The sequence below is a fragment of the Eimeria necatrix genome, genomic scaffold (genome assembly GCF_000499385.1).
Source record: "Eimeria necatrix Houghton genomic scaffold, Enh_scaff43, whole genome shotgun sequence".
Taxonomy (NCBI): domain Eukaryota; phylum Apicomplexa; class Conoidasida; order Eucoccidiorida; family Eimeriidae; genus Eimeria; species Eimeria necatrix.
In genome coordinates, this window is record NW_013654802.1 from 10,714 (window position 1) to 63,661 (window position 52,948).

Sequence of the window (52,948 nt, forward strand, 5' to 3'; positions counted from 1 at the left end):
CCTTCCCCCAAAGCAAGGCAGAGTTGCAATAATTCGAGACACGCGCCGGCAAACGAAAATTCGAAGTGCCAGCTTCAAAGCCCAAAAAACGTTATTTGTAGCTCACAACAGACTCACTAGCAAATAGTGCCCGACTGCCTGTGTATTTTTGGCTTATGTGCATTCGCTTCAATAATGCGTTGACGTCCGCGGTCGCTCATTGTAGTTCCAGCGTCCTCACCCATAATATGCTGGCAGTGGCTCTCATATACTTGAGCGTAATTGCCCTAGAAATGGAAATGCGAATCCTCAAGACTTCACTGTTCCCACTATGTAGAGGCGACTCCGTATTCACACTCAGAGTGCCATAGTAAGTTGGGCTGCAAGGTTGACTTCTACATCTTTGATTCGTTGCATTAGAGGAATATGAGTCTCTTTCAGTGTTCAATTTTTCCGAAACGTTTCTTTGAATTCCTGGGCTTGGGCCTACGTGTGTTTAAGGGCCAGCAACCAAAGCTGGCAAGCTGCAGCTACAGTGGAGGGGCACAGACTGGTTTAGCAGCGACAAGGAACGTATTTGTTCCACTCTGCTTATCTTTTCCTGAGAAAGTGGGGCTGTAAAGAGGTAATTCGTGGAATCAGGCTGAGAAGTGTCGGGCGTGGCAAAGGTCATAAGCAAGCAATGGTCGCCAAGTCAGGCCTGAACGAACTGCAAATTCGATGTATATCCAGGATGTGCATGCATTTTCAAAAATGGCGTTTCCGCAGAAAGATTAAATATCTTTCAGTTGCAGGGAAACTTATTCGTAGGACAGTCCCAAAGCGGCCGTACAGACATGTGGCTCGACTTTCTGGCAGAAGAGTGACAGCAATGCAATGGTACTACAAAAAATACAGCTTAGAAGAGAAAGATGTGGGCGTAAACACTGGGCAAACATAAGTTTATTCTCTGTGTCTATCCGTTGTCTCCACAGGCAAGGGCCCACCCCTGGGTGTCTCTGACTTGTGGTCGCGCATAGCGTGTCTACAAAGTACTTTGGAACAACTTAGCATCGAATCCCGTGTAACAAAGTGTTGAGGTTTCCTTCAATTAATGACGTTGAGAACGAGAGAAAACTGCCACGAGCTCCCTCTGTTTCAGTAAGTGAGCTTCTGTGTCCGTACGTTTTCACCAGCTCTTCCAATGTTGCTATTTAAACTCCACACCCATTAAGGCAGATTAATATTCCAGGAGCCATGCCACAGCTCCGGAGATGGCAACTACATGAGCAAGCTTTTGAATATGTGATCCAAGGGAATTCAAGGAACAAGGCGAAGGTTTAAGCCTATTTGGACTAGCGCAACTGCCTAGAGCATTCAAGATTTCCTGACAAATAGTACTGCAGGGTGAGGCCCTGAGCGCTGACGACACCCACAGAAAGTTCAATGGTGCAAGAATATCACAAAAATGGCATTTCCGGGGGAAACACCATTGCGTAGTATTAGCTTTACTTTATACCCTCCTTGCTCACTTGAACCTTCTCTTTTCACCAGGCACGTATCGTCGCTTCTTGCAATATCCAATGTTTCAAATTAAGCTGCAGAGTACAATCACTGCAAACGCTTTTTATCAGTACCAATGCTACGGCTACGAGTTCAGCCTGCAGTGTTCATGACTAAGCTTAGCGGCTAGTTTGGGCTCTTGGACTTTTGCGGGGCTCATGCAAATGTGCCTTAACTTTCGTTTGCATGTGGTTAGTATGGATAAAAATCACGCACTAATTATGTGAACTGCTCTACGCTGAGCTAAATAGGAGAATTTGCAGGTTACATGGCTTTCTTGGACTTCGACGTCTCTGCAGTGGAATAGTCATAGGCGCAACAGTACTACAACAGGCTGGTTTGAAAGTGCTAAAGCTTGCATTGTAGATACGTGAATTTTTCGCTAGTTATTAACATAATAGTTGCCGTGGAAGTTTCTCTGGGTGCCAACGTCGATGTAGAGATCCAGACACAATGAGGCCTTGCTTCTTGTTTCAAAGGCTTCTTGACTTTTTGATTGGACTAGGACAATTTAACTGTCTACATCAAGTTAATTGCCTATATAAAGGAGCCTTCACATCGTAACGCTCATCCAAAAGTCAGATCAAACCTCGAAGACGGCGTTGCGGTCCGATAGAGAGACTCAATGACATCGAATAGACGAAACGTCGATTGTACTTATACTTGGTAAGCGCCAACATCGTAGCGGCGCCAATTTCAAAAATGCCCTTGAAAGAAAACAGCTGCTGCGGACTGGCTCGTTCTAATATTCCAGCAGCACCAACCAGAGAAGCTTCTCCAATTATTTATTCAAAATAACTTTAAAAAACTCAAAGGCAAATTAACCACGGGAGAAATGGGATATCTACGGCTTTATGTCTGCTGGTCATTAGAAGCACAGCACCCAATTCGACAAAGTACAAGTGAAGAACCAAAGATTACCAGGGTGAAAAGAAGCCGCAGGAGATATTCATATATGTTGAAGTACACTTTAAATAGCCCAACAGACAAGATAAGGACGAAATGTGTTGAGGTGCCATCTTACAGTCCCCTGCATCTAGAGTCCAGCCCCATGAGACAGTGCATGCATGCAGTGGCCAGCCCCGTTTTTACGCATGAAGGCAGAGTCTCTTTCACGGCGTTCCGAGCACACGTTGCTGACAAGGCTGCTCAACCTTTCAGCTGTAGCAACATCGTGGCGCTCAACGGAATGGCAGGCTTCCTGTCTGTTGTGCGCACGAATGACGAAGGAAGTCTGCTTGCCTATCAAGCACTTGCAGGACAAGTTCAGCCATGAAAGTTTCTTTCCAAGCAAAAGTAAACTAATTCGCAGCGCTGAAAAATGTTTCTGTCAAGGGCTTGCATACAGTTGTCCTGAAAAATTGAGTCACAGCAAGCTGTGCCTCTAAAAAGTAATTACCAAAAGGTAATCGCATTTGTTTTTTGAACGCTCTCCTGCTTTTTCAACTATGCTCGCATTCTATTGAAAAACAAAAAATCGCCAAGGATCGCATCATCCAAGAGCAATATACGCAAAGCGTCGGTTATAAAACACTTTCACAGCCTGGCACGGGCCCTTAGCTTGAGCACTAGACAAAGTGGCTGCAGCAGCCATTGCATCAACGTATATCAGATGCACTTCCTGTATCCAATTAGCTCAAATTTGGGCACAGAAGGGCCAGTGCACCTGCTTGGATGGATATGCACGGCATTTCCACTTGTCTTTGCCCCCGCGGGGCTCATGAAAATGCAAGCGACAATCAACGGACCTGTCATTCAGACCACCACAGAACTCATCCAGGTATAGTGTACCATGAGAGCTCAAATCGCACCTACACCGCGGCTGACTCTCCTCTTTCCTGCTGCGGTGCTGCCCACTTAAAATCTTCCGCTTCACGTAACGCCCGGACTTGCGGCAGTGCACCAGCCTCTGATGCAACACACGCTGACTGCTCTGCATCCAATCGCTCAACGCAAAATGTGGCTAGGCCAGCAGAACACTCTTCAGCACATGGTGCTGCTGAAGGTGCACCATGGAAATTCAAGCGGGAAGGGTTTATTCTCTCCTTTGCTGGCCCTCTCACTGATTCGTATGACGTGGAGCCAAGAAAGTTAGGACAAGGTACATACGGCAGTGTCTGTAGAGCTGTCAACAAGTCGACGAAGACAGTGAGAGCTGTGAAAACAATCAGCAAAAGCAAAGTTCGAAATGTCAAAAGGTTTAAACAAGAAATCTCAATCATGAAATCTCTCGATCATCCAAATATCATGTTAGTCTTTCATTGGTTTCAACGCAAGAATTCACGACTGCATAATAACATGCTGCTAGCCAACTTTTCGTAGACAAACGCTCACTTGCTTTATAGTCAGTTCATGTGAAAAACACTCGGAAGCTCACAAGGTAGCGATAAGTGCACGCCTGCCGAATCACAAGTTTCGTCACTTAATAAGCAAGTAGCCCCAAAGGAAATCATGAGCCAAGCATTCAAACTTTCGTCGAGAACAAGCTTTTGAAACAACTGTCTAAATGCTAGAGTGCAGCACGAAGGCACCGTTCGTGGTCCTTCATAATCATTTGATCTCTCCTTTAAGAGTTCTTTTGGGCAACGGAGCATTCGATAAACTGTACATGACAGCCTACGCAGAGCTTAATAGATTGTGTCCCTATCTGTTTTACACGTGACTCTACACATGCATTGGCATATACAAATTTCATCACTTAATAGATTGTTTCCCTATCTGTTTTTCAGGTGACTCTACACATGCATTGGCATATATAACTTTCATATCAGCCTGTGTATTTTTTAGGGGACTCGCATAAGCCTTTCTTCGATAATTTGTAAATCAGATCTTGCGCTCACTCTTGTGTTTTCAGAAAACTTTTTGAAACATTTGAAGACCACAAAAATGTGTACCTCGTAATGGAGCTTTGCAGAGGTGGAGAGCTTTTTGATCGCATTATAGAGCAAGGATACTTTTCAGAGGCATATGCTTGCTCGCTTATGCGCTCCATACTGGCAGCGCTTTTCTATTTGCACAAGCATGGGATTGTGCACAGGGACCTTAAACCGGAAAACTTCATGTTCCTTGACAAGGGCAAGGACGCACCTTTCAAAATAATCGGTACCAAACACCTTCATACAGGCAAAAGATCGTTTTCAAACAGTCCTTCCAAAAAAGGACTGCACACAGAATCAGACAGGCTACACACAAGAAAGCTGTAGCAGATAAGTTGGCACATATGCGCGACGGTATCCAAGTGAATCATCGATTTCGTGCCCTTCGGGTCAAGCTTCCTCCTTGAGCAATTTGTTTAACCTCAGTTCATGCTGCAAACTGTCGGATGTCCGCATGAGCAAGTCGCTGTGCACTATACCGTGCTGCAAAGAAGACTTTCGCGGAATCATGTTGTGACACAGCGTATGGCTGCTGGCTGTGTAGGGTGTCATAGTACCGCAGGCATTTTCTGCTGTGTTTGATGTACAGACTTTGGGCTGGCAACACGCTTCAGCAATAATGCATTCATGTCCACACGGGCGGGCACGCCATTTTACGTAGCACCTCAAGTGCTACAAGGAAAATACACATACAAGTGCGACATGTGGTCGGCTGGAGTCATTTTATACATTCTTCTCTGCGGCTACCCCCCATTTCATGGAGAAAATGATGCTGAAATCCTTGCACGGGTCAAGGTTGGGAGGTACACATTTAATGAGCATGACTGGAAGGGAGTCTCGAATGAGGCAAAAGACCTTGTTAGGAAATTAATGGCCTTCGATCCTCACCGTAAGCACCATTGTAGAATACGTAACATTATGCCTCGAAAACTGTAGTGCTTTGTGCTGATTTGTGAGGCCGCGATTGTGGATGCTGCTCAAGGATGAGAACACGCACCCACACCGAGTTTACTAGCACTACAACATTGGCCTAGTGAGAGATAGCCTGAATGAATGACAGAGTACGGAGTCATGCTGCCACCAGTTCAGTTTAGACGATAGAGGGAAGTCTGATCGCTGTTGACTATTCCCACGCTGGGTTGCAGCATTGCGCCGCAGAACGACTATCGGCCGAGCAGGCGCTCAACCATCCTTGGATTAAACACTATTCCACAGGCGCCAATCCAGCAGCAGATGCGCCCTTCAGCCGCACAATGCTCGATCACTTCAGAGTACGCATGCGGAGTGATGTAGTGGAGAACTAGATCAGTATCTTCTTTGGGTCACGCGTTCCATGAAAAGGAAACTGGATACAAAGGGACACGTTCTTTCGTATAGAATGCATAGAGGCGAGACATTAGAGCTGGGTTCATTTACTTTCGTTTGCACTGTAGTAGTCGTTCCGGCTAGGAGGCACGTCAACTTAATATCATCTTACAATCGTGTTGCCCTGAAACTTGTGCAGCTTATGTGCAGGCATTCCAAGCTCTCTGCAAACTGAAAAAGGCAGCACTGACCATTATAGCGCAGCAGATGAGCGAGTCGCAAATCGAGCTACTCACACACACTTTCCTTGGTACATTGTATTGCTGCCCCTCTCTTCAGCATCAAAAGACTGAGGAACAGACTGGCTGCAACGCAGAAATACGAGAGCAAATGAAGCGTTGCTCTGTGGCGATAGTAACCGCGAAACACTTTGCCTGCATACCGCGTTGCAGTAAAGTGTAACACATCTCAGGGCGAGTCCTGACTACGAAGCTAACAATGAAACATGCATGTTTGATCTGACGTGCTCAGCATTAGATGAGGATGGAGACGGAAGCATTAACCTCCACGAGTTGCGAAGTGAGTAGATGTTTCTCTTCCAAGTCTCAATTTCCATGTCTATTGCCGACACGTTTAGTCTGTCTTTGCATTTAAAACGTTCACCAGAAATACATCCTAGCACTAATTTCTGGGTTAGTTTTAATCATGAAGTACGAAATAAGCAAAAATTCATTCGAGGGCAATCACGCCGGTAAACTTTGCCCAGCTGGAGGTCATTAAGTACTGTGTTGCTGACGAAGCACGGTGGCCGCTTGTACTCACTGTATTTTGTTGCTGTTGATTTGTTCATAAACATGGGGGCGCAGCGGGCCTCAAGAAAGCAGGCATGAAAGAACTACCTAGCGACCTAGAGCAACTGATGAATGACGTGGACTCGGACGGCTCAGGAGTAATTGACTACACAGAGTTTGTTGCGGCCACACTTGACAAGAGGCAGTATATACAAGTGAGTAGATTAATGCTTTTTTTGTGTTCTGATGCAAAAGACACTACATTAGCTCCTACAGCAGGCACTGTGCTTGGCTGTTCCGCACTAGGACGTGTAAAGATTACTGCTGCATTAGTATTGCTCGTGGGTATTTCAAGATGCGTTCCCTTGTCCACACGCTTCTGGAGGTGTGCTTAAAATTTTGTGCTTCTTTACAGGAAGACGTGTGCTGGGCGGCGTTCCGTGTCTTTGATTTGGACGGAAACGGGCGAATATCTGCTCAGGATCTAGCGCATGTTCTCTTGAACACGGACGTGCAGAGCGTTTTTCCGTCGCCTGCATCGCTCGGCAATGGCAGCGCTTCGTTGCATGCCCAATCTGCTGCGGCACAGGATGTTCAAGAAGACGCCAACAAAGGACCAGGAAGCAGTCAATCCCCGCAACAGAAGCAACAGCAAATGCAGCAAATCAAAAGTATCATCCGTGAGGTGGACCGGAATGGAGATGGAGAGGTTCGTTATGGTGGTTTCTGGGTAGAGGCGGCCTGCAGGTCCTAGTTCTGAAATGCTCGTAATTAAGCGTTTAGCTTGTCATTGTTGTAAATACCCAAGCTTGATGGCGCAGTCAGAACTACGCATCCACTTAGCTCGCCTCACTGGATGACATTAGCGGGACACAGAAGCGAAGTTGTGGTGCCCTAGACTCTTTCAAATTAGCTCGAGGTCAGATGCAACCTAATAACGCTTCATCATCCAAAAAACTGCTGGAACTAGTGTACTTGATATACCTAACAGCTGTCTCGATGAAACTGCTGGAACTAGTGTACTTGATATACCTAATAGCTGTCTCGAAGAAATGATGTGATCATATGCCTGCACTTCAGATTGACTTCGATGAATTCATGGACATGATGCGGCGGAGTACCACGTACGCTTCTTCGCCATGAGTTTCACTGCTTGGCGGTTTGCTAGAAGACCTTGTGATGCTTTAAACATATCATGTGTCCGACGATACTGATTATACCGTTACTGCAATGTCAGGCGTATGATTCTGGCTTTGAATGCAGGTGACCAACTCTAAGAACGCGATGCAACGCGAATTAACATGCATTCGAATATGCCACTGAACAGATTGCTGTTTCTTTCAGTAACTTGACAATCATTTTGCACTTTCTGTGCAGTACGTGGCCCTTAGCTGCAATTTGGCATTGGCTCGCACGAGCATTGCGTAGACTATGGGAATGTTACTTAGTGTTCTTTTGTGCCCAAAGGTAGTAGCTGTGCCCGGCTATTTACTTTGCTAAAACGCAACCCTTGTGACTGATATCTTTTCCGCTGCTGCAAATAACCCCAGCATTTTATATACGGCAGCTGCTGGTGGGAAAGGCAGCTGGTAGCCCTGAACGCCCTCTGAATTCCCAGGGCTTTGAAGCAAGAATCCTGCTAAGCAGGGCGTCGCCTAAACGATATGCTCAGCGGTGTCGGGCTGCAAAGGCTAAGCATTGGCGTTCGGCTTGCTGAAGAGGCACCACCGTCTCGTTTAGATAGACCACAACAGGAAGAATTCATTGTTTGGTCACGACTGCTGCCTAATGCCACGGATGATTGATCGAGGATTGCCCCCATAACATTATATGTTCTTTTCTTTATTTTAATATGTTAGATCAACGCAAACCTTTTGACAGTATTGTACCGGCAGATTACATTACAGGTGAATGCACGCATGCACCATACGAAATCACAAATTCTTTAGAGTGCATCTTGCCATGCGTGTATATTGCCAAGGCCCCAGTTGTGATAGGACTCCAAAGGCCTCAAAAGCTTTATGCTTGCAGATTTCTCGTCTTTTTTAGTTGCTTGTGCGTGGTGCTAGCTGCAGTGAAAGCCTTCACGCCCGAAGCCTTTGGGTGCCAACGTTGAACGTTGGACTACTGAGGACCGGTTTCCAGAAAAGATTAGCAAACTTTAGTTAATTGGATGGTTTGTTTCTGCTACAGTTCAAGTCGTTTGTTTGGAGCTAATACATTTTAAAATTGTCCTCTTCCCACCGATAGTCGATGTTGTAAGAGTCGGGGTTCATGGGTGGAATTAAGTTCGTTTTACTGAGTGTGCAAAACCCGATGTAAGCTCCTCACTTTGGAAAAAAGGTTCGGTAGATGTTGGCAAATGATGCCCCATAGTTCTTCTATTGTAGAGGCATCATAGACTCATGAAAGCTTCGCGCATAACCAAGCTGCTGTATATCGACAGAGAGCAAAAGCATACAGAATTGCTTAAACATGAGAACTAATTGTAATAATGAGTTTCGCACGGTGCGTTAGTGCATGTGGAGCATGTATTAAGTTTGACAGGAGCACGCAAACCATCTCTGCGCCTGTTAGCACAGTCTATTTTTCATCAATTTCATGGAGACGAACAATTCTTAATGCATTCCCTGGTGTGTTTGCTTTGTTGTTCTTCCCAAAAAATATTTTGCTTTCGAGTTAGTAGAAGGTGAGCATCTGATGCCAAGTTTAGCATTCAACGTTCTCGGCTCGCCTGAGGGGTGTCTGTACCTAAATTTCCCAGTATTCAATATGCGAAAGCATGCGACGTTTGTGACTATAAATTATGCATTTCAATTTGTCGGTACCCAGCAAAGTAGCTGCCTCGGTAGATTTAGTGAACAGCGCTCTCTGCTGCTACTACGCTGCGTCCTGGCGCATGAATAGGACGCCCCTCCGACAAATCCTCTGCACTCGACACATACCTCATAAAACAAAACCAAATAATCAGTAGCCAATCATCCGTCGTATCTGTCCATCGAACCTCCTTAAAAGCCGAAAAATCGTAGTCTTGACTCTCCTTACCCGGTTGCGGCGATGCCCCACACCAGTGCTGTCATTGTCAGCCGCAACCCCCGGGGATTCAAATAATCCCGGAGCAGCCCCCAAGTTCTAGTGAGCGCGGCCTCACCTCATCCCTGCATGGGTTTCCTTTCTCGCTACATCGGTGCACACAAATCCAATAAGGACAAACGTTCTCAGATAAACCCTTTAAAGCATGATAATTCACGTCTGTCTGTTTTTCAGCCTGCCCAAGGTTTTCGGCGTCTTTTGGTACGCGTCTCCGCATGCTGCAACGGCGACACTGCCAGCTCCAATCCCTGGTCTTACAGAGAAACACCGGAGACAGCTTCCGCAGCAAGAGCCCAAATCCTGTAGCAAAAACCCCTCCAACTATGTTTCATACGTAGAATAGTAAATGCTACAGCCTTGGGAAGCTGTACTGGCGCCGGTATTTTCATGCCAAAGCCACTTGAGTCACAGCAAGCACAAGCTCGGCTAACGGGATATCCTCTTGCAATAAATGAACTGGGCCTTCATTGAGTCCGATGGTTCCTAGTAAGGAAAATGCATGGAAGAATTTTCGGCCTGTGTTGACAACAACTGGAAAGGAGACAAGGGGACTTCACCGCTCCTCCCAGCATCACACACAATCAGTGGGAAACTTACGGAGAAAAATCAAGTGCTTGAAGTCAGGTATTTGAGCCATGTGTCAGCTCTGTGGGTTCTCGAATCATTGCACTGGCGTAGGATCCCAGTGCGAGCAGCGGAAACATTTGCCAGACCCTCATCCGATAATATTCTCGCTCGTGAGCACTGTCCCATGCATCATTTTTTAGTAGATTTTTTCCATTCTGGTTTAAGCCACACAGCAGACCAGCTTTGACCAGTCGAATGGTCCTTTCATAACTTGAAGTTTTGATATATTCAGGCTATCGTTTTCCCGCTTCGTATAAGGAATGTTGACACCTTTTGTTTGGTCCGACAGGCAACCTCCTACCCTCTCGTACTCACATAGCCGCTCCTCAGATGATGAAAAATTGGGTTGCATCCGTCTGGTGGCTATGCTCATCAGCTACTCCTCCGTAGAACCAGTAGGAGTGAATCTTAACGCCTCCTACTTGGAACTACAGGCAGTCTCCTAGCCTCTCGTACTCAAGTAGCTGCTCTTCAGATACTGAAAAATTGAATTGTATTAGTCTAGTGGCCGTGCCGGGAGTTGACAAACTGTGGGATGTTACCGAATGATGTGAATTAGGAAATTTTGAAGTTGGAACTTTCACGTAGCAAAGAATCAAAAATGAGGTTTTTCAGCTCGGTGTACAAGCCTTCATACGCTCCTACATTTGCCAACCCCCCAGTACGATGACCTACTAGAGCCAATTACCAACATCGCATCGACTCCCATGCAAAACCCCCACTATAGACTCAACACACACTCTGGAACACTTTAAAAACAGTGCAGCCATTTCGGAGGTAAAAGCTTAAAAAAAAGAAGCCAACTACAGCGCGGCAGCCAACGTAGCACCAACATCTCCACAGATTAACGCGCCGCATTGCCAATGCGCCAAACACTCTTAGTACAGCAGCGTTAAGATTTTAATAGAGTCTCTGATTTGGTTTAATGAGGTGCTTGCAGGGAGGGTGTTTTTCAGGCGGAGGTATGTTCTACTTTGACAGACACAACGGTTTCAGTCCCAACTTCCGGTTGGAGGCTTGCGGCGGATTACAGCTGCGCCATCTTAACAGTTACGGATGCAGTTCCCTTACAGTTTTGTCTCAAATATGATTAAGTACACCTTTCAAAATCCGTCTGGGTTTGTTTTTATGTAAATCTCTTGCGCGGAGCGTGTGGCAAACCAGCGACCTCTTTCGGGAGTGGTTGAGTTCGGTAATAGCAGAGCTGTTTTCACAAACAGTGTTGAATTTTTCGGAAACATGTCGAAAAATTTGAGCGGTAAGCCAAGCTGTGGCAACACACTTCCACGCAAAGCGCCGGCAGACAATGCTTTAGCCGGTCCAACGTGTGTAAATGGAGTGTGTACGATGTGGAGCGTCCACATGTATGGAGTTTAAGCACCCCATAGTCCCTTTTACGTATTGGCCACTCGAAAAGGGATGGGTGGTTTTACACTATTGTGCTAACGGCATTTCTAAGCGCAGTCTATGGAGAGCCTAAATGCATCGGGCTTACAGGTTACATACGCGAGTTACGTATTGCAGACTTACTGCCTTCAACTCAGCATGAAGGGGAAGAAGCACTACCAGAGTTGACGTGGTTCTGTCTCTGCGCGGTTCCGGCGTGCCTTGTAGGTAACTCGTTTCTGCAACCAAGGACAGCGGAGGAAGGAGTTGCTATGTCGGCCAGTATGAGTTCGTCACCTGGAGAAAGGAGGCTCAGGCTGATGCAGCCAGCTGCCATCAGTGTGCCATGTCAGAGTGTAGAAGACTTTGAAGCACAGAGTCTGGACCTTGTCCTTAGGACTCTTAGGTCGCTGCTGGACGAGAACCCCTTTAAGCAACTCGTCGTAGGGCTCTCAGGTACGAAAGTGTCATATGGAACAAATTGCCATTATGCATAGGTGTGCGGGTACTTTTCGTCGTCTCAGCCTTGTGAATCTGTTCGTTGGCTACTTCATCAGTCGACGCACTACCATACACTTGGTCCGATTTCCTCTTGCAAAAGTGAGCCCTTTCCCATTGATGTCTTGTGGGATTACTTTGGATGGCAGGCGGTAGTACTCCAGGGCCTTTGTACGCGGCACTACGGCAGACAGCAATTTCGCACATTCAAAAAGGGAAGAAGGATCAATGGCAGTCCAGCGAACAACCAGACTCCGAAAGTTTCTCGCAATCACCCATAGATTTTTCGCGTGTAAGCTTCTTCCTTGTCGATGAGCGCTACGTTCCGCCGACTGATCCTAAGTCGAATGTCCGTCTCGTCATGGAGGAGCTGTTTGGGCAAGAAGTCTGGAGTGACCCCGCTGCTGGCGGCACCATGAAGTTCAGGCCAACGGCCAATGCCTGGCCTTACACCATCGACTTCTCTTATCCCGACACTTCGCTGCCCGTGGACAGATGCATTGCAGAGTATAGAGAAGTGGGTTCCGACAACCAGCCGAGTGGATTAATACCTCGCATCTTTTTAAATTCCACTGCCTTACGCAGTGGAATTTAAAAAGATGCGCTCATGTCGAGTGGTCATGCAGCTGTTGTAAAAGTCATGGAGGGTTCTGCTTCGAATTTGTGCAGCGTCTAGTTTCAGCGTGTGACTTTGGATGTCTATTTGTTGTTGAGTTTCCGACTTATTTGGCTACCTTCTTTGCACAGCCAAAGTTGCATTGAGTGGTGTGTAAACTGTGCGGCCAGAGTCTGAGCAACTTACTGCGGCGGCACGGAGGTTTGGATCTAGTCCTTTTGGGAATGGGAGATGATGGTCACATAGCATCAATATTTCCACCCCTGAGCGTGACTCAGCACGAAACAGCGAGATGCCCACGTTCCATGGTGGTTCATTCGACCACCGACCGGTGAGGGTTCCAACCTAACTGTGATTTGCTACTACTTCCAGCTTAAACCTCACACAAAAACGCAGAATCTTAAGTGGTGCGTGTCTTCAACAGTTTTGACGTGCACGACCGGATATCTGTTACTCTACACCTCCTTGCTGGAGCAAGCCGCAAGATTTTTCTCATCAAGGGAGAGTCAAAGCTGAATACGTGGTTCCAGATGGAAACTGACCCAGAACAGGTGTGGTAAACTGTCCGCTAGGTTTCTTTCTGTCTGATGCACTAGCGAACGTGTTTTTCATCATTGTGGATTGGTATGCCATTCTTGGTGTGCAGTCGCCACTTAATTTCCCGGCACGTGAAGTAATTAGTAGCGGGGGATGCTATCTTGTTTCCTTCCCTTCAATTGACGACTTTTCAAGAAGAAGGAGGAACGCGAACCGGCCGCTGCTTGTGAAGCACACAAGCACCAATGTACTGGACACGCATCATCTTTCTGTCATCGTCTTTGGTGCCAGTGGCGACCTGGCGAAGAGGAAGACATAGTGAGCGCAGCATGTGACATACGTAGCAGATTCTGTATATAGCCGTTTAGAAGCTCTCCTGCATAGTTAATTCTAACAGTGCGGCTGGAAGAGGGATTGTCGATTTCGTCACCAGCTACTTCCTGTGCTGCGGGTGGCTGTACCTCAGTCCCGCGCTTTTCAGCCTATTTTGCGAAGGTCTTCTCCCGCCAAATGTGCACGTCGTAGTAGGTTGCTGCCATACGCTTTCAGACAGAAAAAATAGTGGCAGTTAATTGAAGTTCCTTTGAGGCACTGCTTTCAGAAGTTCTTATGTGCTGGTGACTTGGATGCTCCGATGCTTTTATATATGCAGTTTGTTTGCTTGATCTGTTATCTTGTCTAGGGATTTGCGCGCTCGAAACTGGATGTAGAAGACTTCTGGAAACAGATTGCAGAGCACCTCAAGTGCGTTGAAATCCCTCTGATGGGGCACTTGCAGTCAAAAATTGTGTAGAGTTTTAGGAGGGTAGAATTTTACTCAGTGAGAGTGAGAGTGCCCCTATGGAGAGCTCCGACAGGTTGAAAGCCTTATTGTGTCTTGATTGTTCAGGGAGTTATCAACCTACTTCTCACGTCAGATGGCGCCTTTGAGTAGCAAATGCGATGACCTTGTAGAACGTTTTCGACGCATCTGCACATACATGTACGCAGCGGGTATGGTGCCGGTGCCGGTCCTTCCCACAGTTGAAACAAAAGTAAAGCAACGTTCGTCACTCCTCGGTAGTGCCAACACACCCTATTGCTTTATTGCCCTCGAAGCAGTTTGGTGTGATTGTGGTACTAATCGCAGAAGTGGCGACGGCTACGACGATGCCGTTGCACTAAAGAAACTTAGCAATTACCTTGACAAGCTTGAAGGGCCGGAGAAAAATAACAACAGGCTGTTCTACTTGGCACTTCCGCCACAGCTCTTCGCGCTCAGCGTTCGATCAATCAGGAAGCACTGCTGGGCACAAAAGGGTAGGCCGCACTCTAGAGACCCCCGAACAGCTGTTTGAACACGTGACGTTTTGGAGACACGCACTCTGAATACCCTGTTGCCTGTAAATTAGAGTGTTTTGTGGAACGACTTTTAAGAAGTCGTTGCTTCTCAACCATTGGGCGCTTTTTCCCGTTTTCCTAGGAATAGGGTCCCATCTTCTGTGCACTTATCAGGTTGGAACAGAGTGGTAGTTGAGAAGCCTTTTGGACGCGACAGTGAGAGCTCAGAGAAGTTGTCAAACGATCTCATGGAAGTCCTTAACGAAAGCGAGGTGAGGAATCAAGGGCACAAGGTTTCTTATGTTACTTGAACAAACGACACAGTACGCTTTTGGATGTTTCGCAGTCAGCAGAGTCAGCGCTTCGCACTTGTTCTGTGGCTGGGGATGAATTGCAGATATACCGCATTGACCATTACCTCGGCAAAGAGATGACCCTCTCGATCATTGCACTGCGTTTTGCTAATGTTGCTTTTAAACACGTAAGGCATGTTAGCCTTGTTTACAGCCCGCCGGCCAAATACCATACAGCAGCGCTACAGTCTTGGAGCCTCAGAGATTGTGAGCTGCCAGTAGTGTGGGTCTGAGTTGTTTCATGCAGCTTTTCCACAGGCACAACGTACGTTGCGTTCGCATCACATTCAAAGAAGACATTGGGACGAAAGGTCGTGGCGGGTACTTCAATAGCTACGGTAAGTGCAGTACTGGTCAGGGATTTCAGAAGTGCTCTTTCGTCTGGTTCGTGATTGTCTCAGAATTCCCGTATTTTTTTTTAATTGCAGGCATCATTCGGGACGTTATGCAGAACCACATGCTGCAGTTGTTGACGCTGATAGCCATGGAGCCTCCTGCTTCTCTGAGCGATGAGGATGTCAGAGATGAGAAAGTGAAGGTTTTGAAACAGATGCCTGCTATCAGTATGCTGCAGTGGAATAGTTGGCTCCACCTTCCTTGAGCACCATGCCCTTCCCCCAGCCATATGTCAGCTATTTCCTCAGATATTCCATGACAAGTGAACTCACTCAAAGTTTTGCTGTGTGAAATACTGAGTGGCCTCCTACAGAGCTAGAGGAAACAATCTTGGGGCAGTATACTGCTTCTCCCGACGGCACGCAACCAGGCTACCTAGATGTATGTTTCGCCTGCTTACCAGAGCTATTTCCCTTATGGAAGTTTTTGGCAGAGCTTCAAACTTGCTTATTTGTCTCTCTGAACTGCCGCAAGTGTTGCGCTTCAGGATCCCGGAGTCCCCCCCGATTCTCGGACGCCTACATTTTGCACGTGCGCACTGTGGATTGAGAATGAACGATGGCGAGACGTCCCGTTTATTTTTAAGGCAAGTTCTTACTAAGACTGACGCACTTTGCAAAGCGGGCTTTGGCGGAAAGAAGCGAAGTGCATTGTGTTGTCCCTTGGCGGCCGTGTCCGATTTTCTGCTTTATTTTAGGCTGGCAAGGCTCTGGAGAAGCGCTGCACGGAAATTCGCATTCAGCTGCGTCCCATTGCTCAGTCTTTTTACCCCGAGGAGGAACTCGCGGAAAACGAACTCGTCATAATCGTAAGCAGAGCCGGTTAAGGACTGTTGCTCAGCGACACAAACTACACTGGGCATATGCCGGCATTGGGCTGCTGACCATTCGTTCATATTTCCTAGTGCACAGTTTCATTTCGCAAGAGCTGCTGTAGAGCGCGGTTTCAGGTACAACCTCGTGAGGCTATTTATCTGAAGTTCTATACGAAGAAGCCGGGGCTTGCATCGGGGCTTCAGCTTACGGAATTAGACCTATCAGGTGCGGTGTCGAAGTGAAAATGCCTAGTGGTCACCAAGTGACATGGCAAATACTTCTGGCGTCAGCGTGCGTGCAGCTTGCACCGTTTTGCTGTCGTGCTTTGGGTTGCAGTGATGGACAGACTGCAGGTTGACCGCCTTCCTGATGCCTACGAGCGCCTATTGTTAGATGTAATTAAGGGCGATAGACAGAATTTCGTTAGAACAGGTGCGTTTACTGCCGGGCGACCACCTCAGCAAGTTGAATTCTCCAGCAAGTTGAATTCTCCCACCTGGTCACGAAATCATCAGTGCCTGCTCCAGCAATCTGTCAATCTGCGCTGCAGACGAGCTGCGTGAGGCTTGGCGCATATTCACGCCACTCCTCAAGCAGATCGACAGCCCGGGGGTCAAACCGGAGCCTTATCCGTACGGGTCGCATGGACCAGAGTCGGCGTATGCATTCATTCAGAAATACTACAGCTATCATGAAGAGGCGCGTTACCAATGGCAAGCAAAGCATTAGGCTCCTTCGGAGGAGCAGTTCATTTCATCTGCTTGAATTTGTCCACTGGGTACATCCATGCCTGCAGGATGCTTGGATCGTATCTACTTAGCCGCCGAGAAACGTTTGCTGCATCATGCAAAACCTGCGTGATGCTTGCTTCAACCTCAGCCGATTTGTGTTAGTCCAGTTTCGTTGTGACAGTTGCAGCTAGTGACGCCAGAGTTTGGGTTCAATGAAAACTTGGGTGAACTGTTTGAGAGCAACTTGACTTACTAACTATTCTACGGCTCTTGTGGCAAAGAAATTAGCTTCCTAACGGCCCACTTTGCGCAACAGAAGGACCGGACTGCATGTAGTCTGGACTGCAGGCAGTGCATGAGTGCGGTTTGAAACCATTAAAAGGGGTTTCCTGCCCATGATGTACTAAGCGCCTGGGGGAGCCGTCGCAAGTCAGCAGGACTCTGCCGACGCGAAAGCGCTACACATTCGGGAGGCTCATTGTCGAAAAAACTTCACTTGTTCAATTTGTATGCACAGTGCAAGCTCAACTGGATGAATGCTGAATCCACCCGTACCATTCACTGGCAGCTTTAGTGTTGAGAGTGCTCAAGTCTTCCTCAACATGCGTCTATCAGAGCAACCAGGGGGTGCACTTCACCCAAGTCTCATCATCTCTCTACTCCACTGTGTAACTCGTTCCTCGCTCGATTTTTAGGAAGCAGGTTGCGTAGTGGTCAATCGACGAACGTTCGTAGCTTCAAGCACTCCTACAAGCTCGAGAAGCAGCCTGTTTACATGGGCATTTAGGCCAACTGCATTTGCTTCTCGTATGACTGAACACTCACAAACCAGGAACATGGGGACGTGAAGTATACTATACACGCATGAAAGATCTTGTTTCTGTTTGCCAGAGTGCGCAGAGTTTACCTTCTCCAGAAATATCTACAAGCTCTAACGAGCGACCCTGACGTAGCTGGCATAGTGTCGAAGAAATGTTATTCATTGATGCGCGGGCGACGGCAAGAACAGCGGCAGAGGCAGAAGCCTGAAGAACCAACAATACAAAGACGCACCTAGCTAAACATGTATTTGCAAGCACTAACTCCGAGCTTCAGGTAACACGGGAAGCTGAACTACCAGTGGAATTAATGATGCATACAAATGTCAACGGAATGCCTTTCGCCCTCGCAACTGCCACAACCTCGGACACCACCAGCTTCCTGAAGACGTGCGCATGGAACACAAAAGAAAGAACAGTTCTAATGCCTTCACATAAAATACATCTGTACAACTTCCGAAACAGCATGAAGGCAGAAAATCTGCCCATCCACACCTGGCAAGCTCCATTCTGGGGTCCAGAAGCTGGCCGTTGGCACAGTTCAGCAGCGCAGCGAGAGGGTTGATGCAGCAGTTCACTGCTGCTTTTTCCCATAAGATTTCGTCCAACTTGTACCACGGCAGGAGTTCACAAGAGACCCCTAAGCAACAGCAGTACAGCCGGTGGGCAACCTGTCCAGATGAGCCGTTTGCATCGTTCTTTGGGTGGCAAAACTAAGCATGGGCGAGTTACACACGTCTCCACTACGTTCGAAAGCTCGAAGTTTTCAAAGACTTTCCAGATGAAGTATCGCCTCAAGTGCATTCTGGACTCGCTGCCTCTATGCAGATGCGCGAGCTGGAATACCTCTGGCTCGAAGCATAGCATACAGCTCTTCAGCCTTCTGTGATGCTCGATGCATATGCCCGCAGATCTTCACATGGCCATTGCCAACTTTCTGCACGTGCAGTGGTTCCTGAGAACAATCGGTAAAATTTCTGGGTGCTTTATTTTCCAATTTCCAAGAAATTTTTGGCGTCCACATGAAGTATCTTGTGCAAGTGTCTGAAAACAGGCAATCTAGCAAGCTGCCCAACATCGGAGATGAAGATCATGAAAAACCAATGTAGAAGCTTTTGTGGGGCATGTGCTCCGTGCGAATCCGAGATTTTCCAGTTCAGATTCAGGGAAGATAGCAGCACGTGTAGGTAAGGAAGGCGAAACAATCTATTATCTGTGGTTGTGCTCTGACAACGCCAAAAGTGCTAAGAGTGTCCAGCGATTCATCCGCCAGTTCACACCTCTTCAGCCGCAGCAAGGGACGTCGGCATGAACACGAGAGGAGAGGGTTTGCCCTGAAGACACACGAAACCACAAGGATTGCTCCCACTGTGCAGTGCACACACTTAAGTTGGTGGAGAAGCTAAGCAAGCAGCACGTTCCCTCACTCCTGATAGTAATAGCCGGTCATGAAGTGCTCGCAGTATTCGCGGGGCCTTCAGCCCATTTTGCAAAGAAGCTACGATTCCTTCAGCTCGTGCGACCCCGAAAGCGCATTCAGCTGCAGTCACATGTGGCTCCTAAACAGCAGTGCTGCGCTTGCACTGACGTAAGCACATGAGAGGGAAGAACTCGCACGCATTCGGGACATCAAGGTCTTCAATGCATTCGTGCAGATTTATTCGAATGTTTGAAGGCAGAAAAGCAGAATTCCTCGTGGGCGCCGTCAGGTTTACGCGTTCAATATGGGACTCATGTGTCAGCTTACCTATTTGCTGCGTATCTCCTGAGTTGCAAGCAATTATAACAAGATCAAAAACTCGGCCCAAAGATTCTGCCGCTTTGCGTGAAATCACGTTTACCCGCCGTTGCTCCCCTGCCCCACTAGCACAACAGCCACTCTGGACCATTTCGTTCGTCAGCATGAAGGAATGCTTAGCGCCACTCTCAGGATCGCTGGGGACTGATGACGATGCAGCTCCAGCGGACTGCAGTGCAGTCAACATTCCTTGTTTCCGAACACAAGCAGCAATCAAGTCCTCCCTTGATGTGCAGATGGTAACTTCAGTGCCCCGCATTTGCATGCGCTGCCACCCTGCACAGTCTCCATTAACTGGGGGTGATATCGAGCCAGCCATGATCCACGCAAAAAGCTGCCCCATTCGACCACCGCCCCATACACAAACTTTGTAAGGCTCTCTTGAATCAGCCTCGTTGGAGTCCGACGAGCTTTCAAGTCCCCCAGAGCACGTGTCGGCTGTCTTGGAAGCGGAAGTGTCTGTGGCGCCGCCTTCTGAAGGTAAAGCCTGGATATCTATGGCAGCTCTCACTCCGCTCGAGCAAATTGCTGACAATTTCTCGCTCTCCGCTGGCTTCATGAAGGTTGAATTGCACGGTTTCGGGAAAGAACCTGCCACCACCTCGGCCCTATACGTCCCTATAGCCGAGACCGCCATATCATATAGATTGGCATACCTGAAGGACGCCACACGCAAAGAAACATTCACGGTGGCGTCGAACCACACTGGGCAAGAAAGCAAGACCTATCAATTTCGGTGCCGGTAGACGGATGGAACAATCGTCGATTTATCCGCGTAAGCTGGCGATGCACTACAAAAGTGTGCAGCATTGCATCACGTATACCTTTTCGCAAACTTGAATACTTTCGTGCCCGGTCCACAGAGCCCCAACATGTCGTGAATGACCAAAACCTGGCCATCACACCCGGCACCTGAGAACCTCATGATCAATGCACACGCCTCATAACTTTTGCAAGGGACAAACATTTATTAGCGGCTGAAGCCACGTTCCTAACTGCTTCTCCATTATCTTTCTATTTAGTACATGTGTTGCATGCTGCGCTGGTATTCGATGAAACGTCATCTCCGCCCAGTAGCTAACCTGCGCCAATGCCGATCGTGGGTATCCTTAGATTCTTGGAAATTAGCTCCGCCGCCTCCGCACAAACCATCTCTAGTACTAAGAAGGAAGCACCTTCATCGATAAACACAAGCACTGCCCTCCAGTCCACGGTTATCGGCCTCAAACTACAAGCTGGCCTGCATTTTAAAGAGACCATGCATAATCGCTTCAAGTCTCGTGGCCCCTGCAATTCCGTACGAGCACGATGGCGATGCCGTTTCGCCAGCGTTACTGAAAGAACTACCTACCTGCCTCTTGCAGATCAACTGCCTGCTGCAAAAGCCGCTCCGCATCTGCTGCTGTGCTTCCTGTAAAAAAAAGGATCCCTTCATTCACCTTAAAGTATGTGTTGTTTTAGAGTCGAAGTGCAGGAACAATGCCCCCCAAACTTGCAGGCATGCAAACCGTATCTCACTAACCTGTGCTTGCAAATGAAGTGGCAGTTTGCGGAAGCAAGCCAATGTGGCAACAAACTGCGGCGTGCCTCTGTACCTCCTGCACATGTAAAGACATACCACAAGCAAAACGGGATTCGACTCGTAAACTGGCTGTGCGTGTCGCTGAAACCTTTGGATGGCTACTTTGGACAGGTCTACGCCAGTGGATGCCCCTTGCGTGTTTCATAGAAAACGTACCCTTACAACATCCGGAAGGTACCCTTCCAGCTTGACTAGCTGAATACCCGTCTCTTGGACCACTCTAACCGTCGTTGCAACTGCTTCCTTTGGTGTATTATATGTACCATATGGAAGGTCGAACATTACAATGGATCGCCGACTGCCTGCGCAAATGGGGGACTGGGGCATCGAAAACTGATGTACGCATTGGGCAAATCATCTCGCTCAGAACTTTCACAGCGGTATGAATAGCTATCGCTGCTATGCATACCCACCACTCCAGTGAGGATGCCCCTCCACACAGGTGACTACGCACCTTTCTGAACCAGCTTGGCGAACAAGATCATAGTGTCCAGGTCAACGGCTGTCGTCCTGGGCTCCCCTGCATTCATGAAGCAGAGATACGTAGTCGCAACCTATTGCGCACCAGGCCAGCAGACTTAATGTAAGCATCTGGGGAAAACACCCAGAATAACATATCTTTGAAAGCTCACCCATGACAACATTAGCAAGCGAGTCGCCAACAAGCTGAATATCCACCAGCGCATCATCTGCAACTCGTGCCGTGAACATGTCATACGCCTGCGCGGTAAAGTCAGCCAAGAGACTCCGCACTTTCAAACTTGAAGGGCCGACTTCGGCCAAATGCGCAGCAAACAATGCGCTCCATCAATCCATCTAGGTGCATCCATTTTCCGATCATTAAGTACACCTGTAAAGATTGAGCTGCGGTTGAGCAGTGCAGCAGCAAGGCTGGGGGGCTCCCAAACGCCCAAGTTCAGAGGATCCACGCAAGAAACACAGCAAACGCACCGTGCACATGACGATTTTCTCCTTGCGGCGTTTTTTCCCGATGACTTGGCCAAGTGTTAGGCGTTTCATGCCATGTAGCTGGGAAAGGGATGTGCACGCTCCAGGTCCCCAAGTACTGTCATCACCGTCGCCTCCAGAAGCTCCGTAAAAACTGCTCATTCTCTGTCGTCTTTAGGAGGCTTGCTTCTGACACGAGAGAATTGGGAATGCCACAATCTGTGTGTGCGTCAGCCTGAATGCTAAAAAAGCCTATAGCCGCAATATTTTTAGAGATTTCGCTGAAGAGCATTCGAGGTTCGTCTAGTTGAACGATCGAACGTTGTGCAACTTCCGGTCTTCTCCACTGGCTTCCCCACCGTTAAAGCATATACGGTGCAGCTGACGCGTTTCCCACATGCAAATGTGCAGTTTCTACGCTTATTAAGACGGGATCTCGCTCAACAATACGCATGTGTGCTTACACGAGACACAGTCCCCGATGGCAAGCTGGGGGGCTGAAGCATCTGGGTCTTTGTTCAAGGCGAAGTCTTCAAACTCATTAAAAGTTAGGGCAGCTCATATTACTTCATCAATTCTTTTTTTTAATCAAGTAAATACTCTGCATTATATGTATTGTAGCCAAGTGGGCCTCACTCATCACTCTCAAAATCCTCGTTCCAATTCTTTGTGCCGCAGCTCCAGATGCGCAACGTAAAATACTTGCAACTTTACGTGTATCGAAAGCCAAAGTTTATTTTTATCTAATTTTTAATTGTTTCCAAGAGAAAATCCAGAACAGCTCGTGTGGGTATATTTCTGCTCAAGCTGCCCAGCTCCAGTTTATCATTTCCGCCATTTGGACTGCTAACGGGACAGGAGAAGCCAACAAAGATTGATTCCCATGCTGCAAAGCTTAGTATATACATTGCATTAGACCGTGGAACTACCTGACTTTCATTCACGTCTGTGCTAGGGAAGCTCCACAGTGTTCATATCGTGGGACTTGCTACCGTCGGTGCGCTGCTCTCTTTCCAAAAAAGTCACGCTACCTTAGCCGTGGTCGATGGATGTCTCATGTCGTGCATGATGTAAGTAAGCGTGCAAGGCTGCAAGTTTTACAAGTTTAGCTGCGTCGTGCGAAGGCGCGAGCCCGCTGGTTGGCGCGAGCAACAACAAGGCGTTTCAGCTTTCTTCACGCAAGACCATACAATACCACGGTCTGTAGAGGCATTGAAACTGTGAGGCAGTGAAATATGCCAAGTTTCTGGAAGCTGCTACCAGAATCGCTGTCTATGGTATACAACGCACAGGAAGCTCACCATTTGGACGACATTACAGGGGATTTTGCGAAAGGAATTCGGGCGCAAAATAGCACTTCCGAAGTAACGGTATTCAATTTGAGGAAATCTAAATTGTTACTTTTACTTGAGCCTCTTGCTGTGCCCAACGAAATGCACAGAACGCAGGTTCAGGACATCTTCAAGCTACTAAGCGAGGGGCTTCTCTTGTTGCTGTACCCTGTCTAAATGTGCGTGAGTGCAGCAGGAGCTTGCAATCTGTCGTTGCATGGAGTGGTGTGAGGACACCGTTCAGCGGGCAAAAGAGTGAAAGTGCTCTACTGTATACAGCGCTGAAACAAGGTTGGATAGCCCTAAAGCTGCGCTGACGCAGATGGTGAAGTGCAGAGAGAAATATATGATAGTTTGCCTGAAGCTTTAGATTCTCGAGCACACTTGGAGCCAAGAGCAGTTCGAACGACAGGGTTTCAGCACCTCCTTCTAGCCCCCCCAGCCCACAAACGTATCTCTTTGCTTGCTAGTGTCTAGCACCGAGTTCGTGTGTTATTTTACCGTTCAACGTGCAGCAAATGGATCTATACGGCTAGAACTGCATGCAACGCGAGTTTGAAGCTCATGCTGAGAAGAACTGAATGAGCCAGTTGCTCTGAAACGCTTGTTGCACGGAGTTCATGTGAACACGCCATAGATTTACACAACATGCGTTGCCTGCAACGAAGCAGATTCTGATGGATTGCTTATCGCTTCGTGATTTCCGGAGGCAACGTAGTCTATCGCCCACCAGCAGGTGGTGAGGCAGAGGGAAAAACAATGTTCCAAATAAACTGTTAGCCCCCTCTTGAACCGGCTCACTCTGGAGAGGCGAGAATTCGTAGAAATATTTTTCATGCTGGTTGAATGCACTGGAAGGAGTGTTGTCTAATTAATCAAACAGAAAGGTTGCGACATTGGACGTGACCCAGGAATGTCAAACAGTTAGGGGGATATTTTGAACTAACTGGTCAGATTCCACTCAGATACGATGTAAAGGTTGCGTCTTTTAGCTTTCATGTTCCGTATTCATTGTTCTATCACTCCTACGTAGGTAATAAAATCACAGCCACTGGGTCACATTTCCCGCTGCGGGCAATCCCTAGATCGGCAGGGTCAACTGGGTGCTGCTGCTGCCGCCAATGCAGTCCCTAACGACAAGCTTCATGAATATAATCGTATTTCAGCATGAGGATGCCAAACGAAGCGGGAGCGCTTGGCTCGTAAGTATTGACCAGCTCGCCGATTTGCCATTCATAGCCTACCTGTCCACAGGATCTGCTAGGTATCAGGGGAGCACTCTGATGTTCCTAGGTTTCCAGAGTCAAATATATTTGCGAATCCGTTTTCCCGCACAAAACGAGATTCAAGTGCTATGGAGGTACTGTCACTTAGCAAGAGGGCCCGTCGAATTGCTGCGTGCGTGGTTTGCCCCTGCTCGCCGCGCCGAGCTTGGGGGCAAGTCTTTTGACACTTCATTGGCAGCCTAATTTTACTTTAACAATGCTCGAAACAGCCCAGGCGTGGCAGGGGATGGCTTCTGAGAGGAAGGAAGCAGCTTTATCCTCTCGTCGCCAGGGTGCTCGGCTTGTTGCACGAAGTATTTTAGGTGACGCACTCGTGCAGTACTCCAACATAAGAGGAGTCTCATACTAATAGAGTCTTTAATCTTATATTTGTACTAGATTTCAAATTGAATGTGTATCTGAGATTTCTTGTGCGCTCTACACGCCGCCTTACGTGCTCTGCACGCCGTGTGTCAGCTGGCTGGTGACCCTCTAGAAGTCTAGCCTTGAAGCCACTTCTAACCGTGCAGCACAGTGTGAGATGCAGTTGCTGCTGTCAAGACAAATATTATACTTTTAAAGACTCGTAAAGGGCTTGCTTTGAGGATGCAGTGATGCGAAAATTTGGAATCGGCCTGGCATGCAAGGCGACTGCACGAGCATTGGGGCTTTGGCACGCATTCTCGGTATCTGCAAGCTGGAGCCTTTTCTAAATAAGATATGTGTATGAGCACAACTAACCCGTAGTATCGATGAAATAGTTTCACCAGAAACACGAAAGGCAGTTTTTGGGCATTGTTTTCTATGCAGTACTTGGATGTATAGCGAGGAGCCTGCTGTTTGTTGGGGAGCGTCGACAATGCCGTCGGGCCCCACAAAATGACCCGGACTGAGAGATGATAGAAGAATAGTTGATAGCCAAAAGCAATTCCTGGCGGCTGACGGGCGAAGCGAAGATTGTTCCCGGAACAATTGAACGGCCACCCTGTTCGAGGGAGGCAGTCCCTTCCATGACAGTATTGCAGAACTCATGTGTCGAGGCTTAGGTACAGTTCCACGTTTCAAACCTTGGAGGAGCTGACGAGTTGAATGCTCAGCTCAGCCCTTAGCCTTCTCACTTGAGTTCTACAGAGGTGTATGGCCCGGCAATGCAAAGGGTGAGAATATGAATTGCACGAACCGCCGCACAGACTGTACGCATGGTAACCCAATCGTGGGTATTCGGGCAAGAGAACTGGAACATCGTTTACATTTAGAGCGTTTGAAAGCAGTAAGAGCGAACATAGATAATGCTAAACCTTTCATGGGCAATACAGAACAGCAGCAGAAGCGACCCAGAAAATCGTATCAGGTTCGCTCAAAGGAGAAGATGCAGGCACATGACAACTTCAAGATGTTGACTACAATTGCTACTACGATGAACCGACCGTACCGTCTGCCGCCCAAACCAGTGGCGCCTCGCAGCCTCAACATTGGGTTGAGAAAAAGGGAACATTGGAAAATAGTCAAAGAGAACCAAGTGAGATGTAGCCTTGTCACGGACCCCAATCAAAGAACTATTTTCATACTTTGAGGCAGAAAGTCTTTGTATTTGCTCTTTAACCTCTCAGCAATTTCTTGAGCGGCTGGAAAGGTCCAAGCCACTGGTGGCAACGGTAGAACAATATAGACGGGACTTTGCAGAGCATGAGCGCCGCCTTATGCTATGCAGTTACACTTGTCGTAGAAACGCGGCAAAAGATAAATCGTTTCATCAGACAACTTCGAGGCCTGAGAGACACAATGCCAGTGGCAACGGGACTTCCAGCCATCGGACAGAGGAACAAGTGCTCAGACAGAAGGTACGCTATGACACTGAAAATCGTGGTTCACCCCAGTCATTATTCCAGCTCGTGGAAGTCTGAAAAGAGCAGTTGTCGGCTTTTTGTCCTCTCATTCTGCCGCAGTTGGCTGCTAAATGCTACAAGAGCAGAGATGGCCCACACGCTTCAGCGGTGCAACCGGGGTCTCGTGCTCCTCATCCCGCACGCTCACCGCAACCACGTCAAAAACAATTTGATAAAAGATATAAAGAATTCAAATGCTATCCCGCTTCAAAACAAATGTGGGCTCCACCGAAGGTTTTCGTTCCGAGCGACCTGCCCAAGCCAATAAGCGTTTCTGCTTGACTCGTGAAAGGCAGGCTGAATGATGCCTTTACTTAATTGCTTCAGAAAAGCCCTATCTTTTTTTTGGAATCTGAGCTTCTGATGCAATGCACAGCCTAACCACCTGAAAACACGTAGAGATATCTGTAAACTGCCCGTGTGTACACCTAAGTAGAAGTACCAATACACGTTAATCAGCTTGCTTTTCTTAGAAGAACACTAAAATAATCGTAGAAGCTTGCCAAAATATGCAAATTTGAAGGAAAAATTAAACACCAAAGGAAACAAACGGAAACAAAAGAGCTAACATTCAAGTTACTCCGATTTTGTAAACAAACTCTGCTTTGACGCGCCTTTATTCACTATTTAGCCCACTTGTACGCATCTGTTGAATGTAGTGCAATGACTTTAATCCCTTAAACCTACGCGGGAGCAAAATCACCATTATCCTGATGCTGATACTTAAAGTGGTAGTGGTATAAGGTGCGTCTACTGAAATCCTTATTGGGTTTTCCAGCAGCCAATGAACCGCGTAGGGCTCTTGTGTGCTTTTGATTGGAATAAAGTGATATTTGGGCTCATTAGAGGAAACGAAAATGCCAGTGGGAAAACGAGAACACACAACCTGAAATACCGCTTCTGGCGTATTTTTGTTAAGGATGTAAAGTGTCCTTGACAAAATTTGTGAATGTTAGAAGTTGTCGATGTTACTGCACGGGTACAAGCCAGTGCATGGAAGCCTGTCTGCCTGAGGAGCCTCATTTAGGCGGATGACATGGGTGATTCGTCCCCTTGAAAAGTAAAATGCCATTTGGGTGTTTTTGTCTGTGAAAAGTGTCTCTAATGAGTAGCGTTACGTGTAATCCTATGTAGCCAGAACGGAAAAGACACGTTGGAGCTATTTCCTGCATACTATGGTGACTCCTAATTTGTTTCTTTCACATTTCAATTGGTATTTTTTCAATATATTTTCAGTGTTTGCGTGTGGGCCCTTTTATTGTGCTTTGGATGCTAATCTTCAATTTTATTTTCTAAAGTGCACCTATTGCTTGCTTGCTGCTTTTTCTTTGGAGCCAACGTTTCTGTCCAGCGTACACGAACAGAAGGGCGAACACACGCACAGATGACCTCTGCTCCAGCAAGAGCTGGAGCAGGAGGTCATCTTTAGTTTCTGGAAGCACGCAAGTTGAATCGCCTGCATTGCACTCTCTACGTAAAGGCAATCTTAGGGAAAGCCTCTTCTTCTACTAAGCACGTCGACGGCTTCTCAAAGCTAGCTAAAGTTAAGGCTTAACAGCGGAGATCAGAGCAGCATCCTACGCCACACTTAGAGTTCCGTGCACTAGACACAATCAGCTGACTAATCTTGAGAAAACTGGCCGAATATAACCCTACAGACACTAGACACTAGTGTCTCACTGCAAGGGAACTACTGCCCCAAACCGAGTGCTGCTGGGAGGGACCCTCAATGTTGGCCGCAAATGTCCCGAGGGAGAGAATCGTGCCTCTGATCAGTGTCGGTTTTTCGATAGTTGCACTCTCCTTTTTGTCGATGCCGTGCATAAAATCGGAGAACCGGGTTTTGCTTTTGCTGGCATGCACGCATGCCGATACAACACAGAAGCAACATTACTCACTCAGTATGTTCCTGAGCCGTGAAAATAAAACTTTGCCTGGGGTACTAATAATAGAACTGGAAGTAGAAGTGACAAGAGTGCAGCACGCGTGGCTCAAGCGAAGGCTTCCAAGCTACAACGTCTTATGGGTTTAAAAGTTTCATCGTGTTTTAATGGATTGAATTGGAAGGGGAGGCAAATAAGCGACACTCCTCTACCGTTCAATTCGAAGGAGTGCAACGACAAAAATGGGCACAGGTGAAATCAATGCATACCCAACGACTTCACGTCAAATTTGAGACAACCAACATAACAGACATACCACAGGTCATAAGTCTGAGCGGCACAGTTGGGAAACAATCTAGAGAGTTCACGCACACACACACGGGGAGCATGAAGCTACCCGCCATACGCTTGAGGTTTTGGAGTTGCTGGGAGCCAGACCGGAAAAGCAGCGACGAAGCCGATAACCTATTCAACTAGGACTAAGGACTGTTAAATTGTGGATAATCGGAGTAGAGGACGCTGAGACCAATGCAAGCGCCACTGAAGTGTTGGTAACTCGAAGTCAGGAAAAGGCCTAAAAAGTAGCACCGAATGCTTCTGTGAAGCGAAATGTGAAAAGGGAGTATACAAATAGTTGGCATTTCAACGAGGTTCATGCTTGAAACGTGAAGTGCTGGCGCTTTTGCAGTGCCTCGACAGGCCCAGTCGGTCTTAGATCAAGTACTCGCAGCGGATGCTGTCAAACCTACGCAAATTAGCAACTAAAAGCCGACAAATCTATCGCAACTTCATATAAAAGCGCTTAGTCCGCAGGCGGTAACGCTATTATTTTTGTGCTGCACACAACAACCGCGGAGACCTTGAACGGATGTAGTGGGCAATATCACGAGAAAAACAAACAGAGGAAGAAATACCCCACACAAACCAGCTCGAGAAGCAAAACTAGTAAGAAGACAAGCCTGATCTATTTGCCAATATGAATTTTTGTCCATATGAGTCGCAAATAAAGTCATTGGTGTTGTGGGGCCCTGTGGAGCTCAACTTGCAGCAGCCAGTGTGCCTTCGGTGCTTAATACATTGGGTCCCGACAAAAAAATTGGATTACCATTTTATGAACCAACCCAGTAGGCCCCGTTCAAAAAGCATTGAAGATCCACTTACTATTGCAGAAGTACCTGCATCATATGCGTGGTCAACTTGTAGCTTCGACATGAGTCGGAAGATGCTTGTTGGCGTTTCTCCTCAGATTGCCTGCAATAATTCGATAGGTTGAGTTTGAGCGTCTTCAGTATCAAGGGAAAGCTCAGTAGTCTTCTCCTTTGGTTTTCATGGGCCTACATATGAAGGAAGAAACCGTTTGTTAACCACGTCTTTGGCATAAAGCCCCAGCCAGGGATCCTTCTTACATTCAGTTCCGTATGAATCCATACTCGCCTGGCGTCACAAACTCAGATCTTAATTTCGCTTGACGAAGGATCATCAGGGGCGAACATTTAAGGGATTCCCCGCTGGGGAAGAACAGTGCTGTCCAACTGAGCTGCTAGCCGTATACACAGGAAATGGCTCGAGGCAAGCGCCGTTTTAGAGGCGCTGAGATGATGGGTAGACAGCGGGCTGCCAAGTACGCACGGGTAACTGGAGGTACAGATAAGGACGAAAGGCCTCAACCAGCCAAAGAGGCGTACGATGAAATAATTTATGAGAATGCAGCATTCGAGGAATACTACCAGGTGGGTGTTTCAAACACCCACGCTCGAAGTGTAATATCTGCTCGTCTGGACTCCTGCTTTGCGTGCGAAAGAACATTGCATCTTTGAGTGGCGGAAGCAGAGTTGGCTGATTTGCTTTTAGCTACAAATGTTGTCGAAAACACGCTTTTTGGTCACAGAATGCTCATGTATAGTCTATAGTGCGCTGCTGTGTCATGCAGAGGCAAGGCATTTGCCCTAATGAGGAGTGGGACGACTTCATGGCCATCCAGCGACTCCCTTTGCCAGGTGGGATTTAAGTGATTTTCCCATTAACAGTGAAGGCTGTGAGGGGCCATACATCAAAAGTTTTGAGGGGAAAATGTGTTCTTGTGGCAGTGGCATTTTGTTCCGTCGCCGGCCTCGATAAATGAAGTATTGCACTTGCCAAATAGTCCGTCATTCTTCCCACGATACATGGTCTAGTAATACTGTTGGCGTCTGCAGCTGCTGTACGCGTTAATGTCTCCTCTGCACTTTGGCGAAGCACACGAGCTTTGCTTGTCGACTTGAGCCAGGCGGAAGTAAGCTTTATCCTGTCAGGATTGTGCATGCTGGTGTGAACACACAACTAACGCAAACTTTAGCTTATATGGGGGCTCCCCTGTTGGCTGCTCTGCAGCGAATGCGTTTCCGCGATGTGGACTTCTGCAGGGGAAAAGTACCGTCCGGAGATTGCCGTTCTTCCCTCATCAGCTTGCTTGTGAGTTGTCTGCACTTCTTTGGGTCTCCACTTTCGTGGTCCACACTAATGAAGTGCTCAAGGCAGCAGAAGATAATGTTGAATGATGGCTTGTATTGGGGATAGCTTACGATGTGCAGGGCAATGGGACACAACAAGCAAGGTTGATATGAAAAAAGATCTTCTTTTTAAAGAAATCCGTGAACAAATTATCAACGAGGACTTCAGGGTAAGCGTCACATGATTCAACCTAAGCAGCTACGAATTGTGTGGCGTAAACACTGTTCGGCGAAAGATTTTCAGAATATCGGACTTTATCTCATGACAAGTATTGAGTTGTTTACTCAGGCCTTCGTTCCATGGTATGCTACCTTGTTCGACTGCAGGGAGCACTCACGCGACAAGAGGCTGTCAGCATGCTGCCGTGCCTCTTCTTAGACATACAGCCTCACCACCTTGTGCTAGATATGTGTTCATCTCCAGGTAATTCTGCCATTTTTCTTAGATATAGAGACTCATCATCCTGCGCTAGTTGGTTTCATCTCCATGTGGTTGTACTGTCCCGAGTAAGTGGTCTCGTCGTTAATACTGCACCATATTGTGACAAGCCAGCTAACAATGCGCAAGTGCAATGAGTATCATTGCTTCAAATATACTGAACTGACAGTCAGTGATGATATGCGAATATTCATATGAGCAACGTTAGTGGTGTGGGCATGCAGTTCAGAGGGATGTTCATTACTTTCTTCAGGTTCAAAGACATCAGAAATGCTTGACATGCTGCAGTGGAAGGCTCAGCTTCATGCGTCTACAGAAAAAGGATCCTCTGTCGGCATCCCGCCAGTGGACGGTAAGCATCATGGCCTAGACAGTATATCCTTCCAGTTCAAAGATTACCATTATAGAGCCAGCAGAGCAAGCACAAAATTGAGTGTCTTTCTTGATTATACATTCATCTTCGTCCCCTTTCGAGCGTGACTCACATAGCCTAATATTTGAGCACACGCTATCCGTTTACCGTCGAAATCTCTGCATTAAATCCATCGCGCATTGCCTTTATGTGCAACCCTACAGGCGCAGTCATCGCTAATGACGTTGATTTGAAGCGTGCAGTTACATTGACGCACCAACTGCAGAGGTTAGCGTCTCCTTCAGTGGCGGTTACCTGTCTCGACGGTGAGCGCTTTGATAGTTCTTCGCCTTTAGAACCTTGGTTTGGCCTCACACCTGCAGAGAACGTTGGCCGCTGTGCTTGTTGCATTTCGCTCAGCTGCTTGCTTTCCGACGCTTCATAGCATATCAGCCGACGGCTCCCACAAGGTTGGTAAGGGGTTGCAAGTTAAGGACAACTAAATTCCTGTGCACCGAAGCATATTTTCTGATGCCAGCTCTGAGCCTGCAGGTGCTTTGCAATATCTGGCTTTTGCTCATGCCCTTAGGTCAAATTGCAATTCGACAGAATCCTGGGTGAGCTCTTGCGTCGTGGTTATATTCACGCGTGGCAAGCGTAACTAAGCTTACAACACAAAACGTTCAGAGCACAACACGACGCTTGTATCTGGTCGATTTTACTGGACTTTCCAGCTGACGTACCGTGTAGTGGCGACGGAACTCTGCGGAAAAATTTAGACGTGTGGAGGAGCTGGAACACTGGCGGCGGCCATAGCATGCACCCCATCCAGGTATTTGCTGAGTTATAGTCACCTCTGCAGCAACAATAGCACGGCGTGATCTCGAAGTGGCAGATGCTGAGAAAGCGGTCAAAGCAAGTACCGAAGGTCAAACCTTTTGCGTAGGCCCAATCACTTTGTGCTCAGCTTTCAATTCTATACCGTGGCCTCCAGCTCCTGCGCGTGGACGGCAAAATTGTATATTCGACTTGTTCGCTGAACCCCTTAGAAGACGAAGTAGGCAAACTCTCTTGGCAGTTGCTTTGCTACAGCAGGGGTTGCTTCTGGAAATCTGCTTTCAAACGGAGCTCATCAAATGCGATTGCTGCTTTTAGGCAGTCATTGCAACTGTTCTGTCCCAACAAAAGGGCCGTGTGGAGATTGTCGATCCCCCAGACCTGCCAGGTGCAACAGATTGAGCAACTGTCCCTCATTAATGGTTACTTTTTGCCGCGGCAGAGTTCGTTAACCTGAAAGAATGGAGCCCCCCTGTTCTGGCCACGCCAGCTGAAGTTTTCTTGTACAGCCGTGCTAGCATTGCTTCTGTGTGAATATGCAAAACCAACAGGTCTCAGATGGTCCAAAGGGAAGCCTCATTGGCTTGTACCCTCGCCTCCTGCCAAGAAGCGTTCGTCAGCTCAAGATGAGCCCTCACAGGCAGACGTGCAGAACTGCAACGGGACTGCCTTCTATCGCACATTTGATGAGGTACCGGAAGAATATCGTCACCGAATACGGTATGGCCTTGCCCAGGGCTCTGCTTTTGCTTGATAAGTCCTATTTTTCCAATTACTTATTGATAGCATCTTTGACAGTGTCTCTGTGTTTAAGGGTTCCTGCTGCTACACAGGCCCACCATGTTTCCTCCTCCGGGAGCAGATATGATGTCCCTGGAGAAGTGCGTTCGCATCTTGCCCCATCACAACAATACGGGAGGGTTCTTTGTCTGCTGTTTACGTAAACTTGCGGAGCTTGACGCGAGCAAAATCTTCATCAGCAACAAAAGCAAAGTGAGGGCAGCTACAGAGGAGAAGGAACGAACCCCGTTCAAGCCCCAGAGAAACGGGGACACTCTACATAGCCAGACACCAGGCCCCAATGGCGGAGCAGAATCGACAAGCAACTCAGAAGAAGCAGAACACAAAGAAAACAGCGTCAAGGCCAGCTATGCAGTGGAGCCGGAGGTCAATCCCCTACTTGACGGAGAACTGCTACCAGAGAGACCCATAGAACAAACTGTAGCATCCTTGGCATACACTGATGACGTTGCTGCAGCCAAGTTAGATGTTCTGTCTGCCAAGGAAGAAGAGGAGAGCCTGTATTCACTTGCTTCGGCTGCATCCAAGCCAGGAAGCCTTTTCCATATTCTTTTGCCAGCAAGTTGTGATGCGGAAGGCGCCTGCGATGTGCAAATGATCATGGACTTCTATGGTTTGAGTGACAAGACATCTATGGTGCGCATCTCTGCATCGCAGTGCTCAGATATTTGCTGGACTAAAAGTGATTTGCTCCAAGTGTAGTATGAGTGTTTTTCGCTGCCATAGCAAACTGCAGTCCCTTCGCGTTTGTGCCTTTTCAGCTGCCCGACGACCTGCGGAGCCCAACGACAATAGCATCATTAGATCCGAATTTGCTTTTTCGGCGGGTCCACTCGCGAAAGAAAATGTTTTTTCTTTCAAAGAGGTTGGCGGATGTGGTGAACATTTCCTACCAAACGGCGGGGGCTCGCACTCCCAAGAAATTGGTCGCGCAAACGCAGTCGCAACCAAGCGAACTGCATCGGCAGCTTGACAGCCTCTTAAAGAGTAAAATAAAATGGATGCATGCCGGAATCACACTGCTCATTAAACATAGCGAAGGCGAAGGGGGCCAAGAGAAAAGGTTGGGTGCACGGGGCTGGCGTGTGGCGCAGGTAGGACATTCCTGCTTCTGCGTGCACATAGAGTTCCGCACCCGCCTAAGAACTTGAAAGACTTCCAACTAATTGTGTTGTGCACTGCGCTGTAGGAAGGAGCTGCTTTAATGGCTACTTTTGTGAGAAGGCGCATTATTTTCGTTAGTGTGGCCGTTGCACGTTTTCTGTTGTTGGCGGAGGCTCGTGTGGTCCGATCTTCTGAACTCCTGGAGTTTGAGAATTGCAAGCAAGTCTTAAACCTCTCCTCATGCAGAGACAAGGACGGATGCATTGAAGGTACGCCACACAGTGAGATCCTGGTGGCATGTACGTACAGACAGAGTGGAAGCCAGGCATGCTCGACAACTCTCAGTCGGAAAGCATAATTTTGCGTGTTGTTCGTGCAGCTGGAGGAGTCATTTGTATCGTCTGTCCCACGACCGTCATCGCAGTTGGTGATTCTGTCTCAGAGGAGTCCTCTGCGAAGACAACGGCAGCTGAAGTTGACGAGGTGCAGCACACGATTGCAAGCGTCTACCACATTAAGAACAATCCGAGCTTTGCAACTATGCCAGACAGTGTTTGCGTATCGTGCATGTTTTCTGCGGGCGGCAGCCTGCATGCATACATGAACAAAAGAGAAGCAAGGGCGATAGCTCGCCACCTGTTCTCCATGCCCAAGGAAGAGGACCTGGAACAGAAATATGCCAAAGAGTGGGATGGGATGCCTTCCATGGGTAGCTAGCACAGGCAGGCCAGCACGGCTAGGGGCATCAATTCGGCGAATTCCATGAACAGTCAAGCGTCATGCATTTCAGAGACGGCGTTCAGCCGGAAGTGGCGTCAAACCAAAGGAGGATTCGAATAGTTCTTTGGCGCAACAATACAATTTTTTTTCTTTAGTTCGCATGTACTTTGGCTATCCCAGCCATTGCGGCAAGAAAAGTTACGTAGTATACCTGTCAGTAGAATAAATATAAAGGAGATGGACGCTACATACACCAGCGTGCAAAGCCTGTAGCGCAAAATTCGCCAGTGCACTCTGCTCGCTTAACCACTCTTTCGGGACCCCCTGCAAAGGGCAGGAAGTTGAGTACCGAAGAGAACAAGCAAATCGGGGGGCGGGCTGAGTGAAGAAACAGCTGAGCAGCATGCTCAGGTCAAGGGGGCTGCTGGGATAGCTGCACGGAGCACCCTGATATTTCACTGGCACTTGATCTCCGCATCCTGTGGCAATAGTGGATTCCGTGCCTTGTCGACCTCCGCCCGAACCGACACCTTCACAAACTCCACTGCTAAAACGAAAAACTGCTGGTATGACCTGGATGGCTTGACCTACGAGCAAGCCACCAACGTGCAAAAGCTATCCGTATTGTGCATTTCCCCAACAAGCAAGTATACGCAAGAGAGAGGACGCGGCGGCGTGAGCGATCGAGGTGGCAGCGCCGATTGGGGCTTGGGAATAGCTTGGAAGTCCCACAGATGCTTCAAAGCATGACCGTGGTGGCCCGTATGAGCTGGGAGAAGCCAGCGTGCAATGAATGCCTGTCCTAGCACTGGCTGTTCCGCCTGAAGATTTTCTGGCCTCAACTGCTATGCCAAGAAGATGAAACTGCCCCACATGTGGTGTCGGAAAAAATCCTGGCCGTCTCGTGCGAATGTGGCAAACAATCAGCAGTCTGGTCAATGAGGAAGCCTGCTTCGGCAACTTTAAGTGGTGCTTCTAAGACAAGAATGCTGTTGACGTCCTCGCTTTTCCTTCTAATCAGCTCGCTTTTCAGACGGAGCAACCGAGGCCGACCTCGACGAAACGACATAAGTAAGGCGATGTGTGTTCTTTCCCTTGCTCTTAAAGTTCACCTGAGCAAATGAAAACGCGCAGAAGTCAGCTACGGATGCACGTGTTCTCCTAAGGCTTCCTCCGCAGCTGTAACGATTCACTGCAGAAACACTCCCTACAAAACTGCCCTAACAAGTTACCTGGTCCCCAGCTTTGCCTGAAAAGAATAGTTTGATGGCTTCCGGGTCCACCGTGATGGAGCCTGTAGAGCGGCCTCGTTGCCGCACTTCCGTATCGACGCTGCCTGTCGAGGAAGCTCTACGAGTTGACCTCCCCCTAGAATTTCTGCTTTTAACGCTCTTCCTGTCGCCTTCTACCGTTTCCTCTTTGGCTTCATTTTCATCGTCTCCATTCAGTTTCCTAATGCTGTCGTTCCACTTTGCCAACAGCTTTTCAGTCTTTCCAGTCTCCTTGGCACGTGCGATGCTTTTAAGCCAATGAACACAGCTATCTCCGTCTTCATGATCGTCCCCCCACTCATCTACGTAAGCTTTGAGTGCATTTTCCAGCTCATCAATGTCATCGAAGCGCCTCCAGGTGGCGTCTAACTCGTCAACAGTGCCATTAGACGCATCCGACAGTGCCGATCTAGACGTCTTCGCTTGATCTTGGGATTCTGATTGGCTCGTGACAGCGCTCTTGTTCCGCTTGCCTGACTTCCTTCTAGGTGTGTTTGCCTCCCTGCGCCTCTGTTGATGCTCATTGATTCCAGGGACAGTACCCTTCACGTTTTCTCCAAAAAACCCTGCCATTGCTACCTCTTTCTCCTGGCGTGTCTTGCACCCCATAGAATGAAGAAATTCATAAACTGCTCAAAAGCATCACATAAAAAAGTCGTCACATGAAGCGTGAAAGCCTGAAAGCCTCTGCACAAGTTCGCAAAATGGGGATGCCCCTCTAATCGTCTGGCAGCCCGTTGATGCCATGCATGAAGAGACACTTACACAGGTTGTATTTAAAAACATTTAGCTGCGGCGCTCACCGTCTGAACCAGGATCCGCATAGTCTATTGGGCCCTTGCCCGACGAGTCGACCTCCGCAAGACTACGCAAATCGATTTTGTGAAGAATTTTTTCCAGAGTGGGGACTCCCATCTGCAGCGAACGCACTCAAAAAATTCTGCGGAACCTCACGAAATCTTGGGCACATCCTCACCAATGGGGCACCAAGAGCCTATGGTCGCGCACGCGAACTGCAAACGGGTTGCACTGAAGACCGTGGACCATACTTTTGCCTCGACAGCAACAGTCACAGTGTTTTTCCCGTCAGTGCTCTTCACGGTAAGGTCCAATGCCGGCTGGTCAAGAAGAAAATCCACAATTTTCATCTTCTTAAGCATCATTGCAGCCTGAAGAGAAGTGTACTTGATGCCTGTCCCGCTGAGCTTGCCACATCCCACAAGCAGCACAGCTTAACTTAACTCCTTGCTATGACTAAATACGAGAAGGTTTAATGTTTCTAGCAGTCACAACGAAAGTTATCAGGAGAGATCAAGATTTTAGCTTAAAGCCTCACGGAGGAGCGTACGGTCAACGCACGAGGAACACAGCTTACGTTGGATTCAAGAATACAAATGGCTTGCTCCAATATGGCTTCTCTTTCTTGAGGCTATCTATGTTTTGCGAATTGATCGCGAGGTACATGCGCTTGGGGTCCGGACCAGCCATTGGCGCAAATAGGACCAGATACGGATCATCGTGAACGATTAGCAACTTTATGTTGCTTCATGTGAGCCAAAGCAGAAGCCAACACAGTTCGGTAGAAAGCTGCCGGCACAATTTCGGAGCAATCCTACAGCCTCAGGTGGGCGGGGCAGGAATCTCGAGCATGAACGGCTCGGCCTCTGTGGATTGGCTTATGGGAGCAACAAAGAGCCTTTGGGCTACCCATCCAAATGAGTTTTTCTTTGTTCATTATTTATCCACCATGCCATATTCTGGCTGTGCTGTAAGCGCTCTTTCCAGCTTTTGGTTGGTAGCTGAGGGACGCGCACGATGCTGCTGGTACCGGACCACAGCATACTTGACGGCGAAGGGGAAGAGAAGGTAGATATTAACGCCCTACAGGAACATCCGAAATTACATTTTCAAGCCTTGAATGCATTTTTTGATTGTTTTAGCATGGATATAGTTGTCCTAGAGCTTGTGTCACAGCATTTGAGCTGTACTCTGCAAGCTGCCCATCTCCACTAGTAAGTTCTGTTCTGCATCCTTGCTGCTCTGTTTCAGGCCCGTGTAGCTTCATAATTCCAGATGATAAAAGCCTTCACTTGCCAATTTGCTAAGTTACGTAGAGTTACTAGGAGACGCAGCTCCTCTAGCATGTGCCATTCTACAATGATGACGCAACGCAGCTGGTCTGCTTTCCACTGGAAATGTGCTCTCTTCGTTGTGTCTCGTGAGTAGTTACTATTTGCTAGCTGCCAATCGGTGTTTTTTCTCTCCTTCCCTTTATCACACTCTTAGACATAGGGCCTGCAACGAGTGGGGAACCAGCGGTCTGTGTCAGCCCATCCTACTGGATTCCAGCAGTGTCGCGAAAAATCCTCGGCTTAGCTGATCTTGTTGTTTCATATCAGGCTTCCTATTTGATATACTCGTGGAACGAGTCCAGCTACTACTGTTGGGGAACAGCCCAAAACAAAGGTTTGTGGCAAGTGAACACATGATATTTGCTAGCACAAGCAATTCAACCAGCCGCCAAGGGGATATTCCCATTTTTGTGATATCACAACACAACCTGTTCTCCATGGGCAAACTAGGCTAGCTACGAAAAGTCCAACATGGCGGGGCTCGGCCTAAGGTTACTTCATTTTCGCTTCCCCTCTTAAAAGTGTACAGCGCCTTAAAAGCTGCCCTTTGCTGTCCGGATTTTTGTAAGGCCATACAAAATGCAATATGCTGCATGCCTCGTCCAGTGGATGCAGGCATGCAAAGCATATGAAGCAAAACAAGGAATGGCTATAGCAGTTGTCGTAGTAGTTGCCTTGAGAGAAGCAATAAAGAGTGGGTAAGCAGCCAGTGCGCCTACGTAAATAGAGCAGTAATAATGTAAAGTTTACTCTCAGCGTCCTCTAGCGGACATCAAGTGGGACACTGACATCGTCAGCAGCCAATAAGTTCCAGACATAGCTGTGCATCACTCCATGGATCCACACTTCAGGATGTTGTAAAATCGAAGCCTTGACTTCTTTCGCACGCTAAAGAGGTGTAGCCGCGCCTCAAGTCAGAACAAAAGCTTCCCTCCTGAACGACCCCCATTTCAGCAGTAATGGCTTGCAAGTCACTTCAACCTACGAGCGGCTTCTGATTCCGTGGCACAACCACTGTGCATTGTCTCAAGCATGGGACAGATGAAAGCATCAAGGAGAGTTCACGCTGGTACGCACGTTCAGGCAAGCATAGTGAGTTGAGGAGCTCGACGTTAAATTTGTGACTCTTTTACTTGGCATGCCCATGCTGAAGATTTTACCCTAGCCTTCGTGTGCCTTTCCTTTCCAAGGGAGGCTACATTCAAAACTACTCCCCTAATGGAGTTTGTGTCCGGAGCAACGGCGAGCAAACGTTGAAGCCGATGCTTATAAGCGTCAAATTTTTGTTATCGCAAAGCTGTCATTCTTGCTGGTAAGCTCCACAAAAAAGATTTGAGTAATTACTTAGATTACTCCTGCATTTCTGGGGAACGCGCGGAAGAAGCCAAAGGCCACAGCAACTTGTGTTCATCATGAAGCTACGCTGTCCACAACGGCGCTCTCAGGAAACTCTCAGAGACATTTTTCGTCACTTTTTGTCCCCCAACCTTTATAGCTTAAGATATTCAAGAGTTTCAGTAGTCTGAGGGTGACGATTACTTCATTAATACTATAACTTCGGCTGCGCACTCCCAGGAACCCTGTTGTGGTGGCGGAGGTGAGTCAGGGCGGCAAGACAGTCGGCACCCGAAGTGACTTCAGGACTTGCGTGCTCGGCTTCCCGCAGCTTCCAGGTTTGTCTTTCCATTACTTCTGGCTCAATTGAACAGCGTAAGCTCCCCATGCGCAGACTTAGTTGTGACGGAAGCAACGTGCATTCCCGGTCCTCCAGCGAGTTCACCACATGAACTTGGCCTGCCTTCCGGACTTTCCGGGACTAGAAAACCCAAAAAAAGCTGCAGAGCGTGAAGTAGGAGCTTATAACAGCTACATTTGGTGGTTTCCTGGTACAAGGTGAACTTTTTGCAACCGTCGGTTCATGTGCTGCCAACGGGCGACGACCGTCATCATCACACCTTCTGCAGAGAAGACCGAAATGTGAAAACCAGAGATGCATGCTTTTAGTCTGTTCCACAGAAAAGCGCCCAAGCCAGCAGCAACTGCACTACCTGCCCTCCGACGCGCTGCCCTTGGCGGTACAGCTGCCGCGGGTATCAGAGGACCACAATGCACTAGACGGTGGATCGTCCCACTGGTCCGCTCATCTGTGCCTTTTGCACGGCAGCAGCATGTTTTTCAACAGCAGAAGAAGCAGCATCACAAGCAGCTCCCGCATCAATTCGCACAAGTAAAGTGTCTGCATGGCACGCCTGAGGACGTCATACAGACGGCTTCTACAGAATCCTCGGAGCGCGTGGAGCATCCTACAGCCGAAAATGATATTCGGCAGCATAACGAACACTCAGTCGGAGATGCCTACAGTAGAGAAAGATGCACGTGCAGCTCGAATGGGCCAGACGGCACAAAAGACGCAGCGTACGGAAACGAGAACCATCTTCAAACAGCTGAAAATTTGCCCAGCGACATCCCCTCACAAGCTTCGGATGCGGTATGTTGCGTTTACGGTAGGCGCAAAAGATACGTTAGAGCTCGAGTCAATGCAGGGGAGGCCCGCAACACAACGAGCACCTGCTCCGCCACTGGGAAGGACGATAGACTTCAGTTAGAGCAGCAAAACAACGTTGTAATTGGTCGGCGCAGAGGCCGGGCTGCCCGGAGCTGTTTTGAGGCTACAGCGGCTTGGTTAGGTGCCGTATTGCCCCAAGCTGCTTCAATAGATCCGCCCGGTGGTTCTGCTGCTGCTGCCTTTGCGATGCGGACACAAGGGGATAGAATGATTCGTTTTGGTATTAACCCTGCTACATCTGCTGCTTCATTTCCGACCCAGAAGAAATTAGGATTGCCGGAACTGGAGACATCAGACGCAACAGCAGCCGTCGATGAAGGAGCAGCAAATTGCGCTACAAAAGACAACGCAGCAGAAGCAGTGAGCGATTCTAAACAAGAATCAGCGTCCCGTGGAATCGGCCGCCGGCGGCGGCAAGGAAGCCTTCTAGGACTTATAGGGTCTCCTGGCTCTCCAGATGTAACTTGGGGTGGGGCAATAAATTTCCAGTTCCCGATCCTGTTTAACGTCGCAATCAAGCGACTACTGAAGCCGTTGTTCCACCGAGCTAGGCAACAGCGGAGCAAAGAATGTAGCCGCGCAACTCCAGAAGCAACACCAGCAGCAGCAAGTGGAGCTGTGGGCGGGCCACGTACAGGCCCGAGGCCACGACTGCCGCCTCGGATTTTACTGAGGTCGTGGCGACCTCTCAGCAAAGCGCAATCAGTCGTGAACCACAGGCAGTTCGCGCACGCTAGGCAGCAACAACTGCAAGCTCTGCGAAAGCAGCTGCTTAGTGGAAGCTCAGTGATCAGCCAGGATCTACAAGGGGATGCAGTACAGCAGCAGCTTAAGCAGCAGCACCAGCAGCAGCTTACGGCTGCCCAAGAACTTGAGACTGTAAGAATTCATGACCAAGCAATTGATCCGGCTTCTAAGGTCCCAGAAGAAGAAACATTGCGCACAGCTTCTGATGTAGATGAAACTGTTGCTAATTTTGCAGCTAATTCTGACGGATTCCAGTCGAAGACAACGATGCAAGATGAGGAAACACAAGCGCTCGCCACTCCTAGTGGAAGCGATTCAACTGCGTCAAATGTCAGGGAATGTCAAGAGGACACGCAGGAACGGGTGCAGCAGAAAGCACAAGATCAGCTGCACGAAAAATCACAAGAGCAAATGCCGCAGGAAGTCAAGGCAAAGCCTGCTAGCGCTGCGTCAGCGGCGCCTCTGAGGGTGCCAGTGGGCCGGGCTTCCTCACGCACATCCTCTGCCCGCCGACCTCCTTCGATCTGCTTTCTGCGTCAGCGCATGCGTGCGATGTACAGGCAGTTACGTAGTCTGTTGGCTCCTTATTGCGCATCCATCTCTGAGTGGATGTATCGAAACGGAAATGTAGTGGTTACTGCTGGGTCTCTTCTGTCTCTAACGGCCACGTTGATGGCTGACATGCGGCTTCTTCGGACATTCAACTTGCTTGCAGGGCTGTGTTACTTCTCCTATAATTGGTCCAGACGGCCCCGACTGACGGATGCTGCTCTGTGGAATGTCGTGTTTTTGGTGTTGAACACTGTGATGCTGTGGCGCGTTCACACTGAGCACCGGGAGGTGTCGTTCAACTCAGACGAACTCGACTTATTTCAAAGGTACTTCCTCCCCGCTGGGATGAGTCCAAGACAGTTTCGTCGTTTACTAAGGCTCGGCGCTTGGCAGACTTACCCGCAGGGTTACGTCTTGCAGCAAGAAAACAGCAACTGTGAGACACTTTGTTTCGTGGCGCGTGGAGCTGTCGAGATCTCTCAGGGGGGAGAGACAGTGGACACTTACAGAGGGGGAGACACAGGGGCTGTCCTCGGTGTGGAACCCTTTCTCTCTTATCTTGCTGCTTTGAGGAAACAGTCAGCTAAGAGAGTCTCTCACACAGCAGCAACACCTCCTGAGACGCTGGCAAGCCACGCAGACGAACCCCCCGACAGTCTCCAGGAAAAAGGCCCTGCCTTGTCAGTAGAGTCAGGAACGCAGCAGGTAGTACATACAGGCGCTAGTCAGCAGCAGCCACAGCAGAATCGCATGTCTGAAGGCGGAGATTTAGTAAGAAAGAATGTGGCGATGGGAGCGTATGGAAGGGACGCACCATCGGAAGAAGAAACAGCTAAGTTGGCGGCTCAGGATGCCGATTCCACCCGTGGACGACGACAGCGGCCACACCAGAAGCTGCTGCAGTCCACACTAGAAGTGCAATCAGCGAGAGCCCACACAGAACCGGCCCCAGTAGGGACCGCAGTGTCTAAAAGCAGTGTCGATGCAGCAGAGGGAGCCACACCCGGCACAGGCATAGTTGCTGCAGCTGCAGAAGCTGCAGCAACCGCTGCTGCTGCAGTGCGCACAGCTGCCGCTACTGCACTTTCAGCGGAGTCGCCCCAAACGCTTGAAACAAGGTCTCCTTCACGGGGGGAAATGAAGACATCAACAGCCGCTGCTGTTGTTAAGGGCGGGGTTTCCGCAGCTGCAGAAGGAGCGCGACAGGTGGCGGAAGCTGCTGCAGCTGCAGCTGCAGCGGCAGTCGCAGCAGCAACTGACGTAGCGAGTGCTGATGCGTCGGATGGGAAGCAAATGGGCTTCGAACGAAGACTGCAAAAGCAACTGCCACTACACGAGGTCAGCGCACCACCGAAGGAAGACTCAGATGATTTTGAGAGCGTTCGGGAGGAGGGAGTAGTGACAGCGCCGTCTACGGCAACTTGTATCACCGAAACAACCGTCTTTTGTCTAGATTTGGAGCAGTTGGCTGCATTTGTACTACGGGAACCCGAAAATCTGGGATTCCCTGTAGTTCAGGGCCTGACGACCTTGTTGGTTAATCGGTCGCGTGCTCAAGCTGCACGACTTGCCCTTTTTAGCTATGACGCATTCTTAGCGGGGGTATTTGCAGATGGAGTAGTGCAGACAGGAGAGCGGAAGATGCTGGAAGAGTTTCGAAGGAAGCGTGCGATCAGTCAAGCTCAACATGAGCAAGCACTTGCCCGCCTGGGCTGGACGCCTGAGGAGTTCGAGAGAGGGTCTCAAGCGACTACTGGAATTTTGTCTCGAATGGCGTTTGGACTGGGTGCCTTTTTAAGGGGTTCCACAAACTCTGACAGCACTGCGGACACTGAGCTGCAGCAGCCGCACCAAGGCACCATCTCCGATCAACAACAGGACAGAGGTGCTTCTTCTCGCGCTCGGCCTTGCGTACTAGATGATTGGGTAGAGGCTGATGGCGAAGGGGCTACCTCGCGGCACCCGCAAACAGCAAAGTCATCGCGGGGAGCGACTTATCCAGCGGGCTATGCAGGGGCATCCACTGCTAAGGACCGCTGGGGGGACGCTGTATCTTACGCATTTGAAGCCGAGGCAGCCTCATCCAGTTGAGCGCTTCAGCATTTAAGGCAAGTTTGTGGCCTTTTTTAAACAGTAGATTGAACTGAATTGCAAATTTATTGAGGGAAGCAAAGGCCGCAAGGCATATGGCGTAGTACCGAGACTAGTCGATGAGAGCTCCATTTTCTGCTTTCACTTTCATCTCTCAACTACCGTATTTTTAAGTCAAGGCCGAAGGGGCTACTGGGGAAGGTGTTCTCCAAACGCCCGCTGTACAAGCCGCCAGATACGCATCTATCATGCTGAATTGAGTTGATGCAGAGCACTCCTTAAAGATTACTTTTTTAACACACACAAGTCTATCGACTGCGTTGTGTGCGCACTTCTAGCTCTTACCTAACATGCACACTTACTGCCTTCGGCCCTGAAGTGACAGCCACTTTCACAAAAGGACCTGTACTTTTTCACCGAGTAATCAACACAGCAAAGGCGTTAGAAATGTGGGAAAGGCACATATGCACAAGCGCAACGAGGGGCGAAAGTTAACGTCCTGTTTGCCTCCGCGTATAACGCGACATCTTACTGAATGTTTCTCATTTAATAGTTATTGGTGGCTGATTTATGCCACCTGACTTTTACAGATGACTGTACTATGGATTCTCGTGCAATATGGATGGCCCTGCAGTTTTGCCCCATCACGGAGGGGCAAAGCGAAAGAATACGGGCACCGGGGATCGAACCCGGGATCTTCTGCGTGTTAGGCAGACGTCATAGCCACTAGACCATGCCCGCGAAGAGATGCACCATAAGTATGCTGGAACACGAAATCATACTTCATTCGGTTTTGGATTTTCCGGTTCCACTTACAGAAATTGGCAACGGGAGTTGTTCTGTTCCGTGACCGCGCAAGGCCAGCCATATTCCCCTGGCATATGCTGGGATACAAGTCAAAGTAGTGCTAAACAGAAAGGGTCTTCGTGAAGCAGTGTTCGCGCCTAGTCCCTTCGCGACTTGAGTTTTTCTGCATTTGCGAATGGCGGTCCGCTCCAAAGAGACAAAATCGCTTCATTGCTTCATCTGGATGCATATTTTGATGTTTCTACTTCTTAATAACGTCTTCCGCTCTTTGATGTGAGCTTCCACAGCTATTCCCTTCATCAAACTTCAGCGTCCTTTCTATTGGATCCAGTGTGGCTGATGGAGTAAACGGGTAGAGCACAGGCCTGAGTATTCGTTCGGCCCGAAATCATTAAAGTGAAGGCATCACAAATAGTTGATTTGCAAGCAAATTCAGACGAGTTTGTTGGAGTTGTTGAACAACCGTGGAGGATTTACACTCTGGAAAAATTAAGCAGTATGTTCATTGGAAAGCAATTTAGAAAGCACTGCGCTACGTATTTGAAGAAAGGCCTAGTGCTAATGACGTCACGAGCAGCGGCATCCTCGAAGTCAAGTTTTTCGCGCTTATCCACGAAAACCTTCAGATTGGGTCAATTTGGTGCCTTGTTAGATCAGCGTTGCTTCAGTAAGACGCAAATACTGTCGCTCATAACAGGGAACCATCCTAAGCAAACGCTTTGCCTTGATGAACACGAGCTGCATTGCTCTTGTTCGAACATTGCATGAAGTGTAGCCAGAAATTTCTACGTCAACACGGCAGAGGTCCCCAGGCAGATATAGAACAATTTTAGTTAACTCGGAAAGCCTCCCAGGCACCAGCGCACGTATTTCCACCCTTGGAAAAGCGCCATTACCGGAAATTTAGTCTGCCTTTTCCCCTTGTTACTTTCATATATGCACTTCCTGATGGCGTGGGTCGTACACTTCACGGTGTCAGCTACTCACCTCAATGGCTACTTTTTTGCTTCGACAGCCTGAAGCCTGTTCCGAAGCGCCGCCACATTCCCACCAGATTCGCGCTGGGACATTGCTACGGATAAGTTCCAACTCCGTTTTTTGCATTCACATGTATGCTGTCCTACTTGCTTACTGTCAGGACTTTCTTTTCCAACTCCAGCAACGTGATGGAAACAGTGACAGTAGACAAAAGGCATGCTTTCCCTCAGTTGCTAACAGAGGCAAAGCCATCAACATTTGCCTTCTATTCCAACTAAACTCAGGAATGTGACTCATAAGTAAACGTACAGCTTTTTCCCCCTTGTTCGGTGCTGCCGCTGAGTTAGGGGGTGGTGAGGGGTGGACCCACTCATAAATACCAGAGTGAGTGGTAGAGGCCTTTAGTTATGATCATCTTCATCTTTGTGAAGAAGAATAAAAGCTCGTCTGTGATGCCCCTCCACAAGCCTGTACATCATCGTTTTGTTGGCTTTTCTTGCACTGCAGGACGACGACGGAATGATTCAAGAACCCAAATCGCGAGTGCCATCTCTGCTCTAGTCCCACCAAGTCCTTTCAACGTTTTTCCGGCACTTCAGTCATTGGTTTGTTCAAGACCGTCCATGTTACCCACCTCAAACGCAAGTGCGCGTACTTTAAGCGCCTCAGTAGACAATATAGGCATTTGAGCTTCTTCCATCAAACAATGTACGCTGGAGCTTACATGAATCCGTGGATATTTACTGCAGACTAGCAATATCTCACTGACATCTAAAAAGGGCAATGAAGCTTCCACCTGGGAAGCGAATAAGCAGGCAGGCAGGAAAACACATAGCAGGAAAATGAAACGCTTGTCACAAAAAGTCGGTTAAAACGAGTTGGCACGTTGCAGAGCGCAGCATGGAAAGCAACGAACCAGTCCGCTCTCCCTACGGCTGCCTGAGGCATCGAGGCTACGTGGAACTTGAGATACTGAGTAGCTCAATGAGAGCGGCGAATTCAGAGGTGCCTGTGTCACAAAAAGTCGGTTAAAACGAGTTGGCACGTTGCAGAGCGCAGCATGGAAAGCAACGAACCACTCCGCTCTCCCTACGGCTGCCTGAGGCATCGAGGCTACGTGGAACTTGAGATACTGAGTAGCTCAATGAGAGCGCCGAATTCAGAGGTGCCTGTATCAACAGCAACGGGATGCACGCTGCGTCGCTCACAAGATTCGCGGTTACAGGTTTCCCGTTGACTCGAGGACTCAGCGCCCCCTATTCTTGGCACGCAGCAACTGTTAGCTAAACTGGCTTTCCTTTCCACACGTTTTTTTGGATCTAACGTATCAGCTTAGGCTACTGAGTGAAATGCGTTCGCAAAAGACTCCAACAGGCTGTACAACAGCGATCACGACCACATAGCTGGCTACATAGTGTCTGCGCCTTATGCTACGTCTCTAGTAGCGTACTACAAGCATACGAAAAGCGGGAGACTGATAGGCCATAGCCGGGCGAGCGTTAACCCGTCGCGTTGTGCCTTTGCGTAGGTGTTCCAACCCTATTTCTTACTCACATGCTGCACGAGTAATGTAAGCTAGCAGTCAAAAATAAAAACCAGCACGTGCTGAATACAGCTGCTGAGGCTTAAGGCCTGTCAAGCCTTCGGTGACTGGGATTTGTTTTGCCATGTGTCAATCGCGTCCAGCGATTGACAGCACTCTGGAAGGCTTCTCATCAAAGTCATTCAATTCCCAGTATTTCACTTCGTCCAGTTTGCCTGCTCCTCTTTCGAGCGCTTTCCTAATCATCCACAAACCTCCACGATTTTGCGCCAGATCCAGCTTAACTTTTCAAGGCAACAACTTTCTGATTAACCGCATTAGATGCCAGTCAGTGAGGGTTCCCTAATCTCTCAGCTTTGCGAACGACGCAGCGTTGTCGGGTGGAATGAACAAGGGGTTTAAAGCAGAAACTTGCGCAGGTGCTGCTGTCTTCAGCAGAATTAGCAACGCAGAATCGAAGTTTTCTGTTCATTGTAATATTTGCCGATGGGGCGCAATTTTTCTCACAGAAGTACTTCGTATGAGAGGAACCCACGGTTGCATGCTTCTGCATACGACTGACTACGTCGTGCGTTTTTTGCTAGTAAAGCTCACTTTGGCAAGCTGAATCTGGCAGCTTAAATTCGGAACTAATAATGAGCACATTTGATTAAAACTGTGAGCTTTTTTCCCAAGAAGAAGCTCCAATATTTATTTTCCACGATCTGTTTAGGGCTGCGGCTCGAGTAGCTGTGCAGTTCACGGCAGTAGGGCTGCTCAGTACCTGTGACAGAGGTCCTTTCTGCACTACTGCAAAGCCTCTTACGAGCCTGTCTACAAGTTGTTAAAGCCAGTCTCTGGATAAGAGACAGAGCAGGCTGCAACGACGCAACTGTTCCCCCCTCGTTGAGGTTGAAGCCGTGGCTGTTCTTCTTCTTGAATGAAATTGTATAGAGGTGAAATGCCACGACCTGTTTCTATTTCTAGGAGGCTTTTCACAATATTTTCGGCACCAAGCCGGTAGCCGTTCGAGATAACGCAGCAAAGTGTACAGGGACGCGAGTCCAACCAGCAGCCGCTTTGACTTTATTTTAATACGCTTAATTTGACAGTGCGCAGGTGAACCATGAATCCGGAACTAATCATATCGTCAATCTATGTTTGTCCTTTGCCGCAACTTGCCTTGAAGCTGGCGGCTCTCGTCCCCGTTGTGGGCCCCGTCGTGTCTTGCTGCAAAGGCTATTAAAGCCGTTGTCTTGGCTCGCGTCCGTTGAGTTAGCTGCTGGGTGGGTGTCAAGCCTTTAAGGTTGGAACTATCAGTACTTTTCAAGCCTTCAGCTGGGCAAGATGCAGGCGGGAGAGAAAATGCATGTTGTGCAGCAGTTAGATCCTCTGGAGCAGCCAGAGCTCCATTACCCCTGTGAAAGCTCAAAATTTGGAGAACCGGAAGTCCTGACGAGCCATATGTGCAGTGCACCGAGCACAAATGATTTTCGGCTGGTTGAAGGACCACCTGAGTTCTTCCTGGCTGCGAATCCTTCGGCGAAGCAGCTAGAGGCTTTCAAGGCTTTCACGGAGAATGCTAGGGTGACCAGAAGTGAGTTCTGCAGGAAAATTCAGACTGAGAGCACCGTCATAGATGGAGAAACCGACTCGTCTGCATCAGCCGAAGCCAAATCTACCTTCCTCAGCCGAACCCTCAGCAGGCCTATGAAAGGCAGGGAGACACGTGCGGCCGCAACAGTCCCGGAGCAGATACCGAGACCTGCAGAAGACAGCTGTGCAGTACCTACTGCAACACCGGAAATGCCAGGTTCCGAAGATGCATATCCTGAGGTGCCCGAGTTAGCGGGTAGCACTCGGCTCCTGCGTTACTTTCAAGGCTTCGATTATGATGTCACAGCTGCCAGCAATGCCTATCGACGCCACATGAAATGGAGGGAAGAAATGAATCTTACCTCCAAAAACAGGAGGACAGTTGTGGTATGTAGTTTCCAACCTCTCCACCGTGCCAGCTCTGAACCCTCGGCCATCTTTGCCACCCATAGGCAGCGTCGTATTCGCGCTTCATTGCCACTGCGGGTGCAAACACTGGTGTTCATGCTGTTTTTGGCTTGCTGATGCATTTGCAGGAGTCGATGTTGTTGCCTATGAGGCCTGAAGCCTCCCCAAATCATGCGGCCGTCACTAGGTTTTTCCCCACAAATCCTGTGTTACGCCGTGACGAAGGCAAAAGCCCCGGTCTCACAATCTGCGCTGCAGCAGCGGCTGCAGCTAGTGCGCTAGGGGGAGGAAACAGTTTGCTTGTAGCCCTCAGCGACAAGGCGTTAGACTCAGTGATCCTAGATAAGCAAGGGAACATAATTTCCATAGAGCGGCCAGGTTGGAACGATTGCTTTCCTGTTTTATCAAGCCAAAGTTAAAGTTCTTAAGAGACCTTGCCGTGTTCAAGAATATGAAATGCTCACTTAGGTGCTGGGTGGGGGTCGTATATAGGCACGTAGCTAGGAAGGTTGCATCCATATTGCGAGCTTGACTTTCCTAAATGAAGGCTAAGGGTGACAAACCCGCAGGAGCAACCCCAGCACATTGTGCCCCCTTTCTTTACAAGACTTGGAGTATAACTCGGGCGTACTCACTGTGTTTGTGTGCAGGGCTATTAGACGTAAGTGGCCTATTCTCGGTGGTCTCGGAGAACGATTTCCTACGGTGGCATGCTTCAATTTTGGAGTTTCGCTGCATGCTGCTTGATGTGTGCGTCTCGTGTGACATTCGAATAAAGGGTGACCTATTATCTGCATTGGCGTTGACCACTTGTTCCATCATTTTGCATGACTCATGGTGTTAATTTGTGTAGCTGAGGTGTTACTTACGTACGCTTCTGTTGATTTTGATGGACGGTGTCTTCGCTTGTTATCTTGCTTCAGGCTGTCTCGTAAGTTCAACAGAATGGTTCGAATAACTTCAATAATCGATTTGCAGGGGCTCTCCACCCGGATTTTGAATCGGCGAGCCCTGAAGTGCGAAGCTTGATAGTAGCGTTGCAGCAGGCTCCGCCTAGACGTAGTTTGCGGTAAAACGTAAATTTGCACTTACGCTTTTCTCTGTGGGGACATATGCTAACAAATCCCTCCGTTTATGTTGGTTTCTTCAGTTTGCTTAGAAAGACAATTAGCTCGGCGAGTGAGAACTACCCGGAATCCATCGGTACTATGTATTTCATCAATGCACCACGGACCTTTTCAACTCTTTGGTCGGCTATTCGCGGGTGGCTAAGAGAGAGAACCATCAACAAGATCAAACTCTTGAGTCAGTCATAGCCCGAACTGCTAGGCTTCCTTGGAATGCAAATCACTGCTTCCAAAGTGTTACATTTCAGCTGCCTAGAATGCAGCTGTGTTGTTGTGTGTTATCTACAGGCAGCGACGCGGAAAGTGTCTTGGTTCGGAACGTTGGAGGTTATGCTCTTCCCCCCTCTTTGGGTGGCACTTGCACCTCTGCAATGGCTGACTTTCCTCCACTGTAAGGCCATATGCGCTCCTGGGCCTCTCTTAGATGGACGTGCGAAATCAAGAGTCCAAAACTGAGAATCCTTCATTGTCATCATCCACAAGTACACTGAATCTGTTGGCACAAACAGAGGCTTATTGTGACCGTTGTTATGTCCTGCTGCTGCAGAGACACAGATTTAGGTCCAGGAAGCATGATACTGAATGTGGGGGCGAGGCGATGTAACCAAGCTATGGAGCTTGTGCGTTCAACATACGGAAGTTTTACTCGAGACGCAGTCAAAGTTTGATGGCAGCAGACCATAATGCCAGGGCGTGCAGGACACAGACCGCATGATATGCCCCCCCTATGTGCAATCCGCAACACCGGGGAGAGGAATTATTTAATTTTTTTGCTGCGCCTCATGATTCTTGCAGGTGCCCCAAAAATCTGTAGTTGAGTGGGTATGGGTAGCTGAAGACTTTGATGTGGGATTCAGCGCAATTTGGAGGTCTCAGGTGAGTCAATAGATAAGCGATACATGCACTGCTAGCAACCATCTGGCCTGACCCTGCATGCTGAATTACAGTAGCTCAGATTTTGTGAATCTGCGCCGTACAGTCAGGGAGTGAGAGCATTCTCGAGGAGCACCGCAAGTACCCTGCTCGCAAGTGAGCCTGTATACCGAGTTTCACCACCAGCCCTGTATGATGCATATAGGTATTGTGCATGATAAACGCGTGAGTTTGATAGAAAACCTGCAAGGAATGCAGGACACCAGCTTCTACTCAATTGCATTTTCATTCAAGGCTTGTGCGCTATAGGCGAGTTAGTGGTGTCGTCACGGCGGAACAGGAGGGCACCTTAATCCTCTCATTTGACAATTCATGGGGATTGATTTCTTCTCGACGTGTCCGATACAAGGTAGACGGGTTCACTGTCCAGCAGAAATGCTTAGAACTCGATTCAAACGGGCAGGTGGTACCGTGGTACCTGTAATGCCGTTGAGGCTCCAGGGGTTGCAAATTTAGGTGATTGCGTAAACAGCTCGTATAGCTCGCAGGTCCTGATAGGCCAATGCTGCAAGTACTTTTGTGTTTATCTCTGCAGATTGAAGTCACGCCAGCTACACCAGCTGGAGTTATCATGCGCAGTAGCTCAGATTCCTCGAGCGTTGCGTGACAAACAGCGCATACTTCTGTCCGTGCTTCCTGTTTGCACGCATTCGGAAGTTGTATTTAGATACCAACGAGTCATTTGGAAGTGGATAATAGTGCCAGTACGTCCCTAAGCTAGCGTTTGCACAGTGGAGGCTGAAATTAGCAGATCAGCTTCCTAGGGAGGCTCCGTGCGCGAGAACCGTACGCTGCTGCAGCATTTACGTTCTGCGTGAAAGGTGGCTAGTACAGACTACGCTGCTGTATGGTATATGCTTAAAAGACGGACGCCTTCACTACTACGGCGTAGCTTTGGTCGTGACCTAACACTGATGGTTTTCTCATTTCGATTTCTTTAGCATTGTTGTAGTCTTAAGTTGGAAATAGATAGTAACTTGCTGCTTTGCATCAATTTCACAAGACTAAGACTAGTCAGCTTCACATGCTGCATTTTTCACTCAGTTTGGAATTTTATGTAATTTATTCGAAAACGTTAAAAATTGCATGTGCTACAAAAG

General features: G+C 48.5%; 8 protein-coding genes across 8 annotated transcripts; 5 read left to right on the forward strand and 3 right to left on the reverse strand.

Moving 5' to 3' along the window:
- Positions 1 to 6,588: 6,588 nt before the first annotated feature.
- On the forward strand, positions 6,589 to 7,247 carry ENH_00053980 (CAM kinase, CDPK family, putative; the record flags this gene model as incomplete). Its single annotated transcript, XM_013583737.1, has 2 exons — positions 6,589 to 6,708; positions 6,909 to 7,247. 2 exons carry the CDS (start codon positions 6,589 to 6,591, stop codon positions 7,245 to 7,247), a joined length of 459 nt encoding a protein of 152 aa, XP_013439191.1.
- Positions 7,248 to 15,000: 7,753 nt separating this feature from the next.
- On the forward strand, positions 15,001 to 16,863 carry ENH_00053990 (Glucose-6-phosphate dehydrogenase, putative; the record flags this gene model as incomplete). The annotated part of the gene is made up of 9 exons (XM_013583738.1): positions 15,001 to 15,051; positions 15,171 to 15,261; positions 15,352 to 15,486; positions 15,633 to 15,700; positions 15,807 to 15,887; positions 16,017 to 16,127; positions 16,269 to 16,359; positions 16,471 to 16,566; positions 16,685 to 16,863. 9 exons carry the CDS (start codon positions 15,001 to 15,003, stop codon positions 16,861 to 16,863), a joined length of 903 nt encoding a protein of 300 aa, XP_013439192.1.
- A 1,093-nt stretch (positions 16,864 to 17,956) lies between these two features.
- On the reverse strand, positions 17,957 to 22,173 carry ENH_00054000 (3-methyl-2-oxobutanoate hydroxymethyltransferase, putative; the record flags this gene model as incomplete). Its single annotated transcript, XM_013583739.1, has 14 exons — positions 17,957 to 18,065; positions 18,179 to 18,323; positions 18,530 to 18,638; positions 18,964 to 19,017; positions 19,111 to 19,223; positions 19,431 to 20,137; positions 20,306 to 20,393; positions 20,564 to 20,656; positions 20,833 to 20,892; positions 21,004 to 21,079; positions 21,220 to 21,365; positions 21,518 to 21,583; positions 21,696 to 21,783; positions 22,015 to 22,173. The coding sequence occupies 14 exons, from the start codon at positions 22,171 to 22,173 to the stop codon at positions 17,957 to 17,959; spliced, it is 2,013 nt and encodes a 670-aa protein (XP_013439193.1).
- A 2,331-nt stretch (positions 22,174 to 24,504) lies between these two features.
- On the reverse strand, positions 24,505 to 24,579 carry ENH_00054010 (hypothetical protein; the record flags this gene model as incomplete). The annotated part of the gene is made up of 1 exon (XM_013583740.1): positions 24,505 to 24,579. The coding sequence occupies one exon, from the start codon at positions 24,577 to 24,579 to the stop codon at positions 24,505 to 24,507; it is 75 nt and encodes a 24-aa protein (XP_013439194.1).
- Positions 24,580 to 29,935: 5,356 nt separating this feature from the next.
- Positions 29,936 to 35,115, forward strand: ENH_00054020 (hypothetical protein, conserved; the record flags this gene model as incomplete). Its single annotated transcript, XM_013583741.1, has 14 exons — positions 29,936 to 30,106; positions 30,307 to 30,373; positions 30,947 to 31,035; positions 31,193 to 31,289; positions 31,558 to 31,656; positions 32,077 to 32,130; positions 32,391 to 32,488; positions 32,624 to 32,713; positions 32,812 to 32,881; positions 33,045 to 33,213; positions 33,327 to 33,930; positions 34,056 to 34,388; positions 34,484 to 34,667; positions 34,778 to 35,115. The coding sequence occupies 14 exons, from the start codon at positions 29,936 to 29,938 to the stop codon at positions 35,113 to 35,115; spliced, it is 2,463 nt and encodes an 820-aa protein (XP_013439195.1).
- A 458-nt stretch (positions 35,116 to 35,573) lies between these two features.
- ENH_00054030 (hypothetical protein, conserved) lies at positions 35,574 to 37,877 on the reverse strand (the record flags this gene model as incomplete). Its single annotated transcript, XM_013583742.1, has 5 exons — positions 35,574 to 35,705; positions 36,351 to 37,018; positions 37,193 to 37,304; positions 37,439 to 37,589; positions 37,765 to 37,877. 5 exons carry the CDS (start codon positions 37,875 to 37,877, stop codon positions 35,574 to 35,576), a joined length of 1,176 nt encoding a protein of 391 aa, XP_013439196.1.
- Positions 37,878 to 40,511: 2,634 nt separating this feature from the next.
- Positions 40,512 to 44,477, forward strand: ENH_00054040 (hypothetical protein, conserved; the record flags this gene model as incomplete). The annotated part of the gene is made up of 1 exon (XM_013583743.1): positions 40,512 to 44,477. The coding sequence occupies one exon, from the start codon at positions 40,512 to 40,514 to the stop codon at positions 44,475 to 44,477; it is 3,966 nt and encodes a 1,321-aa protein (XP_013439197.1).
- Positions 44,478 to 49,131: 4,654 nt separating this feature from the next.
- Positions 49,132 to 52,455, forward strand: ENH_00054050 (hypothetical protein, conserved; the record flags this gene model as incomplete). The annotated part of the gene is made up of 11 exons (XM_013583744.1): positions 49,132 to 49,767; positions 49,917 to 50,166; positions 50,439 to 50,538; positions 50,712 to 50,804; positions 50,939 to 51,093; positions 51,204 to 51,306; positions 51,463 to 51,535; positions 51,711 to 51,791; positions 51,895 to 51,944; positions 52,098 to 52,197; positions 52,384 to 52,455. The coding sequence occupies 11 exons, from the start codon at positions 49,132 to 49,134 to the stop codon at positions 52,453 to 52,455; spliced, it is 1,713 nt and encodes a 570-aa protein (XP_013439198.1).
- Between the last annotated feature and the right edge of the window lie 493 nt (positions 52,456 to 52,948).